This window comes from Gracilinanus agilis, chromosome 3, assembly GCF_016433145.1.
Source record: "Gracilinanus agilis isolate LMUSP501 chromosome 3, AgileGrace, whole genome shotgun sequence".
Taxonomy (NCBI): Eukaryota; Metazoa; Chordata; class Mammalia; order Didelphimorphia; family Didelphidae; genus Gracilinanus; species Gracilinanus agilis.
Genome location: NC_058132.1, coordinates 143,348,649 through 143,413,763, shown reverse-complemented (window position 1 = coordinate 143,413,763; position 65,115 = coordinate 143,348,649). Strand labels below are relative to the sequence as shown.

The window sequence follows — 65,115 nt, the reverse complement described above, 5'->3', positions numbered from 1 at the left end:
GGAAGGAAGGGAAGGAGGGAGGGAGGGAGGAAGAAGTAGGGATCTACAATATGGAATACCACATATAGCATCATATTTTAGATATACTGATTCATTTTTCTGATTTTTTTCTTCTTTTTATTCTTTATTATAAGGAATGGTTCTCTGGAAGAGGTTAAAGATAATATTACAGTGGGAAACACAAAAAAAAAACCCCAAAAGATATCAATAAAAATCTTTTTTTTTTCTAAAGAAAGAGCATTGTGTTTAAGTTAGAGGAGCTGAGTTCAAATCCTAGCTCTGCCACTTACCACCATAAGCTTGGACAATTCAATTAAATTCAATGAGTCTTTTTTTTTAAGTCCCTACTACATGCAAGGAACTATGTTGGGTCTTGAGTGCTCTAAGACAAAAGAACAGAGTGCTTTGCTGCCCTTGGGAAGCTCACATTCTACTGAAAATAGGGAATGATAGGTAAACAGACATACAAAAGTATAATTTTAGAGAAAGAAATAGCAAACCACTCCAGTATCTTAACCCCACATAGGGTCATGAAGACTCTGACAGGACTGAAATAACAGAATAACATTACAAAAGAATAATTTGAGAAAAAAGAAAATACCAACAACTAGGGAATTGAAAAATAGTAATAATTATATTATTGCATCCAACTCTTTGTGACCCCATTTGGGGTTTTCTTGGCAAAGATAACAAAGTTTTCCATTTCCTTCTCCAGTTCATTTTATACATGAGGAAACTGAGGCAAACAGAGTTAAGTGACTTGCTCAGGATCATGCAGCCAATAAATATCTGAGGCCCTCCTGACTCCAGGCCCAGCACACTATCCACTGTGCCACCTAGCTGCCCCAATAATAATTAAATAATTCATTGTTTATGCTGCCTTCAAGATTTGCAATGAAATATATGCTATATCATTAGATCCTCCTGCAACAACCATGTTAAAGTTTCCCAGGCATTTCCTTAGAAGGTGAGCAGTAGAAAAATCATCTTCTGTGGCCACCCTATTGTATTGTTGGTGCAGCTATAAATCTCAGTACAACCATCTTGGAAAGCGATTTGGAAATATACAATTGAAGTGGGTTAAAATATTGGGGGGGGGGGGAATGGTAACAATTGAGTTGAGCTTTGAAGGAAGGCATTGAGCCTCATCTGTAAAACGAAGGACTTGCTTAGGCAACCTCTGAGGTTCCTGCCAGCTTTAAATCTATGATCCTGTGGGATATTTCAGGACTCACCCATGACAGGGATCTTAGGCTCAAAGCTTTAGAATGGATGTCTAGCAAAGTAACTGAAAACTCTGGAAAGGAAAAGCTGTGAATCTCATTAGGTAAATCTCCCCCATTAAGAAGATGTCTTTTTTGGTCACCTGTAGGATTTATAACGACTCTCATTTTGCTGTGTCGTATCCTTCGCTTATACTAATACCTCTAAAGCAGGTGGCCTGGCACAGGAGTTAAAGGGAGAGCCTAGTCCTTTCTCTGACTCCTACCGGCCACATAACTCTGGGCAAATAACAACACTGCCAGGCAACTCTCTAAGACAATCATTTATTTGCAGAGGAGGTGCAAATTTGATTCAGTGGAGGAGCTCCTTCCCTAGTTGCTTCTCACAATCATTAAGTCACAAGCCTGGACAAAGAAACATTTCCAAGCCAGAGTGGAATTGGGATCGTTGTTATTCTGTGCATGCCAGCAGTGCCAACACTAGGATTAATAAGGGAAACTCTTATCATATGTATCGTGAATAAAATCTTTTTCTTAATCCTCTGTGACTATCATGTTACATTTGTTTTTTGCTTTCAAGGGGAAAAAAACAATAATACTCTCTCTTCCTTTGCCTAATGCATTCCAGGGGAATTCAGTGACATATAAGCATGAGACAATTGTTGCTGATCAGTCTTTTTCAGTCGAATTGGACTCTTCATGACAGCATTTGGAGTTTTCTTAACAAAGATAACTGGAATTTTTGGTTTATCATTTATTTATGCTCAGATGAGGAAACAGAGACAAACAGAGTTAAGTGACAAGCCCAGGGTCACATAGCTAAGCATCTGAGGCCAAATGTGAACTCAGAAAGATGTCTTCCTGACTCCAGACCCGGCATTTTATCTACTACATCACCTAGCTGCTTATAAGTAAGGGATTATAGATTTGACCAAACAAATATGAAAAAAAATTTCTCCAAAACACTAATAGAGAAAAGAAAATTAAAATAGCTTTGTCATTCCTCTTCATACTTAACAGATTGAGCAACAAAAAACAGAAATATCCAACTCTTCTTGACCGCATTTGGCATTTTCTTGGCAAAGATACTGGAGTAGTTTGCCATTTTCTTCTCTAGCTAATTTATAGATGAGGAAACTGAGGTTAGGTTTAGTAACTTGCCCAGCATCACAGGGCTCTATTTACCCAGATATAAATAATAAAATGTAATGCTAACCCTAAAATGTAATATTATTGAACCACAAGAAATAAGGAAAGGAATGGTTTCAGAAAACCGTGAAAGATTTGAAACGTAAATCCCTCACTTCTCTGTCAGGAAATGGGTCGTTTGCTTCATCATCAGTTCTCTGAAATCATTGTTGGTCATTGTTTTCTGATCAGAGTTTTATCTTTCAAAGTTGTTTTTGTTTTTCTTTACAAAATTATTGTTTCTGAATAAATGTTCTCCCTTTTCTGCTTACTTCACTCTAAGTTAATTCATACAAGTCCTTTCAGAGTTGTTGTGAGAATCAAATGAAATCATATTTGCAATGTGCCTAAGCAAAGTGCCAGGCACACTGTAGGTGCTATGTAAATGGGCATTTCCCCCTTCCCAAATGAGATGTACATTTTTGGACATAGCAAATGTGTGTGTTTGTAGAAAGAGTTGTGATTTTCTTTTTGAGGAGAGGGCATAGAGGGAAAGAAGGGATCTTGCAATAGCGTCACCAAAAACAAAAATGAAAAGAAGAAAAGAGGTTCAGTGAAGCATTTTTTAAATGCACAGAAGAGAACTGAATCAAGTTCAATGGCAAAAACAACAAGCAGGACAGATTTGAAAGTAATATATTGCATTTATTATATCTTTTATACATTAGAAATGTGCATTTTTATACATAATCCTCTTTCTCTATTCTAATTTTTAATATGAAAATATCCTTCTTTGGCATTCATTAAATTCTGAATAAAACATTTAAATTCGACAAAAAATAACATAACCATCTACAGTTCTATGCTCTTAACCATTGGAGAAAAGAAGAAAAAGGAGGGAGAGAGAAGCCAAATATATTAAAAGAACCATTATGATATCCAGAACCTATGGCTTCTTTTAATTCCATATAATTCAGAATCTTTTTGCTTTGGAGGTAAGCCAAGGAGTTCAAGAATACATTTCAGCTACTTAGATATGAACTTCCTTTTTGTCTATAAGCAAAGGCCAAATTAAACCCAAGAATTTAAAGAGATATAACTTGAGTGCTTGGATTTAAAAGTCACGCTTAGCCACTACCATGAGAAGGTATCAAATATCTCCTAACGCTGTTCTATTCACAATCAAACTTTCAGGAGGGTCAATATCAAGGCAAATCAGAAATCCAGGATTTTTGGCATCTCTCTGCCTGCTACTTTTCCTCATTCTGTTACATGTAGATACTTCTGATCCTGCTCTCTGACTGTTTTCTGGCATGATTAGCAACTTCTTGCATCTTTTTCAGAGTCAAAGAAAGGCTGTGACAGAAAGGTGACGTGAGAAGGAAAGGGAGAAGAAAGAGAAGAGAAGGAGAGAGGAAGAAAAGAGAAAGGAGAGAGAAAAAGAGAAAGGTCCAATAATATTACATTTTACATATTATATGTGGGCAAGCAGATGGCACAATAGATAAAATGTCAGGCAAGGGGAGAGAAAGAGGGAGAGAGAGACAGAGAGAGCGAGAGAGAGAGACAGAGAGACAGACAGAGATAGAGACAGAGACAGAGAGACAGAGAGTGAGAGAGAGAGAGAGAGAGACAGAGACAGAGACAGAGAGACAGAGAGAGAGAGAGACAGAGAGAGAGAGATTCCTTCTATATTCCATATCTGTTCTTTCAAACTACCTTTGACTAAGCCATGATGGATGGATGGTGTTTTAGGCCATTTCTGCTCAGAGATTTTTTGACGCTTTCCATCTTAAAAACTTTGTAGGCACATAAACTTTCAGAAGGAACGCCTCAAATCAGAGGCCAATGCTTTATTAGCTGGGGTGATGGGGAAGGAGGCTGGAAGTAAAGTATCCCCTATTATATCTCTATCTTCAATTAGACAGTAAATCCTCCAAGGACAAAAATTGTATCTTATCTAAACTTTGGATCTCTATTGGCACAGTAGACACCCAAGAAATATTGAACTGAATTGCTCTTGTGCTATATTTTTATCCCCTGATAGCTGAATCATACCTCTACATGTGTGTATTTATTTTTCAGGGGGACGAAGTACTTGAAATTGAATGTTTAGAACTCAAGTTTATAAATTCACATTCCCAGTATCTCTTTGTTACTACACACTTATATTGATTAGTTTACAAATTATAATTTCATAGTATAAAAAAACTTCCTTTCCTCACCTCCATAAACACACAATATTATTTGGTATCTTCTATTGGGGAAACTTTGCTTTCCTTGGAGATTTCAATTCTTGCTTTTTATCATCAATAGTTCTATTGATGAGTTGAAGAGCCAAGTCCATAAATATTTGAAGGGAGTTACACATGAACTCCTGTTAACGCAACCCTACTTCTACCACATGAATCGTACAACGTATAAGTACTTTGCAAACCCCCAAAATAACCTTTTAAAATTTTGCTTTGTGACTGTGAATATTTATGTCCAAAAATATTGTTAGAGAGTTCCTTCATGCGACTCCTATATAATGCAGTGTGCTTCCAATTGCAGACACATTCAATTTCAACCCACAAAGTAAATCAAGAATATAGAATAAAGCCAGAGATGGCATTTTCTTTCCTGCGTCTGTTTGAGAAAGAAGACACAATGATTGGTTGGCTCTTATTTGATTTGTATGTTAGTTTTAACAGAGTAGATTTGTTCAAACTCTGAAAAAAAAAACACATAGGAAACTGGAGCATCTGCTTAGAATACCACACTACTTCTGGGATTCTGGTTTCCAATGACAAGTTGGCACTGGCTTCATTCACTGTCAATTCCTCACAGTATTTATAAGTTGTACCCTTTTCTATTCTCACAAGCAACTTGGAAATCATTATGTTACATGATGGCATTGAAGCTACCATGAGACAGCCTCCATAATCAATGAAAAGAAAACACAAGTAGATCAGTTGGGCCTCAGATACTTATTAACTGTATGATCCTGGGCAAGTCACTTAACCTCTGCCTCAGTTTCTTCAACTGTAAAATGAGGATAATAATAGCTCCTTCTCAGCACCATTGTGAGGGTCAAATAGAATATTTGTAAAGTGCTTAGCACAGTGCTTGACACATAGTAGGGGTTATATAAATTCTAGCTAGTATTATTAGGTGCTATAGGTTAATTCAATAACAAATTTAATTCAACATATTTAATGAGCACTTTATGTCGAAGGCACCATGCTAGTATAACTGTCCCCCATATGTAGCAAGGCTGTCTCAATTTATGTGGCTTAAAGGGAAGCAAGAATAGATATATCTCTAGTGTCTCCTCCCACAATGGATTCAAGATATTCCAAGAGCAACTGGTCACTCTGCTATCCTCTGGTACAGGGGATACTAGATTAAAATTATATCTATCTGCTTATTTAAATGTTATTGGTCTGGGGGGGGTGGGTGGGAAGGGAGACAGTTTTCAGGTTCAAGTTAAATTTCTGATTACTCTTTCTTAATAGGTAAAGAGGATCCCAAGTTTTATAAACTAGGATTGACTTCCCTCCCACTAAATGCCAGTTCCATAATGAACACACATATAGCAAAAATAAAGACAAAAACAAAAAAACATTTACCCAAATCGATAGAAAAACAGGAATAAAAAGAAATGTACATAGGAGAATATATATCGGACAAAGCAGAGTGAAGAAGCTCTTCCACTGGGTAGTGAGGCGACTCAGAGCAACCAAAAGATCCCAGATCTCCCCCAAAAGGGAATTCTTCAAATTCTCTCATATAGTAAACTAGGGATAGGGACACAAAGGAGATTGTCAGCTCTTCTCACCTAGCTCCTTCCTGGAATCCTTTTCTCTTTTCATCAACCTAAAGTGAGGTTCACACAATCCATTTTCTCTCTTGAAGCTGAAAGCCAAAAGGGCTAGGAGCTAGAAGATCCCAAAGAGACTCAATAACCCAAAAAGACTAAAAAAGAACAGATCTCTTCTCTCTTCCACTCTGGCCAACTCAGCCCTGTTGCTCCTCATGAGGATGCAGAGCATTGATTTATACCAATATGGAGAAAGTCTCATAACCCCAGCCTTTTTGAGTCAGAGTTGAACTAGAAAAAAAAAATAATCCAGGTCCTCAAAGAGCTTGTGATCTAGTGAAGGAGAATTAGACATATATGTAAATCAATATTTTGAGACAAAATAAGACTTCAAAAGATATGAGATCTAGGAACTAGAATAGTTCAAAGGAGAGAGGGAGCATATATGACTGAAAGAATTAAAGAAGGTCACTATGAGGAGGTAACTTTTGGACTGGTCCTAGAAGGAGCTCAGCCTTGGAAGCTAAAGAATAGGGCAGTTTGAACAATAGGGGATGGTTTACAAAAAGGGACAGAGGCAAGACAGGACTAGAAATGTTCTGGAAATGTCACATTATCCAGCTTAGGGGACATGTGGGAGAATAGTGAGAAAAAATGCAAAAATGTAGTTTGGGGTAAGATTTCAAAAGTGCAATGAATACAAAGCTAAGGAGCTTTGACTTTATATCAAAGACAACAAGGAGCTATCAAAAAATTTTGAGCAGAGTAATGATGCAATAAGATCAACAAATTAGGAATACTACTTTAAATAGAGAAGAGATCATTCTTTCCTAGATTTAAAAGCTTTATGGATTAATCTAAGTAAGACAAAAGTTATAGTTTGAGGAGTATGGCTTCATTTCCACGACCATATAGATTCCTCCACAAAGCTCTACTTTAATAATAATTAAATTTAATAATAATGATAACTAGCATTTATATATTGCATTAAAGTTTGCAAAGGGCCTTACAAATATTTTCTCATTTGATCCTTGCAACAAACTTGGGCGGGAGGCACTATTATAGTCTCCATCTTGCAGAAGGGTAAATTGAGGCAAATAAAAGTTAAATGTCTTGCCCAGGGTCACACAGCTAGTAAATATCTCAGCTTCGACTTGAATTCAATTCTTCCTGATTCAGCTCCACTATTTTATCCACTACCTCCCAGTGAACTCATTTGATTCCTTACTATAATGTAGAAAACATAGATTCTACCAATCTGCAAAAGTTTTGTCTCTGGTCCTGGCAAAAGTGTATGCCTATTTTCTGAAGATCAACCTAACTTCCAATTCTTTGCCACAACAAAAAGGGCTCAGACAAATATTGTAGAACATATATATCACTTGTTGGGGGCAGCTGGGTAGCTCAGTAGATTGAGAGTCAGGCTTAGAGACAGGAGGTCCTAGGTTCAAATCCGGCCTCAGACACTTCCCAGCTGTGTGACCCTGGGCAAGTCACTTGACTCCCATTGCCCACCCTTATCACTCTTCCACCTAGGAGTCAATACACAGAAGTTAAGGGTTTAAAATTAAAAATAAAAAGTTGTCATATGTATCACTTGTTATCACTTGTGGAATGCTTTGTATTCTTATAAATTTGACTCAGTTCCACATACATTTGAGGAAGAAGGCCTTTGTCAGAGACATTTGCTATAAAAACAAAGTAATGAAAAAAAGAAAAGAAAAAGAAAATATTTTTTATTTTTGTGTGCAAATCTCTAAGCAATAATGATTTAGGGCATTTTTCTTATGACTATATATAGTTTTGATTTCTTCTTCCAAAACTTCCTGTTTATACCCTTTGACCATTTATCAATTGGGAAATAACTCATATTCTTATAAATTTGAGAGAGTTCTCTATATGTTTGAAATATAAGGCTTTTATCTAAAAAACTGTAAAATACTCTCCCAATTTTCTGCTTTCCTCCTAATATTTGTAGTATTTGTACAAAACCTTTTTAATTTAATGTTATCCATTTTACATATTACAATGTTCTATCTTGTTCATTAATACTTTTTCTATCCATAAACCTGATGGGTGATATGTACCACGTTCTTCTAATTTACTTATTAAATCTCCCTGTTTTTATAGGTCATGTATCCATTTTGACCTTATCTTGGTAAATGGTATAAGATATTGGTCTATACCTAGTTTCTGCCAAGCTTCTTTCCAGGTTTCCTAACAATTTTACCAAACAGTGAATTCTTATCCCCAAAGCTTAAATCTTTTCATTTACCATACACAAGATTATCATAATCACTTACTACTGTGTATTATATGACTACTATGTTCAACTGATCTATCATTCCATTTCTTAACCAATAGCAGATAGTTTTTCCTTTTTCCCTGATCACATTATTATACAGTTTAAGATATGGTACTCTTAGGCCTCCTTCCTTTATAATTAAAATAAATTTAGTTCCTTGGATATTCTTGACATTTTGTATTTAAAAATGAATTTTGCTATTTTTTTGAGCTCAATAAAATAATTTTTTGGTAGTTTAATTGGGATGGCACTATGTAGATTAGGTAGAACTGTCATTTTTATCATATTGGCTTGGCCAACTCATGGATAATTAATATTTCTATAATTATTTAAGCCTGACTTTATTTGTGTAAAAAGTGTTTTATAATAATAATGAGTTTATCCTGGCATGTAACTTTCAGGTATTTTATATTGTCTATGGTTATTTTAAATGAAATATCTCTTACTATCTCTTTTTGCAGAGTTTCATTGTTGATAGATAGAAATATTGTTGACTTATATGGGCTTATTTTATAATCTGCCATTCTGCTAAAATTATTTTCAACTAACTTTTGAGTCAAATCTCTAGGATTTTCCAAATATACCATCTTATTGTCTATAAAAAAGAGATTTTATTATCTCATTGTCCATTCTTATTCTTTCAACTTTTTTCTTCTTACTGCTATTGCTAGCATTTTTAGTACAATACTAAATAATATTGTTGATAATGGGCATATTTGTTTCACTCAATCTTATTGGGAAAGATTTTAGCTTATGTGCATTACAGATAAAGTTTGCTGATGGTTTTATTCTATTTCTTCTTTTGTTAATCTGGGCAGTTGTATATTTTTATAAATATTCTTCCATTTCACTTAAATTGTTAATTTATTGGTGTGTTATTGGACAAAATAACTTTTAATAACTGCTTTAATTTCATCTTCATTAGTAATATATATTCAGCCTTTTTATTTTTGATACTAGTGATTTGGTTTTCTTCTCTTTCTTTTTTTAAACCATATTAAGCAATGGTTTCTCTATTTTATCATTTTTTTTATAAAACCAACTCCTAATTTTATATATTAATTCAATGGTTTAGTATTTCCAATTTGGTGTTTAATTGGGGATTTTAAAACGTTCTTTTTCTAGATTAAAAAAAATTATATATCCAATCCATTGATCTACTCTTTTCTATTTTATTGATGAAAGCATTTAGAAATATAATTTTCTTCTGATTACTGCTTTTGCTCTATCTCATAAGTTTAGATATGTTGTCCCATTATTATTATTATCTTTAATAAAATTATTTATTGTTTCTGTGACTTCTTTAACCCACTCGTTCTTTAGGTTATTTAGTCTCCAATTAATTTTTAATCTGTACTTAGTTTTTATTAATTATGGTCTGAAAGGAGGAATTTTAAATTTATGCTTTTCTGCATTTAACTATAAAGTTTTTATGCCCTAATTTATGATCTGGATAGGTTATTTTTGGTTGCAAATTGTGAAGAGTACTTAATATTGTGACAAAAGTCCAGAGATCAGTTTGGTAAACCAGCAACACTTATTTATTATAGAGAAGTTTGGATAGGAACAGGAGGAAGGAAACTGAGGTTATAGCTCTTAAATCTTATACTATGTCTAAATCCAAACCCTATACTAAAAGTTCTTAAAAACCCTAAATCTAAGGATCTTCTTGCCTGACAAAGCAGGCCTATCTCAATTACACTCTCTAACTAAGATTAAATTCACTATCTATCTTACCTAACTAATAAAATAAGCCATTATCTTCTCCAACTTCCTTAACCAGTTTCTGAATTCAAACTGTAAAAGGTGAAACTGCCTGTCATGGTGACACAGATCATTCTATAACTCCATTTAAAGCGCTGAGAGGGAAGAAACCCCTGAGAGTCAGATGCTTTCTCAAAACTTTATCTAAATTCAAACTCTCCACAGTTAACTGTCAGATCTTCTTGACTGTGTGAGAAAGACAGAACTCCCCAGAACTCCTGCTCCCTAGGAAGTCAGAGAAATGAAGATCCTCTCTTAATTGATTTTTTTTTCTCTTCCCGCCTCTTAGAGAGATGGAGGGCCAATCTGTCTATTAGTCTCGTAAAGAGACAAAGTGAAATTAAGAAAAACTCCTTATAACAAAACCCAGCTCCTTTGCTCTTTGCAATAACAAATTTAGTGCCCTTTTAATGTAGGAGCTGTTAAATGTTGTATTATTCTTACTGTAGTGCCTCAATATTTAAATTCTTTCTAGTTGCTTATAATATTTTCTCCTTGACTTGGGAGCTTTGAAACTTAGCTATAATGTTCCTGTGAGTTTTCATTTTGGGATTTTTTTCAGATAGTGATTTGTAAGAGGGAGATTTTAGGTATTTTATAGATATATATTTAAAGTGTGGCCGCCAGGAATCAATAATTCAGATTGATTCCATAATTAAATAGATCCAAGTCAGGATCGGATTTAAGATAGTTTATTTACAATTACAAAGGTAAAAGGTAGGGAAATAGAGAGAGGGAGAGGCTAGTCCAGGCCTGCAGAGGCCTGGACAGAGAGAGAGGGTTAAAAGGTTAATTAAACTAGGCTACAAGCCACAAGACCTTAGAAATCAGAGAGGCTATAAGCCTACTTAAGGCAGAGTTTGGAAACGCCAAGGTAGGCCAAGGAAGTCAGCCTAACTTACCCACGTGACAACTCAGAGTGGAAGCAGTCTGAAGTCTCAGCCGAGAACCTTCAACACCAAGTTCAAAGTGGGAACTGCCTCAACAGGAAGTAATCAACATACTTGAAGAGACAGTGTCCCTTGTCACTTCCTGTGGGTCCACCTCTAATTCAAGTGGACAAATGGCAGCCTCTACACTGATTTGGACTGCCCAAAGGGCAGTTCTTTGTTCTTGATTTGTTACTTATTGTCATGAGTGGGTAACTCATCTCCCTTCCCACTAAGGGAGGTGGGGATGATATCATCTCAGGTAAGTAGAGTTTTGACTATGAATGGGCTAGAGCTAATTCCATTTACACAGATTGGTAGATTTTTTTTTTTCCATTTCTATTTTACTCTTTAGTTCTAAAACTTCAGGGTAATTTTCCTTAATTTCTTGAAGTATAGTGTCTAGATTCTTTTCTAAATAACTTTCAAGTAGTCTAATAATTCATGTATTATCTCTTTTTGATCTGTTTTCCAGGTTACTTTTCTGACATATTTTATAGTCTTCTGTTTTTTCATAATTTTCATTTTGTTTTATTATTTCTTGATGTCATCTGAAGTTTTTAGCTTTCTCTTGCCCAATTCTTAGTTTTTAAGGATTTATTTTCCTCAATAAGCTTTTTTATCTTTTTTCTAATTAGTCAACTCTCTTTTCATAATTTTCTTGCATTACTTATTTCTTTTCCCAATTTTCTCTCAATCTTACTTATTTGATTATTAAAGTCCTTTTTAAGCTTTTCCAAGAACTCTTTTGGGACCTGTAACCATTTTACATTTTTCTTTGAAGCTTTGCAAGTAGCTGTTTTGACTTCATTGTCTTCTTCTGAATTTGAGCCCTGATCTTCTTTATCAACATAGTAGCTCTCTTTTATTAATATATTTGTAAATATCATTAATATATACTTGCATGTGTAAACATGTATTTATATATAATAGTTCTTTTATTAAGATATAGATAGATAGATAGATAGATAGATAGATAGATAGATAGATAGATANTTATTAAGATATAGATAGATAGATAGATAGATAGATAGATAGATAGATAGATAGATAGATAGATAGATATAAATAGCCCATTTCTTGGCTTTAAAGTTTATGTTAGGGTTGGAGTTCTATTCCTGGAGAGTGGGAAATAATGTCTCAGCCTTCATGTTTTTCTTGCACTTCTTTTCTGAGCTCTATGATCCAAGGCCAGATGTGGCCATTGCTCCTCTAGCTCAATCTATGAATAACCTCAGGTACTCCTCTTGACCCCTCAACCAGGACCAGAGCCCCTAGCATTGCTGCCATGGCAAACACTCTTGCTCATGGTTGTCTCTCAGATAGTTGTGCCAGCTCATCCTTCTGCCCTGGAATCTAAAAAAACCATAACTAGCAGAGACTCATCTCTTCTATGATCTCACTCACCCCATGTGCTCATTCCTCTTCACCTATAGCAACAGCATAGGACCACATCTGGTCAGCCTGTCCGGGCCCCAAGACCAGTGCTGGTGGAGCATGCCCACAATATTTACCTGATCAGCTACCTGATGCCCACACTATCAGTAGAGTACAAGTTCCATAAGTCACAGGCACAGCTGCCCCCAGAACTTGCTATTTATTGACTCAGGGTATCTGTTTAGCAGTTTCTGGACTTTACTCTGACCAGACCACCACCCTGGCAAGCCAAATCTTTCCCAAACACCTCCCAAGTTGTTTTAGGCTGAATGACTACTTTACCCCAACTTTTAATTATTTCTATTGCTCTAAAATTCACTTTGAGTTATTTTATGTTGGCTGGTGGTGGTCGTGGAATAATTTGAGATAGTTAGGTAATTTCCTGCCTTATTCTACCATCTTTCCACAATTCTCTCAATTTTTTTTCAATGAACTAAAATCTATTTTTATTTCTTTCTACCTACTTTGCTAACCAATATGCACAGTGAAGCAAAACAAATTCCCACCTTGGCAATATCCAAAAAATGTATGCCTAAGTACATGATTTCTCTGTCAGGAATGTAAAAATAAAGTTAGGCGAGCAATGCAAGGCACAAGGAATGTTAAAGAGACTCTTGTTTATGAAAAATAAACTATTTACTTAAATATACATAAAGGGAAAAGGATTTCTAATTCTAAGGGATTCTAACTCCACCCATATAAACTCCTAGGTCCCTCAAGGAACCGCTTCTCCTGTGGTTCACAGGCTACATTAATCCTTCCTGATCTAACAAAACAAATTTATACTATTCTAAATAAACCTAACCACTTTCTTAATTTCATCTTTAAGTTATAAAGATAACCAAGGCTAGCTGGTTGAGTCTCCAAAAGAATCAGGCTAGGACTCTGAGCCTTAACAGACTCAGAGTTCAAACCAAAGACCAGGTTTTGTTTGGTCTTTTCAGAGTTTAACCAATTTATAGACAGTAACAGATAAAGGAATAGTGTTTCCCAAGTTGGAAAAGAAAACATTCCACTCCTTCAAGTCTTTCCCTCAGACCCAGATAGAGAGGCAAAGATGTTACCTTCTCCAGCCCCGAGAGAGAAAAAAACCTGCTTGTGGCTCTGTGGACTGCCAGAAGCCCCCTCCTGGAATGCCACACCCACAATGTGTAACTATCATAGAAATAACAATTATAACTGCCACCAGTTGAAAGTAACACACTCTCTCAGCTCTATTTGAAACTCCAATTCTTCCTCAAGTCAGCTTCTCTACTTCTTATCTTTAAACTAAAACAATACTTATTTTCTAATATCATCCTTATAGGAGTTGGGCAGAATGTTTCATAAGTCTACTGAAATCATGGTTGGTCATTGCATTAATTAGAATTCTGAAGTCTTTCAAAATATTTTTTCCAATTTAGTTTTCTAATTAGCATAAAATAATTTCCCTTCCTCTCATGAATAGAACTCATAGTTTTAGATCATCTATAAATATTAATTTATCTAACAATTTTCAAAATGTAAATATTTTTCCAGTGATCTTGGAATAGACAGATTACTATAGGAAAAGAACTGTATTCTTTATAACAATCTCCCTATATATGAGACAAAAAGAAGTCATAACTAACTGGAGGAATGGTTCATATTTTCTTTCTTTCTCTCTCAGGGAATAAAGGAGTAGGTAAAATTCATTTTTTTATGCCTCCAAGGGCAACAAGAAATATCATTTCATTGAACATTTGGTCCTCCCCTATTTCAGTGCTCCTAATACACATTTGCAAAAAATATCATTATAAAAATAATTGTAGTTTGTGCACCAACATCTGTTTCAGAAGATGAAAGTATAGAAATATTCTAGGGAGAACTCAGCACAACTGTTCAAATAAAATCAACATATATGTTGAGGAGCAACAAATTTTTTTGATGATGTGTTCCATCAGGAAAAAGAATTTTAGCACACCTAAATAAGTACATGTTTACTTATCTATAAATGATATATTTAAACTATTGTACAAAAATATTGCACATCATTAAACAAAAGAAAATTTGGAAGGATAAAATATTTTGAAAATGTTTTATTTCTTAATGATATAAAATTTTGATCTCACTAGAATATGAATATTTTAATGAGATCAATGCAATCAAATGTACTTCAGCATTTTTTCAAATCTAGGCTTAGCACTACTATGTGATTCAGTAATTTGAAGGCCAAGTTCTAAGTGAACTGAAGTTCAGTTCAATACTTTCTATTATTGGGTGTCATAGTTGAGTAAGAGACCCCACTAAGACTTGGAGATCCAAATGGAAGAATTGTATTACTGGCTGCAGTTACTAAATCATTATACACAATTTTTCTTGAAATTCATTTAGTAAACTTCTGCCATTCCTATTGTCAGTGACTATTCTTACAAACTAATAGGTGCTATATTTTTATATTTTTTTAAAAAATCAGTTCAAAACCCATTGAAAATTCATTTGGAATTAAAAAAAACAAATATTATTTCCAAGTTAGTCAAGTTTTAATCCACAAGCAAGCATTCGATATGTATTTGTAATGTGTCACACACTGTGTTAAGTACTGAGGATACAAAGAAAAATTAAAAACTGTTTTTGCCCTTCAGGACCTTATATTCTTTCAAAGATCAACAGGAGTAGTCCCACAGAATAGGTACACATGAATGGATTGCAGTCTGTATCTTTGGAGGGAGTCTCCACATCACATGTGATCTTAGAACCATCTGAACATTGAAGCATAAATAGATTATGACTCATTTCACAAATTCCATTTTAAACAGAAATCTACTTTTAAAAGTGATTTGAGGCAGCTGGATAGCTCAGTGGATTGAGAGTCAGGCCTAGAGACTGGAGGTTCTAGGTTCAAATCTGACCTCAGACACTTCCCAGCTGTGTGACCCTGGGCAAGTAACTTGACCTCCATTGCCCACCCTTACCACTTTTCCACCAAGGAGCCAATACACAGAAGTTAAGGGTTTGAAAAAAAAAAGTGATTTGAGTAAGCATGTTTGGAAGAATCATGCTAATCACAGGAAAATAAAGCTTTTAAACTAAAAAGTCAGATATGGGTGGCTAAATCTTTTCCTTTACTATTTTTTTCTTTCTTTTCTTTTTTCCCTTTAAACGCATAGGAAGGTAACTAATCTTTGGCCTTAAAAAATCCTGACAGAAATACTGTTGTAAATTTCATTAGTTCAAACCCAAATCCTTAAGAACTGGAAAAATGAATACTAAATCACGAGACTTAACATGAAACACATGGGGTAAGAGGAAATGGAAACCAAGGCACTGCATAATGAAAAACTGAGTTAAAACGTTCCACAGAAGCCATGGAGAAACATTCCAACATACAGTATGCAAGTAAGACTTGTTCTCAAGGAATATTGGGCCTCCAGTAGCAATAAGGAGAAGAAGCATTAAACATTTATTGATACCATCTACTTTCACTTTTAGAAAGTACTTGGCAAAGATTCACTTGGCTTTGCTCCTAGAACAGTGGCTCGGTGCTCTGGCTGCCTAGAAAATTGGCTAAAGAGTAAAAGATGTTATCTAAATGGAACCTTTGTCAAATTGGCAAAAGGCTTTTAGCCTAGTATTGCAGAACTCTACATTATAAACCCAGATTCTTATTAAATCATAACAGTATTGGAATTGAAAGAAAGAAAAAAAAACTTGAGTAAGTTCCAACCTCTAAAAAATACTAAAATATTTAGAACTCTCTTCAGTTAAAGATGTGGATTTTTATGGTGTATAGGGAAAGTAGGGAGGAATGCTCAAAAAACCCCACAATTTTACATAGCAACTTTGGGAAATTACAGAATTATAAATTATTTTAAATGCATTATACCTTTCTTCATAGTAGCAATTATATTTATTTAATATTCAATAATAAACATTTATTCTGTATATATTTGAAAGAAAAGGCATTTTTTGTATCAAGCACTTATTCTGTGCCAGGCAAGAGGTAGCAGGCTGGAATAGAGAGGTGACCTTGAAGACAGGAAGATCTAAGTTCAAGTCCTGTCTCTGACACTTATACTAGTCTTGTGATCTCTAGGCAACTAAGGCTATAAATTACAGAAAAAATGCTGACTTTCATTAGCAGAAGGATTTTCCTCACTCAGGTGTTCCCTTGATGAATGAAATCTACTGTCTAGTCCCTATCCAAATACGAGAGACCCTAGGCTAAGATCAACAATACAAATACAAAAGCTCACAGCCTATTTTGGGAGAGTAGATGCCTGTGTGTTTTCCTTCTTTTAATATGTTGCCTCCCCCTGATAGTTAAGACTATCAGTTCCTTCAAAGTAGAGCTCCCTCTTTTTTTAATGTAAATCTCTCAGAATTTCACAGAGTTTGGCACAAGGTAAGCACTAACCATTGTTTTTGTATTGATTCATAAGTAGGCACAGAAGAAATATGAAATAAATACACCGGAGCTTAAAGATCATTAGCAATGAAGGAGGGAAGATGAAGGCCAGGTGGGGTGAAGTCAGGAAAGGTTTTGTGTAAAAGGTGATCCTTGATAGGGTAAGTAGGTAGCCCAGTGGATAAAGCACCAGTCTGAATAGGGGAGGTGCTGGGCTCAAATGTGGCCTCCGACATTTTCTGACTGTGATTCTGGACAAGTCACTCAACTCAATTGCCTAGTCCTTACTACTCTTCTACCTTGGAACAGAGACTTGTACCCATTTTAAGATAATAGCTAAGTTTTAAAAAAAAAAAGGTAATGTTTGAGCTGAGTCATAAAGGAAACAAGACCCCTCCTGCTCTTGGTTCCCTCTGGAACTAACTGAAACATTTTTAATCCTTCTTCCACCTGACAGTCTTTAGGCAATTTCTTCTGGTCAATTCTTCTAAAATCATCTTTAGTTCTTTGAAACTGTAATTCTGTTAAGTAGTAATAAATCTATAGATGAGCAAATGAGCCTCTCTCTTCTAAGTCTACCCATCTCGAGTCTCAAAGAAATCCTGCCCTTGTTTGTTGTGACCTTTTGGGGAAAAGTTTTCTCCTAAACTTGGAGTAGCACCAAGCAGATAAGCATAGAGATGAAGAGTAGGGAAAGGTCTAGGTTGGAGGCTGATGCTTATTTTTGTAAAAAACAATTTGGTGACATGTTTGTGGTGCTGAAATAATTTGAGTTATTGTAAGGTTGAGCTCATGTTAATAATTCTTGCTTCTTTAGATTAAGTCTTATTTCCATTAGATTGTAAGCTCCTTGGAAGGCAGGGACTGTCTTTTGTTCTCTTTGTATCCTCAGTTTATCTCTGACATACAAATCATAGGATGCCAGTCAGTTCTCATACCCCTATCAAACTTCCCTGCCACTCCACCTCCTGTATGTATACTGTACTGTTCCCTTTAGAATGTAAACCCATTGAGGGCAGAGTCTGTCTTCACTTTTGTATTTGTATTCCCAGTCCTAAATAGTTAATAACAATAATAATGCATTATTATAACTACAGAGTAGCAGTAAGCATTGTAACAATTAAGAATTTCAAAAGACTGGTTTCTGGGTAAGAATATCAATTTATTAATTAAATAAAATTTATTAAATTTAATTAAATAAAATTCAAAGCAAAAAAAAAAAGAATATCAATTTATTGATTAGGCTAGTATTAACCAATAAATTAACAGCTTATGATCCTCTCAACAATCAAAGACAAAAACGTCCCTTTATGCAGGTCCAGAAACACAATTTGAGAGCTTATTATTCAGCTCCTTCCTTGGACATCCCAAGACATCTCTAATTGGTGAATAGTTAAGAAGGAAGTGGTCCCTCTAGACTCTCAACCCCCTCCCCACTGCCCTAGGTGATGGTGAGCTGTCATGTAGTGAGCAGGAAGATCTTCTTTACCTCCCTTAATGGGGGTAGGGAAACATTTCTTGGTATTTCTAAGATGAAAAGAATGTGTACAAAAGTCAAAGAACTGATTGGAGGCTCTAATTCAAAATTCTGACACAGAAATAATTCAGTATTAAATATAAATCTCTTCAGCACTTAATGATTTTTCATTCATTCATTTATCAAATCTTAACACTAAGAGAGATCCTTAACTACTAAGCCTATCCAGGCTACAAACTTACTTATTTTTGTTGAAAGCACCATCAGATTTCCAGGCAAAACCTCCAAATTACCCTTTCCCTCCCTCCCATTAATATGTGCACTTTTGTCTTTAGTCAGTGTATAGGTAAATTAAAAGAAAAACAAAAAAAACTCTTCCAAGTATTGTCACCAGTCTCACTGAATTCCCCAGCAGTCTGCCAAAAAAATCTGGGGGAGAGGGGCACGGAAGTCATAATTCTGCCCATTTTTTTTAAAGAAACAAAAATTAAGGCAGAAGACTCAAAAAATTTTTGAAAATGTTTTTTAGAATTATGGTATATATTTAAGCAATACTATTATCCTCCTTCTTTCTCCTCCTTCACTGGACTCCTATAATTAATTCCTTTTATAGAGTATAGCAGCCTTCAGAGGCAAGTAACTTTCTGTAACAATGTATTATACAACATTAGGAATTGACAATTAAAAAATAAAAAAACCACAAATGGACCTAGTCCTGTAGACATACTCTAGATCAGTGATGGGGGGGGGGGCAGTGATGGCCACAGGTGCATTTATCTTTCCTATTAATTGCTATTAAAATTTTTAAAAAATTAATTTCCAGGGGGCTAAGTAATATTTTTTCTGGAAAGGGGGCAGTAGGCCAAAAAAGTTTGGGAACCACTGCTCTAAAGCTTCAGAGATAGAGACCTGTGTTCAAATCCAGCCTCCTAGCTGTGCAACTCTGGGCAAGTCACTTAACCTTGTTTGCCTTAGTTTCCTCATCTATAAAATGAGCTAGAGGAGATGGCAAACCACTTTGCCAAGAAAACCTGAATGAGGTCATAAAAAGTCAGACATGACTGAAACACTAGTGAAGAGTACCAAACTCCTCCCAGTGCTTTTCTTTATCAGGACAGAAACTGGGATCTCAATCACACCATTTTGCATCTGCTGGTTTCAACTACATAGGAACGAGATATCTCGATGTAGAGGACCGCTAGTGTCCCATCTCCCACTGCCCCATCCCCATTTTCTTCCCTCCATTGTGTGTTGTCTCCCCCATTGGATTGTAAGCTCTTTGAGGGCAGGGACTTACTTTATGTTAATTGTATCCCCAGAACTTAGCACAGTGCCTGGCACATAACAGGAGCTTAATAAATGGCTATTGCATTGGTTTAGAAATGGACAGTGAGATGGGGTGCCAATTTGTCATATTCTTGCTTCTGGATTCATATCTATTAGAAAGTATACAATAAATATGGAGTCTGGGCATAGATTTTAATATTTTTATTAACGAGAAAGGAAAGGGTGTGAGAAGAGTGAGGACACAGATCATTTTTAAAGCAAGGATTAATATAGAGCCTCCATTTAACTAGCTTTCACCCTATACCCTCCTTCTGCAGTAGGACCAGCAGTCCTCAGTCAGCCCAACACAGAAGTAGAAGAGGGCGAAATCTGATCTGTTTATCTAACTTTCTCTCTGCCCACTGACTCTTCTCACAGGTCAAACTTCGTGAGTCAACTATCACCCTTCCTCCTTGGGCTGCACACCCAGGAGACCACCCAGGGGCATTGGCCTGCCTCCTGCCTCGCTGTCCCCTACCTCAATTGCTGGCTTTTCCTGCTGACTGCAGGAGGCACCAGAGTTTTGATTCTGCCCTCCGTGATCAAAGTGCCCTCAATAACTTCCTTCACACATTGCCAATATTATAATTATGGCAAAAGTCCTACCACCCTATAAAACTTCTTCAATGAAAGACACAACAATGCAAAAAGTGCTCACTAGCCGTATTTAAAACAAAAAAAATAACAACTATATGGGTGAAAAAAAGTACATTCAAGCAAATATCTAGTTAGATAGGCAACTGGCCAAATTAGTCTCGGTCTGTCTTGATGTGTGCATAAATACACACACAGCCACACACACACACACTATATATATATATATATATATATATATATATATATATATATATATATATAATGATAGTAGCTGCAGGAAGTCAAATGAGACGGCAGAGGAGTTGTAATCTGTATCAGTGGATGAAGAACCCACCCTGATGAAATTACAGATTCAGTGAAAAGTAGGTTGATCCAATTCCAAGATGAAGCAATGTGACTACAAATGAGATTCAAATGAACATGCCCTAGAAAGATGATTGTATTTGAACAGATGGAGAAATAGGGGAATCAAATGAATGTGAATAGTACAAAAAGAAAATGGCTTCAGTATATAAAATCTGGCCCAGAGTTATGTCTTAAACAAGGCATATTTGAAGACCAGGAAGCCTACACAGGGGCTCCATGCTAACTTGAAAGCAAGGAGCAGAAGTAATTATAGTATGGCAAAGAACAAGGCTTGGCCGAAGGTAGCATGATCCTCTTTTGAGTAATCTTGTAAGAAAGCCAGGGCCCTGGCTTTGAGAGAATGATTTAGAAAACTTTATTTGGGAATAAAGACACAGAAGCTTGTTGACAGAATATAACTAGGTAAACAGAGACTGGCAACAAAGTACAGGTATCCTTTCCCCATTGTGGTTTTAATATATCATTGGTCAGCATAAGAAAATAAATGGGAATTTGGGGGGAGTTTTGTGGAAGTCTATGGCCTAATACTTAATGCAAATTTTACAATAAGGTACTGTAAATGCCCCATAAAGGAAAATGAAAAAAATCACTTTTTCTCTGGTGCAAAGGGAGGGTCAAAAAACTTTATGTGGGTTTTCCAGACTGTGGGAGCACTGCTCCTAACCCCTGCAATGTGGAAGGGCTACCTGTCTGAGAAAGTCTCAAATTGAGGTAAAAATTTTGAAGCATTAAAATAAACCCCACTTTCCCCCACAAATATCCCTAACAGATGTGTCCTTATCATCCTTTAAGGGAACATAAAGATAACATGAATGGTTTTTGACACCTTGGGGGATTGAAGTATATTATATAAAAGCATGATACTTACACAGGAGCTATAATTGAATTATATTAAATCTGGCCACAATATATGACAATATTCAATAAAATAACATCATTCAAGACCATTCCTACTTATATAGAGTTATAAACCAGTTCAATATACAAAACATAGCCTTGGTTTATTAAGGGTTATTCTAACCATTATAACAACCATTCAGTCACCCCAGGCAGGTCCAGAAATCTATTGCTCAAAATGAGAAGCCCTACTTGGGAGATAATTTGCCTAAACTTCAGTAGTTTGTCACCTCCCACTGAGCTTTAGGGTTTAGGAGAAAATGGGAAGGTGGGGAGAAGAGAAGGGAAAACAAGACAAGGGACAATTCAGTATTCTGGTACCAAATGTGCCTTGGTTTTTATGTTGCTCTCCCCTATCTTAACTTACTGTCAGTTTTTTTCCTTTCTCAGACTCCTTTTTCTTTTCCCTTCCTTTCCCCTTATCCATCATAAGACTTTTAATAGCAGATACCTACCCAATATTTTTCAGCTCCCTTTGGCCTATTTTAATAGTCTAACTTCCTAAAGAACTGCCCTAAATATCATTTCTCCTGATTCCTTACAATGTTTCCACTACTATAAAATCCACTTTGAGCTACCCATCAAAAAGGGCAATTTAAAAACTAAGACGAGATGCAAAATGTATATAAAACCTCTAGTAGTATGAATCCCTTGCTCAGGAAAGGAACTGGCGAACTGTTTGAATTGGGAAATTCAGTGATTTCATCTCCACAGCTAAGATGTCAGTAATCTGTTACCTCAAATATTGCTGTATTTTTACTTATTTTACCAGCTTTATTGCAGAATATTTTCACAGCCATTATTTTATTTTCAACCCAATCTGTAAAGCAGTTAATTTAATGGTAAAATTATTGCTAGTTGGGGAAATTGAGGTATAAGAGAAACTTACCTGTCTCGGCGATTTAGTGGTGATATATGAATCTCAAGTTCCTTCCTTTCTACTAACAGATAAGTTCTGTTTCTTCATGACATATCTGAGCTTGATGGTTTAGGTCAGTTAGTGGGCGCCACCGCCCCCTGGTGGGTGCTGCAGTGATCCAGGGAGGCAGTGATGGCCACAGGTGCATTTATCTTTCCTATTAATTGCTATTAAATTTAAAAAAAAATTCATTTCCAGGGGGTTAAGTAATATTTTTTCTGGAAAGGGGGTGGTAGGCCAAAAAAGTTTGGGAACCACTGGTTTAGGTACAAAAATGTGGAGGCAGAATTAAGTAGTTTCTTTCAAGTTGCTTCCAGCTAAAAATTATGTTATACTATACGTAAATATATGATATCATGTATATATCAGTCTTTGGAAATTTATTATCAAAAATGTCATATAGATACATATAACTGGAAAATGAGATCAGTTTGTCATGCAGCAAGAGTGAAAGATGTCAGATAGGTTGCAGTAGTATCCATGAGTGTTTATAGAAAAGAGATGTCACAAGATAGAAAGGAAAGTAGAGATGTAATCTGTACCAGCAGGGGGAGCAGTCACATCAACAAGCTCATAGGCATTCCAAAAATATGCACAGTAGTTGACCAAAGATACCTATTTTCCTCAAAAATATTACTTCTAAACTTGACTATATTAATACGATAGCAGTATAGAGCCCTGGATGAGGATTTCTGGCTTTCTTTCCCAAAGAGAAGGCAAATCAGAAGACAGTGATATAAGTGCCCTTTCACAATTGAATTACTGGCTGCCATCTTCCTTAAGGTAGATCACTAGCAATGTAATTTTTTATATGTAAAGATTCCCAGTTCACAAAACAGCAGGGTCAGTTAGATAGCTAACAGCAGAATGAGTAATGGAAAATCTGAGTTTGGGTGACTATTACTATTGATAAGAGCCTGCCCTGCTTTATACTACATGTGCCTTATTTAACGGTAGGCTGAGAGGAAGTCCTTTAGCTTTCTATAAGATTGGATACAAATCAACTTTATGGTCTATTTTCACTGTCAACTAAAAATGAATTCTCCATGTTCTCATGTCACTTCCTCAACTATTGATCTTTCCCTATTTTGCAACCCCTATCAAAATACTCTTTAAATTCCCATAGGCAAAGATGACAAATAGTTTCTCTAACAGTTGTTTTTCTTCTCATGCATACTATCAGATCTCACATTGGATGAGAATATTGTATTCCTAGCTTCATGCGACCTTAATCTTCCCAAATTGAAAAGGTTAAAAGGTATAATGAAATTCTTTTTTGTAGCACCAGAAAATGACATGGACGTCATGAAAACGACCCAACTGTATCAGTTGCAGACTATTTTTTTTTAACCTAGTCTTTTTCTAATAAGGAATGTTAATCTGCATGTCTACTAACCATAGCCAGGCAATGGGGGTTAAGTGACTTGCCCAGGATCACACAGTCAGGAGGTGTCTGAGACTAAATTTTAAACTAGGACCTCCTATTGCTGGGTCTGTCTCCCAAACCACTGAGCCACCTAGCTGCTCCCTTCTTTGAATATTTTAAAAAAATTTTCTGTTAAGAACATGCCAATAAATGCTTACTGAATGATATTAAAGAATTACTCAGTATTTTATCAAAATCATTAAAAGGAAAAAAAATTAAGTTTTAAAATCCATGCACATTATTATAATCAATAAAAGAAAATCTGAACAGAGAACCCATTCTTCCTGATTCTTTAATTGGCTCTTTTTGTCTTATGTTAACATACATGGGGAGATAAGGAATGGTGCAGACTGGCACTTTAAGTTAAAAAAAAAAAAAGAAAAAAGATTTCAAAATAGAAGCTATACATTTAATTAACTCTACATAATATATATGAAATATACATGTTATGCTTTCCATACACACGGAATGTAAAGATAATTTTACAAGACATATACACAATCTCATTTTTACTATTTACTCTGTAAAACACTGTGAATGCTACTAAGTAACTTCTGTATGTATACATACTGTCTATGTTTAAAGATTAAAATAATAAACCAGAAAATTGAATACAAGAAATTTGCCATGAAAGATTTCAATACACAAACCAGCAAGTAACAAGGCACCAAAGTTTCCCTTTGTTCCTGGGTACAAAAATGATCACACTCCCAATCCTGATGCTTGTAGATGGAAGGGAGAGAATATTGCTAAGGACAAATTGAATATGCAGTATATTTTTGCTGTTTATAAAGGAGTATTTTTCTTATTATATAATGTGCTCTGGAAAGACATTTAGGAATTACATAATAAACTCTCCTGTACAATAAGGCTTTTTTCCTTTTGAAAAACTTAAGATGCTTCTGAAAGTTTAAAATTAATCAAATAGAATCAGGAGTAGGGAAAAGTAGGAGGCTTCCTAGACAGCTTCCCCAACACCCTTCAATCTTAACTTCTGCCCTACCATGTTACTTCAATTTTGAGCATCCTAATTAGCTGAGACTAGCAACTGCATGTGATCTGTGCTTTCTTGGAGGGGTGAAATGAATCTGTAATGCATAAAGTGATAACTCAAACTATTTTTTCCACATAATGACAAGGGACACTGTGTGAACCATAAACAGATCCTAATTTTGTGCTTATATACACTACTTAAAATAAGGCATCCACCATTTGTTAGTAGTACAGTTTTGAAAACTGATTTTCCCTCCTGCTTGGGAAACACAGTGATGATTATTTGAAGTATGTAATGGTTAGGAATAGGGGAGACTAAAGGAGAATTTTATTTTAGCTATGAATAAGCTCTTAGGAAACTTACCAAAGAAACCTTTCAAATCTGTTCTTATTAAAGCCTCTTCCTACTGTTTTCCCACTCATTAAAAAGAGAAGGAAAAATATCCTATACACAAGTGAATTACTTTTTAAAAGTCATGCTTTCAAGCAAAAGCCTAAGCTGCCTATACCTCTTGTTTCATTGTTAAAACAAGCTAGACAAAGAACAGCAGAGCATTGAAGGATAAGACCTTTCTTCAATGAAAGTCTATAATGTGCTTTTCATTATTTCTTTAAAGAATAAAATGTATTACAGCACGGTGGGTTTTTTTCTCTTTATACCTCACACATTGTTACCAAAGGAAGAAAATTCACTACAGCAAGCTGATAATTCATGAAATGCAATAATTGATATGTACAAGCCACAGTCTTAAACATTCTGGCACATGCACTTGAAACTGATAATCTGTATTATAACATGTAAATGATCTAAAGTGGTAATATATAAATAAGAGGAATGGAAAGATCTTCAATTATTACTAATTTTAGACTTAACACATTTGTAATTCTAAAACTCCTTATATCATGAGACTCTTACAATATTCCATATTCACATGAAATTTCTTAAGAACAAAACAGGGCTCCCATTACCCTCCCAACCCAATTCTCCCAAAAGTAAATATACATATATATTTTTTTTAGCTATAAAAATTAAAGGGGAAAACAAAGTCAGAAACTTCTTTTAAAGCCCTGTTCAGAATATTTAACATTAAACATCAATATTTGACAAATTTTGTAAGAATATATTTTTGTGGACAAGTACATGTGCCACTTAAGTTGCAGAATATAAATAAAAGATCATTTTGTTGATTTTTCCCCAATTAAAATTAAGGTTATTTGTGTTCATCAGAACATAGGATCATCTAGCTAGAATGAACTTATAACATCATAAACTAACATCAATTTTCAAGGCTATAGTGCAAATTGCATTTTTATTAATATCTCTCAAACACCACTCATTTCTTTTTTATCACAAATGTCACTCCTTTCTAAAAAAGAAATCAGACCGCTTATTACCCTCAAAGGAGCTATTTGCATGCTGTTGTACTCTAAAACCTAACATTAGATAAATTAGCTTTTGGTCATGCAGCACAGACCATCCTTACAATAATCCATCTCTTGTATTTCAATCCATTGAAAAAGATATTCTTTTCACTCAGTAATAACTAACAGGTCATTCTTGCTACTCCATACTCCAAACTGACAACTGCAGGTTCAGTTTTGGAAAACTCTTCTGCATATTCACTATAGCGATTATCTGCTGTGTTGCTGCCCTCTATAGTTCGAATAGCATCATTCCCAGGTAACAGGGTCTGCTCTTTCTTGAAACACAGGGAAGGTTTGAGGGCTGGAGAGTCAGGATGAATAGAGCGCAAAGATTCCTTGTTGAGAACTTCAGTCTGCCTGTTTTTCTGGTGTTTGATTTTCTAAAACAAGACCAAATTTGAAAATTTACTGTTAGTGAGAGCTTTATAGAAAAAGTAATGCATGTTTATGTATTTATTATTAAACTAAAAATCTTTATTATCATTAATAAAAACAAATTTAAATGGGTAAGATATGGTTACAAATATAAATTGTTTAAACATATTTTCTAATTTAAAATGTATTTACATTGGGGGCACCTGGGTAGCTCAGTGGATTGAGAGTCAGGCCTAGAGACGGGAGGTTCTAGGTTCAAATCTGGCCTCAGACACTTCCCAGCTGTGTGACCCTGGGCAAGTCACTTGACCCCCATTGCCCACCCTTACCACTCTTCCACCAAGGAGCCAACGCACAGAAGTTAAGGGTTTAAAAAAAAATAAAATGTATTTACATTGTTACAGGTTTAAGTTTTAAGTTTTTAAATCAATTTGGCTAGACAGGACATGGAGGAAATCACTTAACTTTACTCTTACACGACTTGGATATGTATCACTTATCTAGAAATTTATCTTTATAGCCATTTTATCTATGTTATAAATTCTTGTATTTCCAATATCCTTCTTTTTCATGTAAAAAATTGTAACAAAGAAATTAAGATACTTATTATTACATAATAAAAATATTCTGTATGAATCTTTTCCCAATTTCGCCAACTGCTGGTACCCTTACTAAGGTATCAAGCTGATACTACTTACTAAGTCTCTTTACAAAAAAATACAAATGTATATCTTTACATATGTATTTGTCTCCCTTGTTAGAATATAAGCTTCTTAAAAGATTGTTTCAATCTTCATATTTGTATCCTTAGCACCTACCAGTGTTTACAATAGTGCTTAGTAAATCCTGCTCATTGATTGATAGTACTTGTGTAAGAAAGAATAAAAGAAAACATAAAAGCTGGTTGGGGTCTAATTTCATTTAGCTTAGTTATTAATTACTATATAAATGGTCATTTTTTAACCCTTAATCCAATAAGTACCTAATAGTGTAAAATACAGTATATTCATCCCAAATCCACAACTATTATATGATTTAGTTCAATAAACACTTAAGTAATTACTATTTGCCAGGTACTAGGAATCCAAAGACAAAAACAAAACAGTCCCTCCCCTCAAGGAGCTTACATCCTACTTGGCTGACACCGCATATACACTAAGTCAGTCCACACAAGTAGAACAAAAGAAAAAGGAACCAGTAAAAAGCCTGAGCTGTACTTTAAAGGAAGTTGGAGAGCACAGAGGTGAGAATCTTCATAAACATTTATCTAAATTATCCTTAATATATATAAAGAAAGAGATGTCATGTTCATCAAATTTCAGATGATATAAAGTTGTGAGGGAGAACTAACACACTGTATGAGAGTCAAGAACCAAAAAGCTCCTGATAGGTTAGGGCACTGGGCTGAATCCAATAAATTGGCATTGAATGGAAATAAACATAACCTCTTACACTTAAGTTAAAAAAAATCACCTTCACATATGCCAGGATGAGCAAGACATCCTAGGATTTTTTTTTTTAAACCCTTGTACTTCGGTGCATTGTCTCATAGGTGGAAGATTGGTAAGGGTGGGCAATGGGGGTCAAGTGACTTGCCCAGGGTCACACAGCTGGGAAGTGGCTGAGGCAGGGTTTGAACCTAGGACCTCCTGTCTCTAGGCCTGACTCTCACTCCACTGAGCTACCCAGCTGCCCCACATCCTAGGATTTTAATAGTCACTAAGTCCAATGATTCAACAACATTATGTGGCAGCCGAAAAACGGAAATATGTTCCAGGGCTGTAGTAAGAGAAGCACAGCTTCCAGAAATTAAGGAAGTGATAAGTCTCTTTGAACTGTGCCATGGTCAGAGAAATTAGGAGTATTATGTTCAGTGCTTGGGATGCAGCTTAAGAAGGAAATTGATAAGCTGGACCATGTACAGTGAAAGGAAATCAGAATGATAATGTGCCTGATCCATGTAATACAGGAAAAGCTGAAGGAACTTGGGATGTGTAGCTTGGAGAAGAGAAGTCTGATAGGGGACAAACTACCTGCCTCTGAGTATCATAGGGCTCAAAGAGGGACTGGATTTGTTCTGTTTCGCTCCTCAAAAGAAAACAAGGAAAAATGGGTGGAAGTTGCCAAAAGGCAGACTTAGGTTTGTCAGAAGAAACTTCCTGAAATACTAAGAGCTAATCAAAATTGGAATAAGCTGTCTTTGGGGATAGTAGATTCCTCTTCACTAGAGGTCTTTAAACAGAGATGAATTTAGTGTATGACTGAAACAGGTGTCCATATATCCCTTCCAGTTAAAATTCTATGATTCTATGAACTTCTTTTAGAGTGGTTCTAAAGAAACAAGAGAAAAAAACTATTCCCCATAAGATAAATTGTACCTTTTCAATTGCTTGAATTCCTCTCTAGTCTTACCCTCTGTAATACTGACATCTCTCCTTTAGCTATCTTTTGACCATTAACTCACACTGTGGCATTACCTTCTGGGGAAAATTTTTAAGATTGGTATAGAAATCTAATATGTGTGAAATGGCCTTTCAGGGAAACACTCTGGGAAAAGTCCTATTTGGTGAATTTGGTGGGTCAAGCAGATCTTCTCTAAAAGCCTTGTTTAGTTTTCTCTGATTTTAACAATTTACTTTCTTTGGGTGATAGAAAGCACAGAAGTAACTATAAAAATGATACAACCTATATTCTTTAAAGGAAGGAAATGGAGGTTGGCTTATGGTAATAATACTTAAAAGACTTATTGCAATGACTGATTACAAGAGTAAAGCAACGAACTTAATATTTCAAACTAATACTATGTATTTCAGAATACTCACAGACTCTAGTTCTTTAATTTCCTTCTCTAGTTGTTTATTTTGATCATTCATGTTCATAATCAGTTTAACTACAGATTGTCGAGGATGCATTGTTCGATCAAATTGATGGTACATATTTCTCCAAAACCTCCAGAAAAAGAAAACACAACTATTTTAATGAATTACCTTCATAGCAGGAGAATATATAGATGTTCAGTTATGTCTACTTACTTAAAGTTGAAAGGCACTGTATTGGGCTCTAGTACTGTAAATTTCTGAGAACTAGGACAGTACAAAGGATTTAAGTACTTTTCTTGGTCGTCCAAAAGGAATGGCCACAAGGAGTAAGTCTTCTCTTTCAACCTTAACATAATAATCAGAATGAGAAAGTGCTCAACTGCAGATAAAAGGCATCATTTAAACTCTCATTTTAGTACAAACATTGTGATTCAAGCCCTTTACTCTCCTCCCAGTGCTCTTTACACAGCCAAAGCAATCTCTCTATGTATATGATTTAAGTGCAGTGAGTGAAAATGAGAACCTTGCTTGGAACAGAGCTAGTTGAGTTTGATTTAAAAAGCCTGGAGTTTTGTCTGATTTGATCCTTTCCATCTCCATCATCCAATCTGTCATCTAGTAATATAAATTACTTCTTTTAAATATTTCAGTTTCTATTTAAATATTTAAATTTGTCATAATCTCCATTCCCATTGTCACAAATTTAAGCAGAGACCCTTGTCATTTCATACCTAATTACTGCAGGAAATTCCTAGCTAGCAACTCATGTCTTTCCTTTCCTCCAATTATTCATTTAACAAATAATTATTCAGCACTTTCTACATATGAAGTTCTGTGCTGGGTGTGAAGAATAAAATATCAAGATACTGTTGCCAGACTAACCCTTAACCTCTAATTTCATCAGAGCACTTTTCCACTCAGCAATCTCTCATCAATCCCCTACTGATTATAAGGAGGCTAAAATATTTCTGTATTATTTCTGAGGCCCTCCATAGAACGTCTTTGTATAACTTAGATTTTACCAATGTCATTAGTTAAGCTATTATACCTAAAATATTGTTTAAAAAAAACAGGAGATTTATACTGGAGAGGAAAAAGTTCCCATAGGGCAGTGATGGCAAACCTTTTAGAGACTGAGTGCCCAAACTGCACCCTCATAGCACATGTGAGACCCCCTATCTTACCCCAGACAGGGGAGGGAAGAAGCAGGTCCCATCGGGCTGCTGGGCGGAGGAGTAGGTAATGTGGAAAGATGTCTTCAGGTGCGGTGGAAAGGGAGAAGGGAGCAGCCTCCTCTGGCATGTGTGCCACAGGATTCCTAACACAGCTATGGGGGTAACATATTAGGGTAGAAGAGAATGAAAGAACTCCACTAGGGAGAGGAGTAAGAAAAGTGGGTTAAAAGAATAAGGTTCTGGTTCAAACTATACCAATAAGTAGTGGTGTGACTGCAAATTACAAGGTCTCTGTCTGCTGTCAAGTAAAAAATATAGGAATCAAACTGGATAAATCATCAGATCTAAAATTATATACACATAGGGACCCCTAAACCAATCTGTCACTATGATAATGGTCAAACCTTCTCTAACACTTGTCATTTTATTTCTATTTCACAAAATTACTTATTTGGAATTATGAGAAATGTTAATTTCCTTACATTTTAAAATAACGGATAGTTTGGTGTTTTTTTCAAATTTCCTTTTCTTTCCCCCTCCCTAATCTAGTCCAATGACTAGATTTCATGAATGTAGAGCAGTGATTCCCAAAGTGGGCGCTACCACCCCCTGGTGGGTGTTGCAGCGATCCTGGGGGGCGGGAGGGGGGAGAGGGTTGGCGGTGCCACAGGTGCATTTATCTTTCCTATTAATTGCTATTAAATTTTTTTTTAAATTAATTTTCAGGGAGCTAAGTAATACTTTTTCTGGAATGGGGGCAGCAGGCCAAGAAAGTTTGGGAACCACTGGTGTAGAGAATTCCTAGTAGGAAAATTCTGTTCAATCATGAAGATCAGTAACTCTTTTAGACTGTCTTAGAAGATTTGTCTCAGGAAGTTGAGAAGTTAAGTTACTTGCCCTTAGTCATACAGAGACAGGATTAGAAACCTTATCTTCATAAATCCAAATCAAGGGCTCTTTCCACTATATCACAGTGACTCTAAATCTATTAGTTCTGTTTGTTAAAAATTCTTTAAAATTCTGTTTAAAATAAATGATCTTACTTGAGATCTTCTCTTTCTTTTTGACAATTCCCAAGGAAATTTCCAAATTGGCATGAATGAACATGTTCATGGATCTGAAGAAGAAATGCTTCATTGTATTCAAAAGCTTGTGGAAATTGTTCTGTCAAATGCCACACACATTCCAAAAACTGAGTAAACACTGGCGAAACTTCCTTTGGGTCACCATCCAAATGGCCACACCTATATATGTCCCCAAAAGTGAAAAGTTTTTAAATGTGAAAGAAATTAATCGAGTATTACATAAACTATATACATGAAGAAAAAATCCAAATATTTTTTGTTACACTGGCATAAGAGAACTGAAATTTACTTGTAATAAGTAAAGCATGTATACATTAAATAGCCTCGCACATACATTTCATTCATAACAGACCAAACTGTCTGCTGCAATCAAAGACCAAACACTAAAACTTATATTCAATAACCAAGTTACTTTTATTTACATATCAACCAACTAGTCATGAAAATAAATACATTTAAAGACCTGAGAACAATTTATGTTGGTAGGGAAAATATTAGCTTTAATGTAATTAATAATTTATAAAAGCACTGATACTTCAAGGTACTAGTGTTCTCTGTTATTAGACATAATTCACTTCAAATGAACTGTACAATGTTTTAAAAGACTAAAGTTGCCGATTATACAAACTTTACAACTATTCTGTACCTATCTGAAAATTTATGTCCAAAGGAGATCCAGTCCTTCTCTATCAAAACCTAAAAGAAAAATAAATTACCAAGTCATTTCAAACAAATTGACTTTCAATCTCTTCTGAATAATCAAAACACATTATCTAAAATATAACATTAGGCATTTTTCCTTAATACCTGTAAAAAGTTAAATTCTAGTATTTTCCCAAGTGTAAGAACATTGTCTTTTTCCATATTTTAGTTTACATGTCTTGTGATAACCTCATCTATCAAACTATAAAAAAAAGAAATATTGACAAGAAAGATAGTTATTTCCATTAATCTTTAATAACAGAGCATCTATCATTAACACAAGAAAGGCAGCTTAGAAAAGTTAAGAAATTATTTTAGCAGTTAAACTGAAATACAGTAACACTGAACCTAGATGTCACTATCACTAGCTTACTGAGTTCCTACTGTGTTTATTATAGATCTAAAAAGACTTTACAAAATAAAAATAAGTTGCAGTCTGTGCTCAAGGAATTTTCAATGTTAAAAAAATGAACATGAAACACAAATCCAAATTTATACAGAGTTGTAAGGAAATAGGTTTTTATAGCTATTATGAACATGTTGTTTTTAATCAGAGGATTCACAGAGCAGATGGGTTTTAAAAGAATTTTAAAGGATAGAAGGAATGAGGATAGTAAGAGGGCACATAATTTCCCCTTGATGAATTCAAGTCACATGATCCAGGTACACTAGATTGTCTAGTTCTGAAAAACTGGCCAGATGTGATTGATGAATCACTGTTAAGTTATATTTGAAAGACCATGAAAAATGGGAGTAATACCCATTTTTGGTCTTGTTTGAAAAAGGAACATATCCCAATTTTCAAAAAAGGTAAGAGAATAGAACCTGTAAATTACAATCCAGGGAGCTTGACTTTTGATCCCCTGGAAAATTCTGTAATGAATCATTAAAGAAATGGTAGGGGAATATCTAAAAAGGTTGATTACGGGGCAGCTGGGTAGCTCAATGGATTGAGAGCCAGGCCTAGAGACGGGAGGTCCTAGGTTCAAATCTGACCTCAGACACTTCCCAGCTGTGTGACCCTGGGCAAGTCACTTGACCCCCCATTGCCTTCATAAATAAACAAACAAACAAATAAATAATAAGTAAAAATAAAAAGGGTTGATTATAAAAAAACAAAATGACTTCCAAGAAGAAAAAATTGTGTCAGACTCAAAACATTTCTTTTTGGACAATACTACTGAATCAATAAATGAAAATAATGCTATGTATATTGTTTATATAGATTTTTTTCCTAACAGTTTTCTATAAAGTATGTGATACCATGGAGAAGATGGAGAGAGAACAATTAGATGACAATACAATCAAATTTAGAAGTGTTTGGTTGACAGGGCTCAAAGAATAGTTGGTAATGGTTCAGGGTCAACATGGCAGGTCTTTAAAGGAGTACCTCAGGCATCTGGGCTTGGTGCTAGGGTATTCAATATTTTTATCAGTGACTTGTATAAAGGGACAGGTAGCACATTGATCCAACTTGCAGATAACACAAAGCTTGGAGGGGAGGGGAGATGGATAATGACAGATGATAGAGTCAGGATCCAAAAGGATATAGAAAGGCTTGAGCATTGGGCTGAATCTAATATGAGGAAATTTAATAGGCTTTACCATTGGGCAGGAAAAAAACCCCACAACTTTTCAAGTATAAGATGGCAGAGAATCAGTTAGACAACAATCATTTTGAAAAATATCTGGGGTTTTTAGTGTCCTGAAAGCTCAATATGTTAGCCATTGAAGAAGTTAACGGGATCTTGACTACATTAAGAGCTTCAAATAATAGAGTTGATGGTATCATTCTATTCTGCCTTCAGGAGACTACAATTTGGACTTTAGTGCTCAGATCTGGGTTCCACATTTTCAGAAAAGACTGATAAGATGAGAAAGGGCAACCATGATAGTGAAGGGCTTTGAACCTATGCCACATGAGGATCAGCTAATAGAATGTGGGGTGTTTCACCTACATTAAAGACTTGAGAGGGAACTGGAAACTGTCTTCAAGAATTTACAGTGCTGTCATGTCACAGAGGGGTTTATTTGTTACATTTAGCCCTAGAAGGGCTATAGACAGAAGTAAAAGCAAGTAGGAGGAAGTTGCAAGAGGCCAATTTAGCCTTAATGACAGGAAAGTTTCTAACAATTAGAACCAGCCTAAAGTGGAATATGTTGTCTTGGGAAGTAGTGAATTCCCTTACTTGGAGGTCTTCAAGTAGACACTATATATAATCACTTATCAGATATGTCACAGTGGTGCTTCTTTACATTCACTGGTTGGACTAAATGAACTTCTGAGGACTGGGCAGCTAGGTGGTGCAGTGGATAAAATACTGGGTCCTGAGCCAGGAAAATATATTCATAAGCAGGGGAGTTTCTAAGAAACTCACATTCATCTTCAGACTTCCTAGCTGTTGTGAACCTGGGCAAGTAACTTAATATCTATCTATCTCAGTATTCTCACTGGTAAAAATGGGGACAACAATAGCACCCATCTCACAGGGTTATTTTTTTTTTTTTAACCCTTGTACTTCGGTGTATTGTCTCATAGGTGGAAGATTGATAAGGGTGGGCAATGGGGGTCAAGTGACTTGCCCAGGGTCACACAGCTGGGAAGTGGCTGAGGCCGGATTTGAACCTAGGACCTCCTGTCTCTAGGCCTGACTCTCACTCCACTGAGCTACCCAGCTGCCCCCATGGGTTACTATTTATAAAGCATTTAGCATAGTGTATGGCACATTGTGGACACTTAAAAAAAATGTTTATTCCCTTCCCTGCTGATGTCCTTTCCAACTCTCAGATGCTGCAATTCTATAATTATTTGCACAAGTGAGATTGATTAACTTTGAAAAATATTACTGTTGTAAATTGTTAGGCAGAGACATTAAGAGCCTTACTCAATATTACAAAGGAAGTAAGTAGCACAGCCAAAATTCAAGCCATTTCTCTTTCTACTATACTCCTTTCTAAATAGTAGAATTTTCAAGTTAATCAGGCACAAATCCATTACTCTAAGAAACTGGCTTCTGGAATTCTTAGGCATAAACACTTTAGGGAGGTTCATTCTGTATTTTTAGATGGAAACCTTTCAATGTAACATAGTATTAGCTCACATTTAAATAACTTAAAATTATAATCATATCTACAGAATTAGAAAATCTTAAGAGAGGTGAAAGATCCCAGAAGTCATCCAATCAACTTATACTGAACAAAAATTACCCTATGCCACACCTAATAGTTTGACATCTAGGCTGCCAATGAAATCCTTCCTGAGGCAATCCATTTCTCTTCTGGATAGCTCTAATAATTAGGAAGTTTACCTTTATGCTGACTCTAAATCTACTTCTCTGCAGCTCCCACAATTTGCTCTAGTGCTGTTCTCTGAGAACAACCATAAACCCTCTTCCACAGGATAGCTTTTCAAATACTTGAATGCAATTTTCATATCATCACCTTCTAAGTCTATTATTTTTCTCCAGGATAAATACTCTTATTTCCTTCAACCAACTTTCATATTGTATGACCTCAAGATCTTTAATTATATTGACTATTCTCTGCTTGTCTTCCATCTTGTCTATAAAGGTATTAAAACATGAATCCCAAAATGGGACATAATACTTATGTTGTTATATGGCTACAGCAAAGCACAGCAGGTCTATTACAATCTATTCTTAGCTTCCTTATATGAAACAAAGTTTAGAAGCTCACTAGCCAAAAGTTTCCTTAATTCTGATTATTTGTTGTCAGGTTTAATAACTTTGATTTGTTAAAAGATGACAGTGTATAAGCTTTGAGAATTCTAACACACCAAGGAATAAGAAAAATATTTTCTTATTATTCTTATTATATTAACTATAAAAATATAGTTCTTTGAAAAGAATCTAACTGGGGGGCAAGTAGGTGGCTTGGTGGACTGAGAGCCAGGCCCAGAGATGGGAGGTCCTGGGTTCATATCTAGCCTCAGACACTTTCTAGCTGTGTGGGCAAGTCACTTAACCCCCATTAACTAGCCCTTACTACTCTTCTGCTTAGAACCAATACACAGTATTGATTCTAAGACAGAAAGTAAGGGCTTAAAAAAAAGATTCTAACAGAAAATTCTATAAATTCTCAAGTAGTTTTACAGTCACAAAATAGCATTTTATAAACATTATGGTACAAACAAAAAATCTTTCAATTTAATGCCAAATAAATCCTTACCATAAATCCTTTGATTGTTCTGTAATAGGAATCCAATAAAAGAGCTCCAAGGGAACACACTTGAGAGGTCCTGTCCCAACCATCAGAACAATGTACCAGCACACTTGCACTTTCAACCACTATTGCCTAAAAAGAGAAAACAGGTATATGTGTCAAGAATTTTTAGTTGCATCAGTAAGATCCACTAATTATAAACCAACATAATCTCATATAGCAAGGCCAAGTGAAAAAGTAATTTGTTACCATATTTTATGATGAGTTCATTTAGGAAAAGTCACTTGCTAGGAAAATACAAATTAAAGTCCTAAGAAAAGGATATCGCTAGGTAACACACTATAAATGTAACCTTTGTTTCTACAAACTGAACAAAAATATATTTCTTTTTAAAAATGGGACTTTCTCTTCAAAAGAAAAAGTACTGAAAATGATAGCTAGCAAAATTCAGGAGTCAAATATGCACCATACCCCTACACCCTAAAAAGTTTAAGAAATCCTGAACAGATACTTTCACATTATTTAAGATTATGCCCCACAAAAAAAGGCCAAAAATATTGAAGAAGGCTAATGAATCATTCAATCAACAAGTACCAATTAAATAGCTTATTATATGTGCCTTGAACTATACTAAGGACTAGGTATACAACAACAAAAGTGAAACAATGCTTGACCTCAAGAAGCTTATAATATTTAGCCAAAGACAACACTGCATACGTATATAAAAAGGTATATACAAAATAGGTACAAAAGAAGTTGGGGGGGTGGGGAAGGGTTCATGCAGGAGGTGGTGCTTGAGCTATTTTTTGGAGGGAATTATGAGATTCTAAGAGTTGGAGATGAGTGCATTCTAGGTACGGGAGACAGTCACAGCAAAGGTCTGGAGAAGAAAAGAGGAGTACTTTGTATGAGGAAAAGTAAGGAAGCTAGCAAAGCTGAGCTATAACGTGCATAAAAAGGAGCAATATACATCAAGGCTGGAAAGGTACATTGGGGGTCAGACTGTGATGAATCTTAAAAATCAAAGAGGAGTTTCTATTTAATCCTAGAGCTATCAGGGAACCAAAAAAGTTTATTAAGATAAAGAATATCTTTAGTCACGCAAATAATCAATAGTACAACTTTCTTAAGAAATCAGGTTTTACTTCTAGTCCATGAAATTAAGATATTTCTGGCTATATACCACTTTTACTATTCAAACTGCTGACCAAAGGCAACTAGCTTTCTGAACATATATCTAGGATAGCTGTATAATGCAATAAAGTGAATCCTAAGCCATCAGACCTATAGATATCTTTGTTCTGTCCCTTGATGTATAATAAATAAGCCAGTGTTATGAATATTTTCCTTGTGGTTTTATTATAACTTATGGGGAAAATAATCTGGTAGGAATAATACTGTACGTGCTAATTTTTAACTATTTCCACTGGCAAAAGTTATGAATCATAAACCTTCCTTGAATTCGGTATAGAGGATACAAATAGATCTTATAATTAGTTCAGGTAAGATAATATGTTTCTTTAGTAAAACTCCCCCAAATCTAAATTAACATTTGTTTTTCTTCTACCTTCATTCTTCATGACAATGTTTCTCAAGACTGAAAAAAAGTTAATCATTACAGTCTGAAAACTATGTTCTTTAGAAAAAGCTAGGGCTAAATCATAAAAGAATTTTTATAACAAAGTATATCTGCTTTTCACATGCACTGCAATAACTGCCCAAACACTGTGATAATAAAAAGATAGGAAAAGCCACAGCAGCAAGGTTAGAAACAGGCTACAATGGATAATTTACAATAGTGATTAAAGGTCAACTCTGTCAATCTTACAAAACTAAGTTTTTTAGGCCAGTATAAAAACAATTCATTCACTTTGAGGGAATAACATCAAATTGCGTGATACAGAAAAAAAAATTAAGTGTGAAACTTGGCATATTAAAAGGATGCTTTGACATACAAAGTAATGTCAAGACTAGAGGTTCTTTACATAGAATACATAAAGCAGTTAAAGAGGATATCCATGATGATTGTGCAAAGGGTTACTTAAATAGTTACTAGATTTGTATAAATAGGTTAAAAGGGTCAGAGACTAGTACAGTGCTTGGCAGTGTTAGGTACTTAATAAATATATGCTAGATTCATTCACTTAACAGAATTGCAGTGTTGAAATTCTGAAGTTTTTGAGTAAGTTTTCATACTATATGAGGAATGGACTTTAGTCCAATGAATTCTTTCTTTACCATACCAGTATTTTAGGCCACTGAACATTTATATTAGCTAGCCTGATGAACTTTTTTATTGATCAAATGTTGTTCTGGTCACTTTCAGCTATTTCTAAAAGTAAAATTCATCCCCATAACACAAAGTTCTGTTACCACCAAGACTATTGCCCAAATTCTGAAGGCACACAGCAATTATTGGAATAAGCAAATATTTACAAGGTAAATTTCTTTCACAGGAACAGTATTCATTTAGACATAAAAATTATGACATTTATTTTTTAAAATCAATTTCATTCTTTTAGAATAATATCTCAGTCTTAATAAAGTTAGAAGGCAACTAGGATATCTATAGTTTGAAGTGTTTAGTATAGTTGCTTTAAGCAAACTAAAAGGTAATTGAGTTATTAAAAGAAATCAGAGATATTACAGCATTTTATTTTGTAGCTATGAAAACACAAAGTAAGGTAACAGTTTTTCTCTTTGCTTTAATTATAAAAGTAAAAAAGTTACTTTGGCTAAAAAGACAGCAGCATCCAAGACAGCTTTGATGTGTCGAAGCCATCCAGAGCTCTCTAAACCTGAAAAAAAATCATTCACGGAGAGAGCTCTTGTCCCATTAACTGAAAAAGATAATAAAAGGCATTTTTATTAGAAAATAGATTGAACTTTGGCTTCTCATTATTTTTACAGTGAAAATGCATGATTCAAAAGGGACCACTATAATACCATACCAAATAAAAAGATATGATTTTCTGTGGAAAAAATGTTGTCATTCTTCTTTTTTAAGTTTTAAAAACAAGCAGGATCACTGAATCATCAGACTTGGCACTAGATGGAATCTAGAAATCATTTGGCCTAATCCCTCACTATTATAAGTGAAGAAACTTTTAATTAAAGTTTCTAACATTCTTATTAACTGAAAAATACCTGAATTGATTTTCCCATCAATACATAATACCTGTAAAAGTAGTCTAAAATTTAAAGGAATAAAATAGAATCACAAGTTTTTACTATGTTCCACTGATTGTTTTTAGCATAACTTTTTAGAAAAAGCTCTAGATAATCATATAAAAGAACATTACTATAAAGCAATAATAAAGCATACCTTCTAATAGTTTCTGCAGACTAGATCTCATTACATGAATATTTTCAATTCCAACAAACTGGAATCTAATGTTGGAATAGTTGTCTTCATTTTCATAGCCCTTTCCAGCTGCTCTGTTAGCCATAGCATTCAGCTAAAATATAAAACAAAAATTTGTGGAACCAAAGGTGATTATAAAAATGTTCTTGCTGTGTGCTTTCTTTTTAAAATTTTTAGATTATTAATTTGCATGAAAAGATGTAAGCATGACATTTTTAGTTAGCAGATACCTTAAAATGTTCTCTTGCTAAATTTAATTAATAGAAATGGGTCAATTAAAAAAATCTATTTAAAACAAGTAAAAATGTTAATAGTTTTTTTCTTAATGAAGAAAAATAATTCTAGAAAAATATATATCTTTTAAAAAGGAAATCCCTGATAGAAATCCCACATGTTAAATTAATAGAGGGTAAACACCTAATGACTAAGGATTGAAGAGTTGAGACTTAAGCTGCCTTACTGCTTAATATACCCATCAAATTTTTATAACGTATGATTTCCATGTATAGGACAATTTTCACTTATCACAATCACAGTAATTAAAGTGCTATACCAAAACATAAATGAAAATTTTTAAAATTCTTCCACAACTTTTGGTTATTACATGACACAGTAGAAAAAATTATTAAATTTACTTGTGTTTATAAGATACAGTCTAAGGCAGTGATGGGCAAACTTTTTAAAGAGGGGGCCAAAGGAAAAGAAATGCTCATCTGTCAGTCTGTTTCTAAGGCAACTCTTTCAAAGTTTCATTGTACTGTATCCTACTCATTGTATTCGTCAGATTAGGAATAATGTTGTGCAGCAGGATAGAACATTTCAGGGGGGCTGAATCTGGCCCAAGGGCCATAGCTTCCCAATCACTGGTCTAAAGTATCAAAAGAGAAGGAAGCTTAATCAATCATTTAATCTAGTCCATAGACTGATAATCACTACTTATGGCAGAGCTACTCATTTACTGATAACTCAGAGCATTTAATAGCTAAATTATTTTTTAAAGGAGCCACATACAAAAATGCTTATAAATTATCACTGCCAGACTTCAAGTCTGATGAGTACAACACTCAAAGTGTACTTTCTCTCTAAAAACAAGTACACAAAGAAGAGAGAGTTGAGAACAAAGGAATTTATTTACATATATGAAAAGTAAATCACTCTCCCATCTGACTTTTAAAATATCTTGCATTATGATAAATTGCTATATATATTGACTAAATAAGAATCAGTTCTGACCAATAATTCCACCCATTAAACTAAGCCCAAAATATAAAACTAAAGTCTTTCTTACTGGAAATGTCACCGACACTTTTGGTCCTAAAGTAATAATTTAAAGAAAATAATTTTCACAAATTAGAAGCTTTATAAATTTATACATTTTCTTCCCTTTGATATTTCATAATATTAGTCATTAAGTTCAACTCATCTTCCTTTTCAACTTCTTTTCATTTGCGACTGCAGGATGAAGCAAATTATGTCTAAAACAACTATCATTCCTTTCAAAAGCTGCCTAAGAATAGTCTTGGGCTCTAGATCGCTCACTCGGGCTTTCTCATCGCTTTCTCTTATTTTTTCATCTCTCCAGATTTTTGAAGAAATCCTCACTACAATTCTGCCAATGTCCTTTTTTGAAGCCCACCAGCTCTGCATGCGATGCTATAATAAAAATTAAAAGTAAAAGTATTAAGATCTAAATGGAAAAGTTAAAATTAGTTTAATGTTCAGCACCCAATGTGAATTGATTTTAATTTTATCATAACCAAGGAAAAATATTCAGGGATCAAGCCTATGTATCAAAATTTAATCCTACAAGTCAGGCAAATGAAAATTTATTGTATGATATTTGTATTCCTCTAATCCAGTTTTCTAAAATAATTCTCCAACTGTTTTTCTAAATCTTTTATGCATGGTTACTTCTCTCTAATTAAAGGTCAATATTTCTTCATTACTTAGGAATTTTCTCTAATTAGCGCTACTAAAAAGGAAGACATCTAGGATGGTCTCATCTTCAAAAAAAATGTGCTTTTACTCCTGCATAGCAATAAGCTGGAATTACAAATGCACATCATTAGAAAAATCAATTCTACATGGAAATTGAATCTCTTAACTCAAATAAACATAATTTTTTCACACTGAAATATAACTTAATCATTATTTTATGTCTGTACTTAGGTCAACCTATAATCACTCAATTGCCCTACAATTAAGAAAAAATAACCATTTCTGGTATTACGAAAATTAATACCTAACAGACTGAATCATTGCTTATGCTGCTTAATAGATTAGGCAAATTTTTATAATGTACAATTTTTAAATATCAATTTTTACTCATCACAATCACAATCATTAAACCACTTATCAATTAAGCATACAAACATGCAAAATGAGAGTTGCTGGAATCCAACAAATCAAAAATAACTCCTAATACAAAATTTCCATGAAACACACTAAGATCACTAGAAATAACCAAGCTTCCAAAGGTTCACAAGTTTCATACATATATACCAAAATATACTAAACATGATCATTCTGGGTTGCTAGAAAATTGTTTTTAATCTGTGGTGCTACTCTGGATTGATGTTCGGCAACATTATTTAACAGACTGTGGGGTATGTAATTTTAATCCTATGTAAGGAAAAGGGTAAGAATAGATATGCAATTTGAGAGAGAATAAAGTTACTGCTTCTTCTTACCCTCTTTAGAGCTCTAAAAGAAGTATACTATCTGACTTTTCTTATATCTGTAGTAAAGGAAAAAAGATGCCTCACCATGTGCCAAAAAAAAAGGCTTAACTGTGAAGGATGTTCTGAATTTCAAGAAAATAAAAAGCTAAAGGAAGAGTTATATGCCCTACTCCATAACAGCTTTATAAATTGATTAAAGAGTTGTTTTTAAAAGTCTTAAGACTCTCAATGTGTGGTTACTGGATCATTTTATAAGAAATGATGGGTAAATTCAATCATCTTACCAGTTAATCAGTCAAGAAACCAAATAGTACACTGAACTGCCACTTTTGACTGAATTTTCCAAAACTATTATTTTGTCATGTGAACAATTTCAATGTAACCATCCATAAAACCCTCCCCAAAATTTATAAAATCCTATGAATAAGCTACATCTCAAATATACTCTAATTTTGACAGATAAATATAATCAATGTAGTATAAAGATTTAATAAATTTTTCTTAAACAAATAGAAAAATGGTTTTTAAAATGTCTGGGGCAGGGGCAGCTAGGTGGTTGAGTGGATTGAGAGCCTAAAGATGGGAGGTCCTACCTAGGTTCAAATCCGGCCTCAGACACTGCCTAGCTATGTGACCTCTTGAGCAAGTCACTTAACCCTCATTACCTAGCCCTTACCAATCTTCTGCCTTAGAACCAATATACAGTATTGATTTCTAAGACAGAAGGATATGGGTTTAAAAAAAAATGTCTGGGGGTCCTATGTTTCTTTCAATATAAATGCCATAATTTGGAAACTAAATTCATACTCTTTAGTTGATACTTGAGAAAGAACTGAAAGTATTGAAAATTCCTAGAAATTTAATTAAGAATACTTAATGACAACTTTCTTTCACAGAGAATTCCCAAGATAAATTATATTTGCCCACCTTACTACAACTAACAGGACACAGACTATAATAACCATATTGCTGAATTGATATTCCTTAAATATTATATATAATATTATATTATGTTTTTTATCTTAACTCCATACTAAGCTATCTCAAAGTTAGCTTATTCATATTTTATGACCCCCTCCAATTATTTACATTTTCATGTCACTTGAAACTTAAGCAACTTTAAATGTTATAGTCAATTTTGAACTTCTTCCTAAGTTCATAATAGGTCTCTACATCACAGATATATGCAATGAAGAAAATTTCCCCACTTTGAACTGCTATAATTTTTCCTATTTTCTGAAAAACCATCTTTAATAAAAGAAGGTAACTGCTCCCCATAGATGATGACTATGTAGTCCTGTCCTTTTGTAGCTAGTGAATAATTCGAATGCCAAATATAGGTTAATTACTAGCAATAAGGCCAAAAACATCAATTCACATTCAAGGAAGATTAAAATATTTTATAACAATGTTACAATTACCACAATTTGAGTTTTAAATTAAGATCTAAAAACAAAAATACGCACCTTTTACAACTCATATTTTAGTTATTAGGAATATTTTATTTAAAAGATAACTACTATTTCAGACTACTAGAGATACATACTTTAGGTCTGGTGTCCATGACATACATATACCGATTGCTTGGATTGGCTTTGCTGATGGCTTGCAACATGTGTTCATCTTCCAGACACCTGGCACTGAAACCTGAGAGAGGTTGACTACATCTGCAAATGGCAGCCTAATTTTAAAAAAAGGGAGGAGGAAAAATACAAATTATATAAATATCACTAAAATGTGTTTTAGAAATGCTGAAAATAAATAAGAAAAAATATTTATTTAATTTAAAAATGAGTTCATAATACCAACTGGACATTAGTTTTAAGATACTCTCTCAAAACTACTTTCTAATATTTTGACAACTCTTTGCAGTAAGTTTCTCTAATAAAGGTCTCATTCCAGATTTATAAGAGTGAGAGCCATTCTCTAAATGATAAATCAACAAAAGATATGAATAAGCAGTTTTCAGAGGATGAAATCCAAGCTAGTAATGGTCATTTTATTTTATTTTTTATAGTACTGTATACTGGTTCCAAGGCAGAAGAGTGGTAAGGGCTGGGGTATGGAGGTTAAGTGACTTGTCCAAGGTTACACAACTACAAAGTGTCTGAGGTCACATTGAACCTAGGACCTTCTACCTCTAAGTCTGGCTCTCAATCCACACACCTCACTAACTGCACCCCCCACCCCCCGCCCCCAGTCATATTTTAAAATGTTCTAAATCATTATTAGAAAAATACCTATAAAAACAATTCTGAGGTATCAAAAGTAGACCCCCTAAAAAAAGCAAACTGATAAATGCTGGAAGAGCTGTGGGAAAATAGGTTACATACATTAATAGAATTTTTGTAGAACTGTGAATTGGTTCAGTCATTCTAGGAGGCAATATGGAACTATGGCCCAAAGCTATTAAGCTGTACATACCTGTTGGCCTAGTAATACCATTACTAGATCTATACCCCCAAAGAAATCAAATAGAGAATAAAAAGACACATTTTTACAAAAATATTTATAGCATCTCTTTTTGTGTGGCAAAGAATTAGAAACTGAGGGGGTGCCCATTTAATTGAGGAATGGCTGAGCATGTTAGAATATATGAATGGGACTGAATAGTATTAAGAAATGAAGTGGATAATTTCAGAGAAACCTAGAAAGACTTATGTGACCCAATGCAAAGTGAAATGAGCAGAACCAGGAGAATAATTTATATGACAACAATATTGTAAAGGCAAACAACTGTAAAAAATTTAGGTACTCTGATCAATAGAATTCCAGAAGATTCATGAAGAAACATGTTAATCACTTTCTCATAGAGAGGTGATAGATTCAGAGTGCAGTTTGCTATAAACAGATATATTAAAAATTTTTTTTTGTACAAAACCAATGCTAGAATTTTTTCACCTGACTAGACATGTTTGTGAGAAGTGTTTGTCTTTCTTATTCTCTCAAGGGGGAAGATGGAGAGAAAGGAAGTAGATCTTCATGGGAAGAAAAAAAAAACTATTATGGGCCAGGCACTATGCTAGGAGCTAGGGATACAAAGAAAAAAATAAAACAGTCTTTGCTCTCAAGGAACTTACATTATATTAGGGGAGATAATATATGTAAATATAAGTATATACAAAATAAAAATAATGTAAACAGAAGACAATTTAGAAAGACAATATACTAGCAGCTGAGAACAGGAAAGGTTTTTTTTTTTGTAATAAGGCTTGAGCTGGAAAAGTATTCAACACATGGAAGATGGACAATATAAAGGTCTGAAGATTAAGAGATGGAGTGCTGTGTTTGAGGGAGCCAAAAGGGTCACTTTGGGTGAACTGCAGAGGGTGGGATAAGTCATAGTATAAAATGAGGCTGGGAGAATAAGTTGGGGCCAGGTTGTGAAGGATTTTGGAGCCAAAAAGAAGAGGTTATACTTTATCCTAAAATCAACAAAGAGTCCTAGGAGTGTACTGAGTTAGGGGCAGGGCACAGTCAGATCTACACTTGAGAACAATCACATTAGCAGTGATGAAAAGAATGAATTGGAAGGGGACAAGACTTGAAGCAGGAAGCCTAATTAAGAAACTACTACAATATTCCAAGCAAGAAAGGACAAGGGCCTGAACTAATGTGATGGCTGTCTAAGTAGTAAGAAGAGTACAGGTGAGAGAGATGTTTTGGAGGTAACAAGCTTGATTCAGTAATTGATAAGATATTTGGGATAAAGGAGAGTAAAGGTTGAATGTAACAAGGAGGTTATGTATCTGATTTTTTCCTAGTTTGCTTCTTAACTACTTGATTACTCCTCAGTCTTCTTGGCTGGCTCATCATCCATATCATGATGACTCATAACTAATTGTTGGTCCTCCACAGGATTGTGCTAAAGCTCTCCATTTTGCATCAGCTGCCCTGTCCGGTTTCAACTCCAGGGACAAGATGTCCTTCCCAGGATAAGCTTATCACTTCTAAACTCATCACCATGTGGCTAAGTCAAGCTTCCACTGACTTGACTGATTCCACCTCCCAATCCACTGATGGGAAGGCAGAGTATCAAACTCCTCCTAAAGCCTTCCTTTATGCAGGACAGAAACTGGATTGCCAGATCATCCCACTTTGCTTCTACTGCCTGGACTGGTTTTAACTCCAAGGAAAAAGATACCCATGCTCTGGATATTTCCTGGTGTCTCATCCCATTATTAATGTGAAATCTAGAAGCCCCCAAACTTGTAGCCTAGAAAGATTTAATGACCCCCTCCCTCCCCCCCCCCCCCCAGTTTACTTAGCTTAAAGGTGAAAGCCCTAGGTTTGACCTTGTTACCTGTAACTTCACTAGTCTCAGACTAACAACAGACTTTAAAGTAGTTTAAATTAGGATGCCTAATCCCATCAGGTGTAGAGTATCTCTTTTGTCCAAAATCCTTTACTTAGGTGGCCCAGCCCTAGGCTGGGTCCTTCCCTTTGGTGTCCATTGTAAAGCTTCAACCAAGTTATTCCAGTCCTCATTTTCCTTTGTTACCATTGCAAAGCCAATCAACTATCCCTCTCATCCTAGATCCCCATGTCCCCTAGAAAGGTATTGAAGCTTCCCACCTTTAATGGCTCCTGGGAATTGTCCAATCTAGCATGGTAGGCTTTTCCATGGGTCAGTGACCAGAGCAACCAGGGTTCAAACCTTGGACTCTGTAGGCGTGTGGCGCGCAGCTCTGTGTTGAGGCCTAACTCAGCACTGTACCCTTTCCCTTAATTAAAGAGTGGGTTTTTCCTGACTATTTAATAGTTCTGTGTTTTTTCCCAAGTTAATACCATCATCCCTTCTTCTCCCATCCTCCTTCTTTCCTGACTCCTTTTAATATGTTGATTCCTCCTTTATATGTTAAGCTTATTGAGGTCAGGGACTGTCTCTTTTTATTAAATGTATTGCCATTACTCAGCACAGTGCCACACTTATGACAGGTGCTTAATAAATGTTTATTGAACTGGATGGATTAGTTAGAGAACCTCTTCCTTTCTCCCTCTACATTCTCTAGGTAACTTCATCAATTCCCATGGGCTTAACTATAATCTCTATGCAGATGATTACCAAATCTGTATATCCAGATTTTACTGCATAAGTTGCCTACTGGATATTTCAAACTGTATGTCCCAGAGATGTGACACCCTCAACATGATCAAAACTGTTTTCATCAACTTTCCCCCAAAACCTTTCCCTCTTTTAAATTTCTTTATTTCTGAAGAAGGCACCATCATCTTTCTAGTTATAGTTTCTGATCTTGCCTTTATCCTTTACTCCTCACTTTTTCTCAATCTACATACACAATCAGTTATGAATCTTTCCATTTCTACTTTTGCTGCATCTTTCAGATGTAATCCTTCTTTGTACTCACTATCTTAATTCAGGCTTTTATCACCTCTTACTTAACTAGATTATTGTAACAATGTCCAAGTTGTTCTCCCTCCGGTTAGCTTCTAAAGCCCTAGACAAAATTCACACTCAACCTATCTTTCCAGCCTTGTTATAACAACACTAGTTCCCCTCCAATAATCCTCAATACAACCAAATTGGCCTCTTCTCTATTCCTCACTCACAACTCTGCCTCCTCTTGATACTTCTACTGCATGAAATAAGCCTGTCCTGAGCCCTCACAACAGCCAGTGGCCTCTTCCCAAAAGTGTCATGCATTTAGCTATTTTATATATAATTAACTTTATACTTTGCTGTATATCTTTTTATAAATATCTAGTGCCTCCCATATTAGAATATAAATCCTTGAGAGTAAGGATTGCTTCATTTTTTGTACTTATATCCATAGGACTTACTGCTGTGCCTGATAGATAATAAGTGCCTAATAAGTACTTGATTAAGTGACTGGCAGAAATAAGCAAATTTGGAAGAAATGTAGGTTTGAGAAGACAGATAATGAGTTAAGTTGAGATGTCTCTGGGAGATTCAGTCAGAAATATGCCAGAAGTAGCTGGTTTTGCAAGAGTATTTGGATATTTTGAAATCTACTACCTATTCAAAAGGGACCTGTGGGCTTATTGATTTGGAAGTCTTTCCATTGATGCAGATCAAAACTCAAAAAGGCCCTCCCATCCTGAACTCCTCACTCTTATCCATGTCCTCTCAGAATTTCACCAGAGGAGGTTCTTAAACCTTCTCTGGAAGCCTATATTTCCTTACCTATAAAATAAGATTAAACAATAGGACCTTTGAGGTCCTATTACCCAATTTTAAATTTATATTCTTAGACACTACAAATTACTAATTCTCTAATTTGTCTGATTTAAAAATGTAATAAAAAAATTAAACCTGGTATTTTTCTTGCCAGCAAAAACATGGGAATACTAAGTTTTTAGACCTAGTTTCTATGACTTTATTATTGAAATTTGAATATAGATTGTAATACAGTCATAATGAAATGCAAAGAATTTGTACCTCTTTATCTTGATGATAATATGACAGTACAGGGAATCTTCCTTTGCTCCGGAACTTGGAACTACCAACAATTATTGGCTTGTTTGCTGTCTTGGGAACATAAAGGTCTCTGGGATAGGTTTCACAAATCTGTAATAAAGCAACTAAATTTAAACATTTGATTAATATTCCAAAAAGAATTTACATAAAAGCTACCAAAAGAAAACTTTGCACATAGATTTTTTACTTTTAAAAGTTATCTGATTCCAAAAAATATATCCCACATCACTAATAATCAGAGAAAATCAAATCAAAACACCAAGTAATCACCTCATATTTATCAGACTAGCAAAGTTCCTAAAAAATAGAAAAGTACTTTTGGAGAAGCTGTAGAAAGATAGATGTGCTAATTTACTGCCAGTAGAGGCATAAATTGTTTCAACTCTTCTGAAAGACAATTTGGAATTATGTAAGAAGTTACAAAATTGTCAATTTTCCTGAACCCAGAGATTCCACTGTTATAAATATATGCCAAGAGGGTTATTCACAGCAAGAAAAGACCATTTGTGTACCAAAATGTTCCCACCATTACATGTGTCCAAACAAACTATATGCCCAACAATTCAGGGAAGGTTGGACAAATGATATATACGAAGAATTTGGAGAGACATGGAAAAATTTCTATTAAATGATGAGAAGAAAAAATGCAAAAAATCTCAAATAGTCAATCACAAATAAAAGTCAACTTGGAGAGATAATAAAACTGATTAAATAAAACAATCTATATCAGAGTTATAGAATACTTTCCTCCCTTTCTATTATCAATGGAAAAAGGAAATGGAGTGTGCAGGAGTGTTTGGAAGGTATTTTGTAAGGAGATTTACTATGATGTTATTATGTCATAACAAAATGTATCAATAAAAATATTTGATTTCTTTTTAAAAAAATGTTAAGTGCAGTGTTATAAGAAACAGTTCCACAATGATAATAGTAGGTCATAAATGGGTGACTAGCCAAACAACCTCACAGCAGTGATTTTTTACTTTACAATGGGGTTTGGATTACAAACATTAAATAATGTATTGCAAAGTATAACTGTATAAAACAATTTTTCATAGAGGATGACTATATTAAAAATATATATACATATGTGTGTATGTGTGGGTATGTATGTGTGTGTGTGTGTGTGTATATATATAATATATATATATATAATATATATACCCACACATATATAAATAAGTTATATAAAATCTTACCATACCATTCTCTTATCCTTACCCTTTTCCTCCCTGATTACTACCCTTCATCCCCAAACACACATGACTTTGGATTCTCTTAGGGAAAGTAGCAACCCAGATTTACCTTGTAGTCTCGATTTGCATCAGATAACTGCCAGCTTAAACTGGGAATTCCCATTCTTCTGTATTCCTCAGCCAAGTCAATGAGTTGCCAACCCTGTACTCGCTCAGATTCATTTTGTTTGGGATTATAAGAAAATGCATAAAGGTCTTCATATTTTGCTATTTAAAAAAATAATATGCAATTGTTTAGAGGAACAATTTATGTGAAAATAAAATTTTTAAATGAGTAAGATGTTTTTAAGGGGGTTCCCATGATAAAAAAAATCTCCAAAGAGATGTCCACTGTTTAAGACCATTTAAACACAACCTTATTTTAAATTTTTTTATTCAAATTATATATAGTTGACCAAAGACATATATAGCAACCTAAAAATTATTTCTAAATGATTTGTTAATTCAATATAAAATTTAGTAAACTAATAAAAAAGCTTAAGATGAAAAATATAGTATACTATAAATGCAATTTCTCTTCTAAAGCATTTTCTTGATATTAAAAAATACTGTAAACAACTAAAAGCACCAGCAGCTAACCTATCTGTCTATCTGCCATCTCTCCCAAATGAGGTAAACTGCATTCATGCAAAGGGATGATAGTACTATGATTTAAAAAAACCTGAGAATAGTAAGAGAATGTATATCTCCTAAAGGAAGTGGGAGATAAGGAGAAAGATACAATGATGATTCTGGGCTTACAAACTAAGGAAAGAGCAAAAGTTGCAGGAAACTCAAAAAAAGAGAGCTACCCAGCCAACAGCCACTCAACACTCCTAGAGTCAGACTTTAATATGTGGCTTCCATGACTTGTAGAGGAGAGGGAAAGGAAGGAAATAGAATCAGAGAACACTGCAAATAATATTGCTCACAACTCATCTTAAAAAGCTAGACCTGATCAGTTGGTTTTTTTAAGCGCCTAAGTATTAAGTATTCAATTCTGGCTCACAGGAATATCTACATCATGAAACTTTGGTGAGAAGAGAGTCTTTCAGAATCACAAAGCTAAAAATGTGATTAAAGATCACTCCCAGCTCTCTGCATTACTATAGACTTTGGGACATCTTTGTTAAGTATATTATTATGTATAGTAAGATTCCTCCTTATCCCTATGTTTATCATATTTCAAACAACTACTGCCTCCCTCATTTTCCTCATCACCTCACATATATACATACCCACCTAGGGCAGCCTATTCCCTTTGTTATCAGGAATCGCATGCTAACCTACCTTGTCCAAAGTTTGATGCACTTTAATGCCAACCATGATAATGCTCATTTAAAATTTATTATTGCTCCACTACTTCCCAGTATCTTCAAAAAGCATTTAACTGAATCTGCAAAAATGGTATTTCTCTATGTCTTAGTTATTTAGACCACCTCTCTATCTGGGCTTTATGCTAAAAATTCAAGTTAGTACTTATTTATTTCTAGATTACAGTGATTTTATAAGATAAAGAGTATTCAGGAAACTGCACTTCCAGTTACTTAAAAAAAAATTTTTTTAAACCTTTTCCTTCTATCTTAGAATCAATACTAAATGTCATTCTACAGCAGAATAGTAAGTTTTGGGGGAGGTTAGGTAACTTGCTCAGGGTCACAGAGCTAGGAAGTATCTACCTAGCTCTATCTTAAAGTTACTCAAAGCTATACTGATAATAAATATTGAAACATTAAATACTAACTCCTCTATTCAGAAACAGATTTCTTGGATAAAAGAATCATACCTTGTCTTGAAAGTTGTAGCAGAGAGTTGTAAATATCATGGCAATCTCTTTCTCTTGGAACAATGAAGTGCACAATCCTGAAGTTCTTACACTGAATCACAAGGGGACATCCAGAAGTGGTCAAAGCAAGTTTCTCTACTGCAGCAATGTGATGATGCAATATCTATAGCATACAAGAAACATTTAGATCACCAGGATGAAAAGGTCCAAGGAATCTATCTTTTTAGTCATGCATAAATTAATAGTTAAAGATGTTATCTTTAAAAAAAAAGGACAAAAATATCACAATATGCCAGAATTTCAAAAACAAAAAAAAAGTAATATAATTACTCAAATGTCTATCAAAAGTTAGTAAACATCTTTTCCTTTAGTCCTCACACAGAACTTTCTTTTGTATTTTCAAATGAATTTAGCATGTTATACCCATTCATTTCATTTCAGTTGTCAGTGTTTATATCTTGTCCCTTCTTACACGGTAACTCTTTTTGAGGACAAGGGTCTTGTTTTAGCTAACATTTGCATCACCCCCTGAAACTTGCATAGTGCTCTTTGCACACAGCAAGTTTTTGATAAATGACTGTTATATGAATGAATGCTGCTAATAAGTATAAATTAAAAATAAACACTCAAGAGAAAAGCCTTATAAACAAAAGATAAAAGCTACAAATCTGCTTTAAACACATTGTCCCATAATCAAAAGCCCATTTTAATAGTAATTTCAGAAGATGGAGTTTATTCAAACTGATCAAAATATGCCATATTCACTTCTTAAAGGTAATTTTATGACTTATTCTCAATTGTTATTAATAAGATATTGCTTTCTAATAATACCTTCTATCTATATAGGACTTTATAAAATCCTTTTCCACAGATTATCTTATTTGACTCTCACAATAACACTGTAAAGCAGTAAGCACTGAAGAAACTAAAGCTCATGGAGATAGACAGCTAACAGGTATCATGAGGGATTAGAACCATGGTCTTCTGACTCCTGGGTTACAACATTAAGTTTTTTTCTTTATCCATTCTTGTTTTCATTAATTTGATCAATGCCTACTAAAATTACAACAAAATGACAGAAAAGATTCACTTTAATGTAATCTGATAAAAATAGTACTGATTATATAAATAAAAGGTTTTTATATTTTTTTTTAATTTTAAGAATCTAGCCTTTCACTTAAGAGTTATAAAAAGTTATAATTTAGAGCTAGAAAGGATCTCAGAGGTCATCTAGTCAAACTCCCTGATTTTACAGATGAGGAAGCTGAGTCCCAGAGAGTTTATGTGACTTCTCAAGGTCACATAAGTAGATAAAAGCAGTGAGGATTTGAACCCAAGACTTTTGAACACCTTTCACTGTACCATACTGCCTCAAAGGTTAACTCAAAAAGTGATATGCTAAAATACCACACAGCACTCCTAAAAGTAATTCTTTAGACTTCATTTCCTACTTTCCAAATGGCAAAAGTAGGGCATAATCAGAGTAATTCAATTCATTCATGTTCAATTCAATAAAGATTAAGAATTTAGGCTAGTATTTAGGCTAGGGCAAAAGAATTATAATTTCATCAAATAAAAATGTCATAAAAAAAAGACACCAAATCATAGCATTAGAAGGGAACTTCAGTAGCCATCTTGTCTAATCCATCAGTGAATAAGAATTCATTCTATCCACGATGTACATGGCATGTGGTCATCCAAGCTTTACTTTTAGGGGAATCCTCTACCTCAAAGACAGTCTACTTTACTTTTTTTTTATTTTATTTTTTAGAAAATTTTTTCATGGTTACATGATTCATGTTCTTACTCTCCCCTCCACTACCACCCCCACCACTTTACTTTTGAATAGCTCTAATGATTAAGAATTTTGTCATGCCATCAAACCTAGATTTGTTTCTTTGCTTTTAGTCTGGATTTCAAGAACGAAGACTGACAGGTCTCTGAAAACAGGAAAGCTGTTTATTGTTTTAAATACTTAACACAACTATCATGTTGTTAGTGTCTGATTCTTTGTGACCCCACAAATGTTCTAAGTGCCTTCAATAAGTAATTCATACCATTTCTTCTGTAATCAGAGCAGGGTTTCAAAAGTTTACAAAATTCCTATGCCTCAGAATCTCTCTGATTCTTTTAGGAACAATTAGCAAATTCACCACTCAGTATTTGAGTTGTCCAATAGTTCATATTTTTAACCCACAATTTTTTTCTTCTTACAATCAAAATGACAACTCACATTCATACAGCACTAAAAAAATTTATAAAGGGCTCTCTTCACAGGAACCCTGTGAGGTATTCCAAACACTTAACGCTTTACAGAAAAAGAAACTGAAGTCCAGAGAGGTGAAATGACTTGCTCAAGGCCATACACCTCTAGCTGCTTTCACATGAGTGCTTTATGTTATGATCACCAGCTTCTTGAAGATGAGCTTCTACACTAATTATAATCTTTGAGATAAAAACATAGTAAAGACAGATATCTCAAGGAACTACATATGAAGTCAGAATTTCTGACTGTAAAGAGACCCTAAGATCACTAGGTTTGAAGTCAATAGAGGTGGGTTCAGATTTTGTGGTCTGCTACTTACTAGAAGTATAAGCCTGAAAAAGTAATTTTTAATCCAATTCAATAAAGATTTTTTAAGTGCCTACTTTGTGTCAGACACTGGGATAAGAGCAGCTTTTTATTTTATTTTTTTATTTCTTTATTATTTTTTTTAAACCCTTACCTTCCGTCTTGGAGTCAATACTGTGTATTGGCTCCTAGGTGGAAGAGTGGTAAGGGTAGGCAATGGGAGTCAAGGGACTTGCCCAGGGTCACACAGCTAGGAAGTGTCTGAGGCCAGATTTGAACCTAGGATCTCCCGTCTCTAGGCCTGGCTCTCAATCCACTGAGCTACCCAGCTGCCCCCAAGAGCAGCTTTTTTAAAGGATTACCTCCATATTCGCGACATAAATTTTTTTTTGCTATGAGAAGCCCTTTGTTTATCAGGAAATAAGCTATTAGAATAGTTTTTTTTATTTTAAAAATAAAAGTTTTTTTAAAGAAAAATGTCAATCACTAAAATTCTTAAAAATATTGAAAAGGACAAAACAATTTTAAGAAATAATGATTGGTATCATGCAGCTAAACAGTATAACTAGAATCCTTACCCAAGTTTCTTTCTGAAGGGAATCTATAAATAATAGATGTGTTGCTGTAAGGTAGAGTGTTCCTGTTAATGACTTGTTGCTTGTGCTAAACCGGTCAAGTAATTTCACCTGCTCAACCTAAAAGGAAACAGCATATAATTTTTAATTTGAAAAATTGTACAAAAACTCTCCGTTTTTCAATTTAACAAACATTTATTCAATTGAGTAAAGTGATCATTATTAGAATAGAATAGTACAAGGTTCAAAGACAGAAACCTCATTTCCTTGGGAAAATGTAACATGTACATGTAAAAATTTGATAAAATACAAACTATTACCAAATTCTTAAAGCATTAAGATATTAAAGCTTAAAACTACACTAAGACTTTGGGGACACCATGTCACATTTTAATATGTGATGGTACAAAGAAGAAACATAGACAAAATGTTACAAGGGATAAAAAAACACTTTTAGCTGAGTTGATCAAGAAGGTTTTATTCAGGACAGACCCTACAGTAAGAGAAAGATTTCAACAAGTAAAGAAAAGCAGGGTATATGGATCACAAGCATTCAGGAGACAAAGTACAAGCTGAGACAGGAATAATTAGGGCAGTTTGGCTACGATTTAAAGTGATTAACATAAAATTGGGAAAGAAGATTTAAAAAAAGACTCGTCCTTAAGAATGTGAAATTGGCCCTATAATCAATTTATAGGAAACTAATAAAGGTTTCTGAGCAAGAGAATGGTATGTCTTACATATTAGAAAGATTATTTTGGCAACAGTGAGACTAAAACCCTCCTGAGAAAATGGAACTAGTTTCTTAGGAAACTATTATAGTCTCTGAAAAAGAAGATGAAGGCTGAGATTATAGTAGTAGCAGTATGAGTGGAGAGAGCAGGGTGAGGAGATTTGTATAAGTAGAATAAAAAAACTTGGCAAATAACTGAACATAGTGGAAGAAGAAGAGGAAAGAGTCAAGCAAGGATGACTCCAAAGTTTTGAACCTGTATAACTCAAGATGCCAACCATGCCTGCCACAACAGAAACGGACAATTAGGGTGAACAGTTAGTAAGTAAAAACAGCAAATATAGACCACTTTCTGAAAGTTTAGCAATAACGGGAAAGAGAACGGTAAGATATAGTTCAAAAACACACAAACATTAAATGACTCCTGCTGTTTGGCACTGAGAGTGAGACAGTTTAGATAATACCCTGTCCCTATCCTCATGTGATTTATAGTAGAAACATAATACATCAACAAAGATAACTTTAATATATGTTACATGATAAACATATTACGTATAGAGAGAGTTATAAAACAAAATGCTTTGTGTAATCTGAGAACTAAATTTTTTACCAACTAGGAAGCAGAAGATAGCTTCTTCAAATGAATGACAGTTGAGTTGAATTGAGTCGAGATGGGTAGAAATTCAAGCAAAGGGAAGAAAGAAATTATATCAGTCACAGGAAATAACCTGAGCAATTCATAACAATAACTGAAATTTAGAGAGCATCTTAATGTTTGCAAAGCACTTTACATATATTACCTAATTTTAAATCCTCTTAACAATCCTAGGAGGCTATTAAGGCTGTCATTTTCATTTTACAGATTAGGAAACAAAAAAAGTCTGAAAAAAAAAAGGTTAACTTTACTTGCTCTAGGTCACAAAAGTAGTAATCTTTGCAGGATTAAAACCTTCCTGATTTCAACTTTTGTATTCTATCCATTGTGCCATAATAACTCTCTAAAGGCATTACCAATTCAGATCAAAAAGTTAACCAGGTTGAAGAGCACAGAATGGGTTGTGGGAAATGAGCTCAAATTGGAAGCATAATAAGATCATAGAAAGACTTGAGAGCTGCATGAACTTTACTTAAGATAAAGAGGGAGCCATTTCATTGAAGTTTTTTTTTTTTTAAAAGGAATGACGTAAACAAAATTGTTATTTAAAAACATTATTCTGGCCACAGATTGTGCTAGAAAAAACTACAATGATACAGAATCTATCATCTTGCAAAAGAAATTCATTCCATTTAGACATAGTTCTAATTGTCAGGAAATTTTTCCTTCTTATTAAGCCTAAATCTCCATCTCTAAAACTTCTACTAACTGCTTTTTTATATCCTCTGGGTCAAACGGAAAAAACTGAATTCCTCTTCCACATGAAGTTATCCCCAACTATCATTTCTCTACCACAGTTTCTCTTTTCCAGACTAAACATGCCCAACACCTTCAACTCATTTTCATCCTTAGTCATCTTACTCACATTCCTTTGGATGTCTTCAGCATATCCATGCCCCTCCTCAAACTTGATACCCAGAACTGAATACAATAAATTGGATATAGTCTGAACAGGATAAAGTACCACAGGACCAACATATTCTTTGCCTTGAACACTATGCCTTTCTTAATGCAGACTAAGATTACACTAATAACTAATATTGAACTTTTAATCTACTAAAAAAACTCAAATCTTTTTCATAGAACTGTTATCTGACTCCCCTAACCTATACTTGTAAAGTTAATTTTTTTAAACCCAAGTATAAAATTGTATATTTATTCCTACCTAAATTTCATCTAAATAGATTTGGCCCAATTGTTTAACCTGTTGAGACTTTCAATCCTATCATTCAAATTTCTATATGTGTTTCTTGATTTTGTGACAGCTACAAATCTGATAGGTATGCCATCTATATTTATATCAAGGCAAGAATGAATAGAAATGTTAAATGACACAGCTCCAAGGATAGTTCCCTAAGGGAGATTCAATCAACCAGCATTTATTAAGCACTTATTATGTGCTAGGGAATTTGCCAGATGTTAGGAAATCCAAAGACTAAAATGAAATAGCCTCTGTGCTCTCAAGAAGCTTACAATTCTCACAGAATTGTATATAAATGTCTATAAATATATATTAAACAAAAATTAGGTAGTTTAGAAAGAAAGGATACTAGCCTTTAAGGGTAAGAAGAAAGGCCTCATAATGCTTGAATTAAGAGAAACCATGAGGTATAGGAAAGGAAAAAGACCTTTTCAAGTACAAGCATGGGGGACAGGCAATGCAAACACACAGAGATAGGAAATGTGGTGCCATGTAAGAAACTACATGGATTATACCAGTGGTTCCCAAACTTTTTTGGCCTACCGCCCCCTTTCCAGAAAAAAATATTACTTAGCCCCCTGGAAATTAATTTGTTTTAAATTTTAATAGCAATTAATAGGAAAGATAAATGCACCTGTGGCCATCACTGGTCCCCTGGATCGCTGCAACACCCACCAGGGGGCGGTAGCACCCACTTTGGGAATCACTGGACTATACTACATGCAAAGAATGACACACAACCTTGGTTAAAGAGGTAGAGGCCAGGTTGTGAAATGCTTTACAAGGCAAAGAGAATTGTTTATAATTGATCTAATGACAATCGGAAGCTGTTGGGTTTATTGAACATTATCACCTAAAACCTATACAAAAAAAAAAAACACACCAGAAATGAAAAAGTATGAGGAAAAAGATTAAATATGTTTGATACTAGAACCAATAGGAAGCCACTAAAATTGATTTCACAGGGGAGTGACAGGGTCAGTCATCATGCTTTAAACAAAGCTTAGAGCCAAGATGGAGGAGTAACTAGAATAGCAGCTCTGTTTCACTATGAAAATCTTCTTCAACCAAGATTAAAATAAGGTCACAAAATTAATACAGGAGTGAAAGAACCAACAAGGAGACAGAGTGAAACAACCTTTGAAAAGAAAGAAAAACACAAAAGGTAGGCAGAGACCATCTGGAGAACTGAGGTGAGAGGAGAGCAGAGCTAGGAAGAGGCAAAGCAGTGAAGAGCAAGCCATAACCTCCCCTAAACCCACCCTACCCCACATCTGCTCTCACAGGTTGTGAAATTAAGCCCTATCTAACAATCAGACCCTGAGATCCTGCCCTGTCAGTGATCTAAGCCAACCCATAACCCTTGAAATTCCAAACCTGTGAAGAAGTCTGGAGTCCCAGCCCAGAGCAATCTAGATGGAAGGGGGCCAATCCATGTGGACCCAGAGCAAAGCCAAGAATCCCTGGCTGGGCTTAGGGTGAGGACATAATCCACAGTTTGGGGTGAGGATGAGGTTGTCAGGGGGAGCCTCCCCAGGATCTTTTTGCCTAAAACCAAGGATGTGCCCGATTTAATCGAGAATATCTTGAGACTCAGAAAGAGGGTAGAAAAGTAAGCTGATTATAATAATATGATGTATATGATGATATGATATATATGTAAATGTGATGATATGGAATGATATGCATGTATGATATGATATGTATGCACATGAATAACATTTAAAGAAATCAGTTAAGGGCTGAAAGAGAGGGTTGCACTGAGAGAAAAGGGAAGGAAAGAGATAGAATGGGGTAAATTATATAACATAAAGAGGCAAGAAAAATCAATACAGAGAGGGGAGGACAAGGGTGGTGATGGGCAATGCTTAAACTAAAGTTGTAACTTATTGTAACTGACTCAGAGAGGTTAAAACGAGTATACTCAGTGGGGTATAGAATTCTATCACTCTACAGAGAAATAGAAGGGTAACAAGACAAAGGAAGTGTGGGGAAATTGAAGGAAGGGGGTATTGAGTGGGGTTGACAAAAAGCAAAATACTGGTGAGGAGGAACAAAGTAAAAGGGAATAGAGCAAGATCCAAAGGGGATAATACTATGGAGGGAAATACACAGTAATCATAACACTAAATGTGAATGGGATAAACTCACCCATTTAACAGAAGTGGATAGCAAAGTGGATTAAAAACCAGAATCCTACTATATGTTGTTTAAAAGAAGCACATTTGAGGCAGGGTCAAGGTAAAAGGCTGGTGCAGAATTTATTATGCATCATCTAAAGTAAAACAAGCAGGAGTAGCAATCATGATGCCAGACAAAGCCAAAGTCGAAATTGATCTGATTAAAAGAAATAGGAAGGAAATTACATTTTGCTAAAAGGTACTATAAACAATGAAGTAATATCATTACTAAACATTTATGCACCAAATAGTATAGCATCGAGATTTCTAAAGGAAAAATGGAAGGAGCTCAAGGAGGAAATCGATAGGAAGACCATACTAGTGGGGGATCTCAACCTTTCCCTTTCAGAACTAGATAAATCCAAACAAAAAATAAATAAGAAGTAAGGGAAGTAAATTCAATGCTAGAAAAATTAGAGTTAATAGATATCTGGAGAAAGTTGAACAGGGTTCAGCAGTATATGGTACATATACAAAGATCAACCATATACTAGGGCATAGAAATATTGTAAACAAATGCAGAAAAGCAAAAATAATAAATGCCACTTTTTTAGATCATAATGTGGTAAAAATTATAATTAACAAGGGTCCTTGGAAAGACAAATTTTAAATTAATAGGAAACTAAATAATCTAATTCTTCATAACTGGTGGGCCAAAGAAGAAATTATAGGAACAATTACAGACTTCATTAAAGAGATTGACAATGAGGATACATTATATCAAAACCTATGGGATACAGCCAAACCAGTACGCAGGGGAAAATGTATATCTCTGTGTACCTATACCAATAAAATAGAGGGAGAAGATTTTGATGAATTGGGCTTGCAACTTAAAAAATTAGAAAAAGAACAAATTAAAAATCCCAGATAAAAACTAAATTGGAAATCCTAAAATTTAAAGGAGAAATTAATAAAATTCAAAGTAAAAGAACTATTGAACTAATAAATAATACTGGGAGTTGGTACTTCAAAAAAAATTAAAGTATTAGTTAATCTAAGAAAAAAAGAAAGAGAATCAAATTAACAGTATCAAAGTTCAATTACATGGCAATAAATATGACAATCTAGGTGAAATGAGTGAATATTTACAAAAATATAAATTGCCTAGATTAACAAAAGAGGAAATAGAATACTTAAATAATCCCATCTCAGAAAAAGAAATTGAACAAGCCATCAAGGAACTTTTCCAAGAAAATTTTCCTAAGAAAAAAATTTCCAGGGCCAGATGGATTCACAAGTGAATTCTATCAAACATTTAAAGAACTAATCCTAATACTATACAAATTATTTGACAAAGTAAGCAATGAAGGAGTTTTACCAAATTCCTTTTATGACACAAATATGGTACTGAATCCAAAGCCAGGCAGACCAAAAGCAGAGAAAGAAAACTACAGACCAATCTCCTTAATGAATATAGATGCAAAGATCTTAAATAGAATACTAGCAAAAAGACTCCAGCAAGTTATCACGAGGATTATTCACTATGATCAAGGAATGCAAGGATGGTTTAATATTAGGAAAACCATCCACATAATTGACCATATCAATAACCAAAGCAACAGAAATCATGTTTATCTCAATAGATGCAGAAAAAGCCTTTCACAAAATAAAATACTCATTTCTATTGAAAACACTAGAAAGTATAGGAATAGAAGGGTCATTGCTCAAAATAATAAACGGTACATATTTAAAACCATCAGAAATATCATCTGCAATGTGAACAAGTAGAAGCCTTCCCAATAAGATCAGGAATAAAGAAAAAATTCCCATTATCAGCTCTACTATTTAATATTGTTCTAGAAACGTTAGGATTAGAGAATTAGAGAAGAAAAAAGAAATTGAAGAGATCAAAGTAGGCAAAGAGGAAACTAAGCTATCACTCTTTGCAGATGATATGATCATAATACTTAAATAACCCCTGAAAATCAACTAAAAGATTAGTAGAAATAACTAACAACTTTAGCAAAGTTGCAGGATATAAGATAAACCAACATAAATCATCAACATTTCTATTTCTATTTAAAAAAAAAAAAAAAAAAAACCTCAACAGCAGGAGTTAGAAAAAGAAACTGCATTTAAAATCACCCTAAACCAGTGAAGAACACACTACGGCCCGTGGGCCAGATTGGGGAAGGCCCTGAAATGCTCTCTCCGGCCACATGACATTATTCCTAATCTGACAAATACAATGAAACTTTGAAAGAGTTGCCTTAGAAACAGACTGACAGATGAGCATTTCCTTTCCTTTGGCCCCCTCTTTAAAAAGTGTGCCCATCACTGCCCTAGATAATATAAAATATTTAGGAATCTATCTGCCAAGACAAACACAGGAATTATATGAACACAACTACAAAATACTTTTCACATAAATAAAGCTATATCTAAACAATTGAAAAACATTAATTGCTCCTGGGTAGGATGAGCTAATATAATAAAAATTACAAACCTACCCAAATTAATCTCCTTATTCAGTGCCATATCTATGAAACTACCAAAAGACTTTTTTATAGAATTAGAAAAAATTACAACAAAGTTCATCTGGAAGAACAAAAGATCAAGACTACCAAGGCAAATAAAGGGGGGAAAATCGGAAGGATGGGGGCCTAGTAGTACCAGATTTTAAACTGTACTATAAAGTAGTGATCATCAAAATAATATGATACTAGCTAAGAGACAGAAGGGTAGATCAATGGAATAGATTAGGGGTAAATGACCTCAGCAAACTAGGGTTCAATATATCCAAAGACCCCAGCTTTTGGGACAAGAACTCACTATTTGACAAAAACTGCTGAGAAAATTGGAAAACAGTACGGGAAAAATCAGGTTTAGATCAACATCTTACACCCTATCTTACACCAAGACAAATTCAAAATGGATAAATGACTTAAATATAAAGAGTAAAATCATAAATAAATTAGGTGAACAAAGAATAGTATACCTGTCAGATCTGTGGGAAAGGAAGGAATTTAAGACCAAGCAAGAGATAGAGGGGGCAACTGGGTAGCTCTGTGGATTGAAAGTCAGGCCTAGAGATGGGAGGTTCTAGGTTCAAATGCAGCCTCAGACACTTCCCAGCTGTGTGACCCTGGGCAAGTCACTTGACCCCCATTGCCCACCCTTACCACTCTTCCACCAAGGAGCCAATACACAGAAGTTAAGGGTTAAAAAAAAAAAGAGAGAGATAAAGAACATTCCATTGAAAAATGTAAAATGAATGATTTTGATTATATCAAATTAAAAAGGGTTTGTACAAACAAAACCAATGCAACCAAAATTAGAAGGCAAGCAATGAACCAGGAGAACATTTTTATAACAAAACTCTCTGACAAAGGTTTAATTTACCAAATATATAAGGAACTAAGTCAAATTTTTAAAAAATCAAGCCATTCCCCATGGTCAAGGGACATAAATAGGCAGTTTTCACAGGATGAAATCAAAACTATTAATAATCACATGAAAAAGTGTTCTAAATCTCTCCTGATTATAGAATTGCAAATTAAAACAACTCTGAGGTACCTAACAGACTGGCCAATATGGCAGCAAAGGAAAGCAATCAATGTTGGAGGGGATGTGGCAAAATTGGGACACTAATACACTACTGGTGAAGTTGTGAATTGGTCCAACTATTCTGGAAGGCAATTTGGAACTATGTGCAAAAGGCTTTAAAAGACTGTCTGTCCTTTGATCCAGCCATATCACTACTGGGTTTGTACCCCAGAGATAGGGAAAAAGACTTGTACAAAAATATTTATAGCCACACTCTTTGTGGTGGCAAAAAATTGGAAAATGAGGTGTATCCATCCATTGGGGAATGGTTGAATAAATTGTGGTATCTGATGCTGATGGAATATTATTGTCCTGAAAGGAATAATGAACTGGAAGAATTCCGTGTGAACTGGAACGACCTCCAAGAACTGATGCAGAGTGAAAGAGCAGAATCAGGAGAACATTGTACACAGAGACAGATACACTGTGGCATAATCAAATGTAACAGACTTTTCTGCTAGCAGCAATGCAATAACCCAGGACAATCCAGAGGAATTTAGGAGAAAGAGCGCTATCCATACCAGAGAAAGAACTGTGGAAACAGAAATGCAAAAGAAAAACATTTGATCGATCATGTAGTTCAATATGGATATGATTAGGGTTTTGATGTTAAAAGATCACTCTAATACAAATATGAATAACATGGAAATAGGTTTTGAACAATGATACAGGTATAATCCAGTGGAATTGCTTGTCAGCTCCCAGAGGGGGTAGGAAAGAACAGTGGGGGTTGGGGAGAAATAATGAATCATGTAACCATGGAAAAATATTCTAAATTTTTAAAGGGGTAATTAAATAATAAAAGACATCTGCAATCAATAAAATAAAATAAAATGACACAAGGAAAAAAAAAGCTTAGCTTTGAAAGTTAAGAGGAAAATGGATGGGCAAGCTGAGAGTTGAGCTGGGAAGACTAAGCAGGACTCTACTATATCAGGTAAGATATGTACCTGAAATAGGGTGGTGGCTCTGAGAATTGAGAGAAGATTGATGCAAGATATGTGGAGGTAGAACTAAGATTTAATAACTGCCTGGATGTGTGTAAGGAGCATGAGGAGACAAGGATGATACCTAGGCTATGTAACAGGATGACTAGAAGGATGATGGTGCTTTCTAAAGGAAGTTATATTGCCAAATGACTTTTTATAGCATTTTCAAAGAACAGCAACCTTTTTCTTAAATTTCTTCATTTAAACTACTACGATCTGACACAAGAACCATTCGTTGAGTTTTGCTATCTTTGAAAAATTAAAATGAATACTATAGTCTAATATAGTAATACCTTTAGCAATTATTTTTAAAAAATTATTTTCAACTAAGAATCAGACAATTATTAAAAATGGAAGGAAGCTAAAAGATCATCTTGTCCAACCTCTTCATTTTGCCAATGAGGGAACTGTGGTCTACTA

General features: G+C 34.6%; 1 protein-coding gene across 1 annotated transcript; it reads right to left on the bottom strand.

The window, feature by feature from the left end:
- Window positions 1-24,242: 24,242 nt before the first annotated feature.
- On the bottom strand, window positions 24,243-55,497 carry MTMR6 (myotubularin related protein 6). Its single transcript, XM_044666123.1, has 14 exons — window positions 55,395-55,497; window positions 52,245-52,407; window positions 50,529-50,686; window positions 49,185-49,313; window positions 44,310-44,444; window positions 41,622-41,735; window positions 40,044-40,176; window positions 39,449-39,558; window positions 36,725-36,850; window positions 32,481-32,530; window positions 31,793-31,993; window positions 29,788-29,919; window positions 29,578-29,704; window positions 24,243-26,760 (listed from the first exon to the last, which is right to left on the bottom strand). Exons 3-14 carry the CDS (start codon window positions 50,580-50,582, stop codon window positions 26,500-26,502), a joined length of 1,572 nt encoding a protein of 523 aa, XP_044522058.1. The 5' UTR covers window positions 50,583-50,686; window positions 52,245-52,407; window positions 55,395-55,497; the 3' UTR covers window positions 24,243-26,499.
- Between the last annotated feature and the right edge of the window lie 9,618 nt (window positions 55,498-65,115).

What these genes read in the sequence shown, in the direction of transcription:
- MTMR6 (XM_044666123.1), bottom strand. Translation starts at nt 50,582, where the DNA reads ATGGGAATTCCCAGTTTAAGCTGGCAGTTATCTGATGCAAATCGAGAC. An exon ending in AAAGCGATGAGAAAGCCCGA is followed by an intron (nt 40,177 to 41,621) that starts GTGAGCGATCTA and finishes TTTATATTTTAG; the next exon opens with CTGAATGCTATGGCTAACAG. An exon ending in CTGCTGTCTTTTTAGCCAAA is followed by an intron (nt 36,851 to 39,448) that starts GTAACTTTTTTA and finishes TTCTCTTTTTAG; the next exon opens with GCAATAGTGGTTGAAAGTGC.